This window comes from Mytilus trossulus, chromosome 7 (assembly GCF_036588685.1).
Source record: "Mytilus trossulus isolate FHL-02 chromosome 7, PNRI_Mtr1.1.1.hap1, whole genome shotgun sequence".
Taxonomy (NCBI): domain Eukaryota; kingdom Metazoa; phylum Mollusca; class Bivalvia; order Mytilida; family Mytilidae; genus Mytilus; species Mytilus trossulus.
In genome coordinates this window covers 76,135,169-76,194,134 of record NC_086379.1, presented here as the reverse complement: position 1 = coordinate 76,194,134, position 58,966 = coordinate 76,135,169, and the positions used below count along the sequence as shown (strand labels likewise).

At 34.3% G+C, this 58,966-nt stretch overlaps 1 protein-coding gene across 7 annotated transcripts; it reads right to left on the bottom strand.

Moving 5' to 3' along the window:
* Positions 1-19,208: 19,208 nt before the first annotated feature.
* Positions 19,209-54,373, bottom strand: LOC134725833 (protein Gawky-like). Of its 7 annotated transcripts, none has more exons than XM_063590044.1 (14): positions 54,265-54,373; positions 49,586-49,652; positions 37,212-37,274; positions 36,304-36,369; positions 35,401-35,485; positions 34,839-34,976; positions 32,655-34,171; positions 31,566-31,832; positions 29,975-30,115; positions 29,786-29,869; positions 27,550-27,607; positions 25,112-26,518; positions 24,275-24,351; positions 19,209-21,628 (listed from the first exon to the last, which is right to left on the bottom strand). In XM_063590044.1, the coding sequence occupies exons 5-14, from the start codon at positions 35,408-35,410 to the stop codon at positions 21,182-21,184; spliced, it is 4,146 nt and encodes a 1,381-aa protein (XP_063446114.1). In that variant the 5' UTR covers positions 35,411-35,485; positions 36,304-36,369; positions 37,212-37,274; positions 49,586-49,652; positions 54,265-54,373; the 3' UTR covers positions 19,209-21,181. The 7 variants fall into 7 exon arrangements, with proteins under 7 accessions (XP_063446114.1, XP_063446115.1, XP_063446113.1 ...); XM_063590045.1 differs by lacking the exon at positions 54,265-54,373 and adding an exon at positions 50,017-50,033; XM_063590043.1 differs by lacking the exons at positions 49,586-49,652; positions 54,265-54,373 and adding an exon at positions 42,473-42,757.
* Between the last annotated feature and the right edge of the window lie 4,593 nt (positions 54,374-58,966).

Sequence of the window (58,966 nt, the reverse complement as noted above, 5' to 3'; positions counted from 1 at the left end):
TTATACATCTTGCGATATTTCTCTTTACATTTCCACTCACTTTATTTCCGTTGAAATATCCACCTGGTATTACTAAATAAAATCAATTAATAACATAATCTCTGGATTAGAGACATTTTTAACGGTGTTTGTACACGATCAACACTTTCATGGATTAATAATTAACTCATCACAAGCCGTAAAAATTACCTTTGTTTGTTAATCAAGACTTCTATGTAAACGTGATTGGTATGAGATGTATATTTAAATTAATTTAAAATTACTCTTTATTTGAAACTTAACTTATAATTATTTAATTTACAATGTAAAGTATGCTGAAAGTATTAGTGCGACATTTAAACCCAAAAGTTGAAAATAGACTGTCAACGTCATGACTAAAAAATCTCTAGTGCAAAAAGTCGTATTATAAAAAGTACCAATTTCTTAGGAACAGATGATACATATATTGTCTACTTTATTGGACTTAATATGCAGATATTTTTGATTTTATTGGTATTTGGTTCATGAACACGTACACAAACAATAATTGCTATTATGATAGGTTATTTGTAAAAACGGCAGTTGGAAAATCAGTGTTTAATCGACACAAAAAAAGAGGATCAAGCTATGTTTGTAGAACTTTTGTCTTCCGTTAATATGTTTATGAAAGGTAGTAATGAAAACACTGCATCCCACCTAAAATCTGAACTTTTCAATAGACGTTTAAGATTCATCCGAGTACTAGTGAGTACTCGAGTATCATGACCGAGTATCCGAGTATTAAATTTCAGATATTTTGACATCCCTAGTCTGTATATAATTAATATGCAAAATATGGCATAATGGGGGATTAATCTAAATTTTACTGTAGCTGCTAAAGAAGCTTCTGTATAAATATATTTCAGAAATTCAATGAAATTTTGAAAATATATGTTATTCTGCTCTTTGTTTGTGTTTTTGTTGTTGAAACATCCTCATTTCCATTCTCAATTATATTTGTGTTTAAAAACTTAAACCATAACTGTACTTGAAAAGTTATCACCGAGGTCACTTTGCTGCAAGCAATGGTCAAGGTCCCCTCCATCTTTCTAAGAGTGGGAGTTGTTTTTTACTGTCGCATAAAACAAGTGTGTCTGCACCATACTGCCTTTAACTAACAACTATAGCAAAGCCTTTAAGGCGGCATACATGTACACCTGATAGAGTTGATTTGATTACCTAATTAGTATATCTACATGATCAACATTCTAAAAAGATGTAGCATTGACTAATGAAACCTGAAAATAAGGTCAAGTTCAGAGGGACATACATACCTTCCATTCATTTCATACACCAAATGACAGACGGAAATTTGGTATTATAACACACCTGTATACAAGGCATGAAGGAAATGGTCTTCTTACCCCTTAAAAAATAAAAGTTTACGCTGTAGCTGCCGGATTGTAATGTAATCCCTATGTCTCAACAATAATCTACACCATTATAGCATCTGCCATCAAAGTTAGACAAATCAGATGGACAGAGGACTTTCTCATAAACAACAAAAGAAGTGATGGTCTTGTGCGAAACATCTGACAAAGTGAAATCTGGGAGTAACACAAGGATCAGTTTAAGGACTCATCCTATTTCTTGTTTATATGACTGCAAAAAATTTTGCGCTCATATATTGGTATCACATTATCGTCTAGGAAGTCTGAAGACATTTAGTTTCTGGACAAGTACTTAAGTATTAATACACAGAAATCTATGAAATTTAAACACAAGGTTTATAACCACAAAAGGACAGTTAGGATTGATTTTGGGGGTTATAGTCCTAGCAGTTTAGGAGTTTTGGGCCAAAAATGGGCCCTTATAAGCATTTTTCTAGTTTCCAGACAATTACTTTTGGAAGGGTGTATGAATCGCTCTGAAATTATACCACAAGTTTCCATACCTCAAAGGGTTCATTAGGATTGACATTGAGGGGTTATGGCTCAAATCGTTTAGGATTAAGGTCAAATAAAGGGGGAAAAACAAGGGTTTCCTGATTAATGTACAATTACTTGAGATAATTTAAAAGCAGTGTAAGGGAGGTAATCCAAACACATTTAAAGTACTATGTTGTGTATTTTTGGATTACCTGCCTTACACTGCTTTTAATCCTGTTCAAAGAAATGTTGTATTTTATTGCTGACAATTTAATTTTAGAAGTTACTAATTTTAGCCTTGATTATGTATGTCATTTTTTAAATAAAACTTTTATGATGTAATTAAATGGGTAATTTTCTATGCAAACTCCATTGGAAAGTGAAATGAATGACTGACCATATCTTGAGGGAAAGATTTTATTTTAGGGAATTATGGAAAGGGGAAGGTGAAAAAAATTGGAGGGGGACATTTTTACTCAATTTCTTCAAATATTTTTTTTGGGGGTGCTGGTTAATATTCATCAGCATAGTGTATTGCACAATAGCAAAAAACAGGGATAAATTAAAATTTTGGTCGTATATATGTTTCACATCGTATATAGTTTTCAGTCAATAACTTGTGTTTCAGTGAATAAATCTATCTGAAATTATACAACAAGTTTTCATACTACAAAAGGGATGGTTATAGGGGTTATTGCTCAAATCATTAAGCAATTAGGGGCAAAAAAGGTTTTTTTTCTGATTAAAGGACAATTCAGGCAATTTAAAAGCAGTGTAAGAGGAGATAATCAAATTTAAATTTAAAAAACAGTTAAATATATGTGTGATAACTTGATTATCTCCCTTACACTGATTGGAAATTATGTTTTAAGAAATGATGATTGTCTTTAGACTTTTTCTCATTTCAGATTTCAGGAATTCAAAAGATTTTTTTGTTAAATAATTTTTTTGAGGGATTAATATTCAACAGCATTATGTATTGCTCAAAAGCATAAAAGATTTTTTTTAAGTTCATTAGTCCACATTCATTCTGTGTCAGAAACCTTTGCTGTGTCAACTATTTAATCACAATCCAAATTGGCAACAGCATAGTGTATTGTACTAAAGCAAAAAGTTGAATATAGATTCCAATCATATAACCAATTTGAAGTTCTTTGACTACGGTAGTTATTTTGTGTCCGAAACTGTCAAACATTTAGTTACAATCCAAATTTAGACCATTATCAAGCGTGAATATTGTGTCCACTTTGGCCCTTACTTTTTAGGGTTGGACATCTGTGGTCGTAGGGCCAGGTGAGCTAAAAAGGACATCCATTTTGCACACAGTCTAAAAAAAACATATCAAATGGAATATAAACTTTAAGGTCATACTCAAAATACCGGTGCTGCCTATGGTTTTAAATGGTGTAGAGTAGATTTGGGAGAAATAATTATCAACATCAAATGTATAGCTAGCCGAAGCCCATATAGTTTTCTCACTACTCCAAATCAATTTGTTAGCAAGCTTATATAACGCGAGCTCTTGCACAAATGGAATAGGCAATGACAACAGAGTATGGAAAGGGAATCGGCTAAATCCATAGATAAATTGAAAAAGTACACAATTGTCACTAGGGAACAACCATTCAAATTCCAGGGAGACTTATGGTTTTATTCTAAAAAAATATTCTGATCCCAAACATGATGAAAAAAAAATCTAATCAAGCGCAAAAGGCAAAAAAATTATTCTGAATGCAAATTCATCATATACATGTTATTTATTCCTTATAGTGTTAAATATTGGGGGAAAAAATCTGAAGGATTACATCTAAAAATAATAAACTTGTTTGCGCTTAAAACAGGAAAAAAATCTGATTAAGAAAAAAACATACCCCCCTTTCTAGAAGTTAAATGGTTGCTCCCTTAGCAAACATAAAAAAAAAACAAGTAACATGATATATGATTTGAAATAATCTAGGACCATGTGCAAAGCTTACAAACAATACGTAATTAAGCACGACTTATCAGGGGCTGAGACTACTATTACCACTGACAGTATCAACAAAGCTAACCACAGACAGTAACGATCAGTAACAACAAAACTTACCACAGACAGTAACGATCAGTAACAACAAAACTTACCACAGACAGTATCAACAAAGCTAACCACAGACAGTAAAAACAAAGCTAACCACAGACAGTAACGATCAGTAACAACAAAACTAACCACAGACAGTAATAACAAAGCTAACCACAGACAGCAACGATCAGTAATAACAAAACTAACCACAGACAGTAACAACAAAGCTAACCACAAACAGTAACGATCAGTAACAACAAAACTAACCACAGACAGTAACAACAAAGCCAACCACAGACAGTAACGATCAGTAACAACAAAACTAACCACAGACAGTAACAACAAAGCTAACCACAGACAGTAACGATCAGTAACAACAAAACTAACCACAGACAGTATCAATAAAGCTAACCACAGACAGTAACAACAGAGCTAACCATAGACAGTAACAACAAAGCTAACCATAGACAGTAACAACAAAACTAACCACAGACAGTAACAACAGAGATAACCCTAGACAGTAACAACAAAGCTAACCATAGACAGTAACAACAAAGATAACCACAGACAGTAACAACAAAGCTAACCACAGACAGTAACAACAAAGTTGACCACAGACAGTAACGATCAGTAACAACAAAACTAACCACAGACAGTAACAACAAAGCTAACCACAGACAGTAACGATCAGTAACAACAAAACTAACCACAGACAGTAACAACAAAACTAACCACAGACAGTAACAACAAAGCTTACCACAGACAGTAACAACAAAGCTAACCACAGACAGTAACAACAAAGTTAACCACAGACAGTAACGATCAGTAACAACAAAACTAACCACAGACAGTAACAACAAAGCTAACCACAGACAGTAACGATCAGTAACAACAAAACTAACCACAGACAGTAACAACAAAACTAACCACAGACAGTAACAACAAAGCTTACCACAGACAGTAACAACAAAGCTAACCACAGACAGTAACAACAAAGTTAACCACAGACAGTAACGATCAGTAACAACTAAACTAACCACAGACAGTAACAACAAAGCTAACCACTGACAGTAACGATCAGTAACAACAAAACTAACCACAGACAGTATCAACAAAGCTAACCACAGACAGTGACGATCAGTAACAACAAAACTAACCACAGACAGTAACAACAAAGCTAACCACAGACAGTAACAACAAAGCTAACCACAGACAGTAACGATCAGTAACAACAAAACTAACCACAGACAGTTACAACAAAACTAACCACAGACAGTAACAACAAAGCTTACCACAGACAGTAACAACAAAGCTAACCACAGACAGTAACAACAAAGTTAACCACAGACAGTAACGATCAGTAACAACAAAACTAACCACAGACAGTAACAACAAAGCTAACCACAGACAGTAACGATCAGTAACAACACAACTAACCACAGACAGTATCAACAAAGCTAACCACAGACAGTAACGATCAGTAACAACAAAACTAACCACAGACAGTAACAACAAAGCTAACCACAGACAGTAACGATCAGTAACAACAAAACTAACCACAGACAGTAACAACAAAGCTAACCACAGACAGTAACGATCAGTAACAACAAAGATAACCACAGACAGTAACATCAAAGCTAACCACAGACAGTAACAACAAAACTAACCACAGACAGTAACGATCAGTAACAACAAAACTAACCACAGACAGTAACAATAAAGCTAACCACAGACAGTAACGATCAGTAACAACAAAACTAACCACAGACAGTAACAACAAACCTACCACAGACAGTAACGATCAGTAACAACAAAACTAACCACAGACAGTAACGATCAGTAACAACAAAACTAACCACAGACAGTATCAACAAGGCTAACCACAGACAGTAACAACAAAGCTAACCACAGACGGTAACGATCAGTAACAACAAAACTAACCACAGACAGTAAAAACAAAGCTAACCACAGACAGTAACGATCAGTAACAACAAAACTAACCACAGACAGTATCAATAAAGCTAACCACAGACAGTAACAACAAAGCTAACCACAGACAGTAACGATCAGTAACAACAAAACTAACCACAGACAGTATCAATAAAGCTAACCACAGACAGTAACAACAAAGCTAACCACAGACAGTAACGATCAGTAACAACAAAACTAACCACAGACAGTATCAATAAAGCTAACCACAGACAGTAACAACAGAGCTAACCACAGACAGTAACAACAAAGCTAACCACAGACAGTAACGATCAGTAACAACAAAACTAACCACAGACAGTATCAACAAAACTAACCACAGACAGTATCAACAAAGCTAACCACAGACAGTAACGATCAGTAACAACGAAACTAACCACAGACAGTAACAACAAGGCTAACCACAGACAGTAACGATCAGTAACAACAAAACTAACCACAGACAGTATCAACAAAACTAACCACAGACAGTATCAACAAAGCTAACCACAGACAGTAACGATCAGTAACAACGAAACTAACCACAGACAGTAACAACAAAGCTAACCACAGACAGTTACAAGAAAGCTAACCACAGACAGTAACGATCCGTAACAACAAAACTAACCACAGACAGTAACAACAAAGCTTACCACAGACAGTAACGATCAGTAACAACAAAAATAACCACAGACAGTAACAACAAAGCTAACCACAGACAGCAACGATCAGTAACAACAAAACTAACCACAGACAGTAACAACAAAACTAACCACAGACAGTAACAACAAAGCTTACCACAGACAGTAACAACAAAGCTAACCACAGACAGTAACAACAAAGTTAACCACAGACAGTAACGATCAGTAACAACTAAACTAACCACAGACAGTAACAACAAAGCTAACCACTGACAGTAACGATCAGTAACAACAAAACTAACCACAGACAGTATCAACAAAGCTAACCACAGACAGTGACGATCAGTAACAACAAAACTAACCACAGACAGTAACAACAAAGCTAACCACAGACAGTAACAACAAAGCTAACCACAGACAGTAACGATCAGTAACAACAAAACTAACCACAGACAGTTACAACAAAACTAACCACAGACAGTAACAACAAAGCTTACCACAGACAGTAACAACAAAGCTAACCACAGACAGTAACAACAAAGTTAACCACAGACAGTAACGATCAGTAACAACAAAACTAACCACAGACAGTAACAACAAAGCTAACCACAGACAGTAACGATCAGTAACAACACAACTAACCACAGACAGTATCAACAAAGCTAACCACAGACAGTAACGATCAGTAACAACAAAACTAACCACAGACAGTAACAACAAAGCTAACCACAGACAGTAACGATCAGTAACAACAAAACTAACCACAGACAGTAACAACAAAGCTAACCACAGACAGTAACGATCAGTAACAACAAAGATAACCACAGACAGTAACATCAAAGCTAACCACAGACAGTAACAACAAAACTAACCACAGACAGTAACGATCAGTAACAACAAAACTAACCACAGACAGTAACAATAAAGCTAACCACAGACAGTAACGATCAGTAACAACAAAACTAACCACAGACAGTAACAACAAACCTACCACAGACAGTAACGATCAGTAACAACAAAACTAACCACAGACAGTAACGATCAGTAACAACAAAACTAACCACAGACAGTATCAACAAGGCTAACCACAGACAGTAACAACAAAGCTAACCACAGACGGTAACGATCAGTAACAACAAAACTAACCACAGACAGTAAAAACAAAGCTAACCACAGACAGTAACGATCAGTAACAACAAAACTAACCACAGACAGTATCAATAAAGCTAACCACAGACAGTAACAACAAAGCTAACCACAGACAGTAACGATCAGTAACAACAAAACTAACCACAGACAGTATCAATAAAGCTAACCACAGACAGTAACAACAAAGCTAACCACAGACAGTAACGATCAGTAACAACAAAACTAACCACAGACAGTATCAATAAAGCTAACCACAGACAGTAACAACAGAGCTAACCACAGACAGTAACAACAAAGCTAACCACAGACAGTAACGATCAGTAACAACAAAACTAACCACAGACAGTATCAACAAAACTAACCACAGACAGTATCAACAAAGCTAACCACAGACAGTAACGATCAGTAACAACGAAACTAACCACAGACAGTAACAACAAGGCTAACCACAGACAGTAACGATCAGTAACAACAAAACTAACCACAGACAGTATCAACAAAACTAACCACAGACAGTATCAACAAAGCTAACCACAGACAGTAACGATCAGTAACAACGAAACTAACCACAGACAGTAACAACAAAGCTAACCACAGACAGTTACAAGAAAGCTAACCACAGACAGTAACGATCCGTAACAACAAAACTAACCACAGACAGTAACAACAAAGCTTACCACAGACAGTAACGATCAGTAACAACAAAAATAACCACAGACAGTAACAACAAAGCTAACCACAGACAGCAACGATCAGTAACAACAAAACTAACCACAGACAGTAACAACAAACCTACCACAGACAGTTACGATCAGTAACAACAAAACTAACCACAGACAGTAACAACAAAGCTAACCACAGACAGTAACGATCAGTAACAACAAAACTAACCACAGACAGTAACAACAAAGCTAACCACAGACAGTAACGATCAGTAACAACAAAACTAACCACAGACTGTATCAACAAGGCTAACCACAGACAGTAACAACAAAGCTAATCACAGACAGTAACGATCAGTAGCAACAAAACTAACCACAGACAGTATCAATAAAGCTAACCACAGACAGTAACCACAGAGCTAACCACAGACAGTAACAACAAAGCTAACCATAGACAGTAACAACAAAGATAACCACAGACAGTAACAACAAAGCTAACCACAGACAGTAATAACAAAACTAACCACAGACAGTAACGATCAGTAACAACAAAACTAACCACAGACAGTAACAACAAAGCTAACCACAGACAGTAACAACAAAGCTTACCAAAGACAGTCACGATCAGTAACAACAAAACTAACCACATAAAGTAACAAAAAAGCTAACCTCAGACAGTAACAACAAAGCTAACCACAGACAGTTACAATCAGTAACAACAAAGCTAACCACAGACAGTAACAACAAAGCTAACCACAGACAGTAACAACAAAACTAACCACAGACAGTAACAACAAAGCTAACCTCAGACCGTAACAACAAAGCTAATCACATACAGGAACTATCAGTTACAACAAAACCAACCACAGACAGTAAAACAGACAGTAACAACAAAGCTTACCACAGACAGTAACAACAAGGCTAACCACAGACAGTAACGATCAGTAACAACACAACTAACCACAGATAGTAACAACAAAGCTTATCACAGACATTAACAACAAAGCTTACCACTGACAGTCACGATCAGTAACAACAAAACTAACCACAGACAGTAACAACAAAACTAACCACAGACAGTAACAACAAAGCTAACCACAGACAGTAACAACAAAACTAACCACAGACAGTAACAACAAAGCTAACCTCAGACCGTAACAACAAAGCTAATCACATACAGGAACTATCAGTTACAACAAAACCAACCACAGACAGTAAAACAGACAGTAACAACAAAGCTTACCACAGACAGTAACAACAAGGCTAACCACAGACAGTAACGATCAGTAACAACACAACTAACCACAGATAGTAACAACAAAGCTTATCACAGACATTAACAACAAAGCTTACCACTGACAGTCACGATCAGTAACAACAAAACTAACCACAGACAGTAACAACAAAACTAACCACAGACAGTAACAACAAAACTAACCACAGACAGTAACAACACAACTAACCACAGATAGTAACAACAAAGCTTATCACAGACAGTAACAACAAAGCTTACCACTGACAGTCACGATCAGTAACAACGAAACTAACCACAGACAGTAACAACAAAGCTAACCACAGACAGTAACAACAAAACTAACCACAGACAGTAACAACAAAACTAACCACAGACAGTAACAACAAAACTAACCACAGACAGTATCAACAAGGCTTACTACTGACAGTTACAACAAAACTAACCACAGATAGTAACAACAAAGCTAACCACAGACAGTATCAACAAGGCTTACCACAGACAGTAACAACAAAGCTTATCACAGACAGTAACAACAAAGCTTACCACTGACAGCGTAAAAACAAAGCTTACCACTGACAGTAACAACAAAGCTAACCACAGACAGTAACAAAAAAGTTAACCACTGACAGTAACAACAAAGCTACCCACAGACAGTAACAAAAAAGCTAACCACTGACAGTAACAACAAAGGTAACCACAGACAGTAACAACAAAGCTAACCACTGACAGTAACAACAAAGCTAACCACTGACAGTAACAACAAAGCTAACCACAGACAGTAACAACAAAGCTTACCACTGACAGTAACAACAAAGTTAACCACTGACAGTAAAAACAAAGCTTACCACAGACAGTAACAAAAAAGTTAACCACAGACAGTAACAACAAAGTTAACCACTGACAGTAAAAACAAAGCTTACCACAGACAGTAACAAAAAAGTTAACCACAGACAGTAACAAAAAAGTTAACCACAGACAGTAACAACAAAGCTACCCACAGACAGTAACAACAAAGCTTATCACAGACAGTAGCAACAAAGCTTACCACTGACAGTAACAACAAAGCTTACCACTGACAGTAACAACAAAGCTAACCACTGACAGTAACAACAAAGTTAACCACTGACAGTAACAACAAAGCTACCCACAGACAGTAACAACAAAGCTAATCACAGACAGTAACAACAAAGCTAACCACAGACAGTAACAACAAAGCTAACCTCAGACAATAACAACAAAGTTAACCACTGACAGTAACAACAAAACTAACCACTGACAGTAACAACAAAGCTAACCACAGACAGTAACAAAAAAGTTAACCACTGACAATAACAACAAAGCTTACCACTGACAGTAACAAAAAAGTTAACCACTGACAGTAACAACAAAGCTAACCACTGACAGTAACAACAAAGCTAACCACAGACAGTAAAAACAAAGCTTACCACTGACAGTAACAACAAAGCTAACCACAGACAGTAACAAAAAAGTTAACCACTGACAGTAACAACAAAGCTTACCACTGACAGTAACAACAAAGCTAACCACAGACAGTAACAAAAAAGTTAACCACTGACAGTAACAACAAAGCTTACCACTGACAGTAACAAAAAAGCTAACCACAGACAGTAACAAAAAAGTTAACCACTGACAGTAGCAACAAAGCTTACCACTGACAGTAACAACAAAGCTAACCACAGACAGTAACAACAAAGCTAACCACTGACAGTAACAACAAAGCTAACCACTGACAGTAACAACAAAGCTAACCACAGACAGTAACAACAAAGCTTACCACTGACAGTAACAACAAAGTTAACCACTGACAGTAAAAACAAAGCTTACCACAGACAGTAACAAAAAAGTTAACCACAGACAGTAACAAAAAAGTTAACCACAGACAGTAACAACAAAGCTACCCACAGACAGTAACAACAAAGCTAATCACAGACAGTAGCAACAAAGCTTACCACTGACAGTAACAACAAAGCTTACCACTGACAGTAACAACAAAGCTAACCACTGACAGTAACAACAAAGTTAACCACTGACAGTAACAACAAAGCTACCCACAGACAGTAACAACAAAGCTAATCACAGACAGTAACAACAAAGCTAACCACAGACAGTAACAACAAAGCTAACCTCAGACAATTACAACAAAGTTAACCACTGACAGTAACAACAAAACTAACCACTGACAGTAACAACAAAGCTAACCACAGACAGTAACAAAAAAGTTAACCACTGACAATAACAACAAAGCTTACCACTGACAGTAACAAAAAAGTTAACCACTGACAGTAACAACAAAGCTTACCACTGACAGTAACAACAAAGCTTACCACAGACAGTAACAAAAAAGTTAACCACTGACAGTAGCAACAAAGCTTACCACTGACAGTAACAACAAAGCTAACCACAGACAGTAACAACAAAGCTAACCACTGACAGTAACAACAACGCTTACCACTGACAGTAACAACAAAGTGAACCACAGACAGTAACAACAAAGCTTACCACTGACAGTAACAACAAAGTTAACCACTGACAGTAGCAACAAAGCTTACCACTGACAGTAACAACAAAGCTAACCTCAGACAATAACAACAAAGTTAACCACAGACAGTAACAACAAAGCTAACCACAGACAGTAACAACAAAGTTAACCACTGACAGTAACAACAAAGCTAACCACAGACAGTAACAACAAAGCTAACCACAGACAGTAACAACAAAGTTAACCACTGACAGTAACAACAAAGTTAACCACTGACAGTAACAACAAAGCTAACCACAGACAGTAACAACAAAGCTAACCACATACAGTAACAACAAAGCTAACCACTGACAGTAACAACAAAGTTAACCACTGACAGTAACAACAAAGCTTACCACTGACAGTAACAACAAAGTTAACCACTGACAGTAGCAACAAAGCTTACCACTGACAGTAACAAAAAAGTTAACCACAGACAGTAACAACAAAGTTAACCACTGACAGTAACAACAAAGTTAACCACTGACAGTCACAACAAAGCTAACAACAGACAGTAACAACAAAGCTAACCACAGACAGTAACAACAAAGTTAACCACTGACAGTAGCAACAAAGCTTACCACTGACAGTAACAACAAAGCTAACCACTGACAGTAACAACAAAGTTAACCACTGACAGTAACAACAAAGCTTACCACTGACAGTAACAACAAAGTTAACCACTGACAGTAGCAACAAAGCTTACCACTGACAGCGTAACAACAAAGCTAACCACAGACAGTAACAACAAAGCTAACCACAGACAGTAACAACAAAGCTAACCACAGACAGTAACAACAAAGCTTACCACTGACAGTAACAACAAAGCTTACCACTGACATATAAATGACCTGGAAGTCCCTCATTTATCTATAGACGCAATACCTCCAGCCAACAAGAAGCATTCAAACGAGAAAACTTGCAGCCTGATTTGTGAATAAAAAGTTGGTGTAACCGCAAATCTCAGACACAAGCTATAATAAAATTGAGAAAGGAAATGGTGAATATGTCAAAGCGACAACCATCCGACCATAGAGCAAAGAACAGCCGAAGGCAACCAATGGGTCTTCAATGTAGCGAGAATTCCCGCACCCGTAGGTGTCCTTCAGCTGGCCCCTAAAATATGCATAATAGTACAGTGATAGTGGATGTCATACTAAACTCCGAATTATACACAAGAAACTAAAATTTAAAATCATACAAGACTAACAAAGACTAATAAAATGCTTCACTGAGCACATCCTGATACTACTGCAGAGCTTGAACCTTGAACCGTTGTGGCAAAGTTGGACACAATATTCAAGCTTGATTCTCACAACGAGACAAGTGCCTGTGTTGATTCTGTCTGAATTTGGTTTCTGACACGAAATAAATGTCAAGATCTTACAAATCTATTGCACAATACTGTGCAATTAAAGTCATAAGAAACCTCAAATTAAAAAAAAATATGCATGTTTTTTATAACTAAATGGATAGTTTTCATTATACAATTTATGTACATATACTTTTTTATGAGGAAAATTCTTTAATTTGTCCACATTTAGAAGAAGTTTACTCATTTTTAATTACTTGCTTCCAGGAAGTAATTAAAAATAAGTAAACTTCTTCTAAATGTGGACAAATTAAAGAATTTTCCTCATAAATAAAGGAAGCAATTCTCCGACATATTTTCCGTATGCATAGTGACCCGAGCGTAACCCTCCTCGTAAAAATCCGGTGACCACAATATGCATGGATCTGTCATTGAAATAAACAAATATCTGATTATACATGTTAAACACGTGCTAAATACCAATGCTTACTATAAGGTAACAATCGGTAAAACTCGGCTTCAAAACACGGCATTTAATGAGCAGCCATATTTGTTAAATCATAACAAACAGAGAGAGAGAAAATTGACGCTTATATGATATATTTGAGAAAATAATGATAAAATCGTGCACAGAGGACTAAGTTTATGATGTATACATGCATTGGTTCAAGAATTGGACAAACATTATTTTTCACCACTCACTCGTTTCATATGACTTTAAAGATTCTTCTTGAAAATTAAAAAAAAATGAAATTAATTTTGGGGATTTTTTTTTAACCCACCCCCACATTCAAACCCAGCCTTTCCTTTGTAGTATGGAACATTGTAGTACGATTTCAGAGAGATCCACATTCTTAAAAAAACAAGTTATTGTCTGGAAACTAGAAAAATGCTTGTTTTGGCTCCTAATTCCCGCATAAATTGGGCAATTCCACCCTCAATCTCAGCCTTCCTTTTTTGATATTAAAACTTGTGGTACAATATAAAGTTTATCCATATACTTATTGTCAAGAAACTACAGAAATGTTAGTTTTTGGCCACTTGGCCCTTAATACCTAAACTGTTGGCACCATAACCCCCAAAATGAATCCAGACCTCTACTTGTGGTATTAAACATTGTGGTACAATTTTAGAGAAATTGAAATACTTATACACAAGTTCATATCCTGAAAGTAGAAAAATACTTCTTTTTTGCCCCCAATTCCAAAACGGTTGGGACCATCATCCCCAAAATCAATACCACAAAAGGAATTAAAGATTCCTTAAAGTGGTATTGAACGTTCTTAAATTTCAAAGTGATCAATTCACTTAAATCACTTGGGGTTCGTGTTGTTTATTCTTTAGTTTTCTATGTTGTTTCGTGTGTACTATTGTTTGTCTTTTTCATTTTTAGCCATGGCGTTGTCAGTTTATTTTAGATTTACGAGTTTGACTGTCCCTTTGGTATCTTTCGTCCCTCTTTTAAACTGAACACCAAATGTGTCTTCGGACGACGCAGACGACGACGACATCATTATCATGCCATTATACGATCCCAAAAACTGATCTGCGGTCGTATAAAAATGAGTGGAAATGGCATTTTATAGCCGACTGGAGGTATGGGTTTTTCTCATGGTTGAAAATCGTACGACATTTGAACTATGGCAATCATACTACATCTCCTTGTCATCAGATTGAAACAAAGATTAGAAAACAAACAAAAAGACTATAGTCAGAGACATAATAGTTCAAGCCAATTACAATAATAAATGCATTGTATTTCCGAAAATGATGTGCACCTTTCCTTATTATTAATCCAAATTTCCCCTGACACTTGTCAATTTTTTTTTTAGAAAGGATCCATGACAAACGAGACGATTTGAATTTCGAAATTATCAATTTCCTTAGCCTGGTCTTGGGACAGTATATCTATCGTCAATATATATATTCCTGGCCTGGGGTACTGGGTCACTGATTGCTAACGCTGGCAGTATCGACGAAGTATAGAGATTGGGAAAATGATTCAAGTCCGTCTTAAAAGATAGTATCAATATAACTGCATATGGAATATACATTTCCCAACTTATTCTGTATTCGGGAACTTGTAGCTGACGCCCAGACTTTATAAAACGTCACAAGTATCTGAGCAGTAATTTGTTGAACCAGTCTAAAAAAAATATCATCTGACAATACATTGTTGATAAATATTCCGTATCAACTTCACAAATAATACATGAATTGATGGTCTTGAAGTAAGGATTTGGTACTGATGTTATTTATCATCTTCATGTTAGGGTGTTCTTTAATGTGTCTTTGTATATAATTAACAAATTAACCTTTACAGCCGATTTCAATGAGTATGTAAGGTGATAGCTTTTGTTAGCTTGCTATATTGTTTGCTAGCTGAACCGTGAACTCAGTGTTAGGTAAGGTAAATTTCTCTCCTTTAAGAGTAGACTAGTCCGACAGATTACCAATCTATCTGTTTATATGACTAGGCTACTTCGATAGGAGGGTAGTATACCTTACCTAACAATTTCTTCACGGTTTAGCTTGCAAGCAAGCTAACCAAATATATTATCTTTAGCTACATACTCATTGAAATCGGCTGTAATACTTAGTCCATGTTTGTTCAAAAAAAAATCTTTTGGTGTGGCTCGGTAATTATAAATACAATCATCGTGGTATTGTGCTTTTTCGTGTACTCGTCTTTCATGTTTGATTTTGTGCTTTTTTAATTCATTTTGTTTCTCTTTGTTGACATAGTTGTTTTTATTGTGATTCTGAATACAACACAATGTTGGCTGCTATCTCCCAATTTTTTACATTTTTACTTATTAGGTCTGTTTGTTTTGTTCACACAGTGTTGTCAATATAATTTTTAAATCTTGTGTGCAAGTGTATGTCCCAAACTGTTGAGGATTTAGGGGACAAAACAATACTTTTCTAATAATTTGTTGAAATTGCTTATTTCTTGACCAATTATTATGGGTTTTTATTCTTGAATTATTGGAGTTCTAAAATATGCTGAATCTTACCATGTATAAAGTTTTAGAATTTGGTCCACATGAAGTTCAAAGGGTCCAAAATTAAATTTTGTTTGATTTCATCAAAAATTGAATTGTTGAGGTTCTTTGATATGCCGAATCTAACCGTGTATTTAGATTTTTAATTTTAAGTCCCGTTTTCAAATTGGTCTACATTATGGCCCAAGAGGTCCAAAATAAAACTTTGGTTTGATTTTTTATCAAAAATTGAATTCTTTGGTTTCAATGATATATGCTGAATCTAAACATGCATTTATATTTTTTGATTATGGGCCCAGTTTTCAAGTTGGTCCAAAATTTAACTTTGTTTGATTTCAACAAAAATTGAATGTATGGGGTTCTTTGGTTACCATATATTTAGATTTGTTGGCCCTCTTATCGAATTGTTCCACATTGAGGTCAAAAGGGTCCTAAATTAATTAAACTTTGGTTTGATTTCATTAAAAATTGCCTTGTTGGATTCTTTGATATGCTGAATGAATCCATGGCCATGACAATCCAAATTTACAGCTGTATCAAGCTTGAATGTTGTGTCCAAACTTGTCCCAACTGTTCAGGGTTCGACCTCTGCGCCCTGCAGAGCATCTGTGACAAGACCACAAGTCATATGGTAATAAGCACACTAAAGTTGAAAGAAAGGAAACCAACTTTTGGACGTATGGAAGGACATGGATCAACCTAATGCTCCCTTCACTACAGGGGGCCATACACATTTTTGTTATTGGGAAAGTCAATTCATGATAATATATTTTAAAACAAAATCGTCCATAAGACACATTGTCCCTGTTACACTGTCAAATGTGTCTTATGGACGATTTTTTGTGAAAAACAGAAATTTGAATAAAATTTCTGAACAACTTCATAGTTGAATATTTACCAAAATTGACATAATCCGGGTCTCCTTAAATCGCGGTTGTCACTTGTTGATGTGGTTCATAGGTGTTCCTCATTTTTATATATAATTAGAGCGCTGGTTTTCCTGTTTAAATAGTTCAACACCATTTTTGGGCCCTTTTAGCCAACTGTTGGGTGCGAGCCAAGGGTCAATGGTGAAGGTAGTTCATTTTATATATTGCGACTTGGATGGAGAGTTGTCTCTTTGGCACTCATACCACATCATCTAATTAATACCAATATCTAATGAATTGTTCTGTGCAAAGTGACCTATGAAGATTTCTAATTCTCTCCGCTGAACAAGCTTCATCTATCCATTGTAATTTTAACACAGGTGTTCAGCATAATATTTGTAGTCAAATTTGACATGAAGTTATTAATCATCTACCTGTCAAATTTTCATGATTATATTGACACTCTTTGTACTCAAATAGGGACATTTTTGACTGTCAAAAAAACTTTCCCAAATTCTAATCACAGCAAATAGGTTAATTGTTGTTATGGTAAGTGTCATCCAATTGGTTAAAATTCCGCATTTTTCAAGTGCACCTATTAACCATGCATTTTACTAACGAATATACGCTTTTCAAGGGACATCACCTATCTTAGTAAGATTTCCAGATTTACTTTTATCAGTTTTCTATCATTTCAACTTGAGATGACAACCATTGACATTTCACATCAAATCCCATAGGTGATTTTTTTTCCTGTGTATTGGTTTCATCCACCATTCTCTACATTTGAAAGTGTTTGTACAGTCAGGAATATGACAGTTCTTGACCATTAATTTTTAATGTGTTTTTTCATTTGATTATGGACTTTCCGATTAGGTTTTCCTCGAGTTCAGTATTTTTGTGATTTTACTTTTTGCTTGGAAAGTGAACAAGCTCAAAAATTTCAAATAAATCAGTACTGAAGTGAAAAGTTTTAGTGACTTGTAATATAACTCAATAATTTGGTTCAATAGGGAAACATTTAAGTAATTTTGACCTTCTGACCACTATTTAGCCAAAATTAGTTTTTTTACAACTTATTTGAATTTTCTATCCAGCCCTTATATAGAAAGGAAAAGGTTTAATAAACACCCTATTTTTTTTCATTTTTCAAGAGGCTTTCACAAAACAGGGGCTTATCTTACCTTCTTAAATGTTTTAACATATGTTTCAGTCAGGAGCCTGTTATTCAGTGGTTGTCATTTGTTGCTGTGAATATTTGTTTTGTACATACATTAGGTTGTTATTTTTCTCGTTTGATTTGATTTTCAAAATCAGGCCTTTCACAGCTTGCTGTTTGGTAAAGGTTTTGCTCTTAGAAAGCTGTAATGGTGACCTATAGTTTCTTACTTTTCAAGTCATTTGGTTTCTGGTGGAGAATTGTCTCCTTGGCAATCATACCACATCTTATATTTATACAATGTCAAATTTTGTTATAACTGATCCAACAGGTCTTTAGAAGATTCCCTCAATATAAACCAAACAGAAGATACATGACAATCGCCTTTTTGAATTTGGCAGTACCCTTATTAAAACACATGATAAAAGCATTGAAGAGAACACCTCTGGCCCAGTCTGTTATTTGTTTCTGTTCAAACCATTCTTCAACAGGTTGAAAATTTGAATATTTGTGTTTTTTTGTTCTACATTCTATAACTGTTTGTTTGTTGTATAATTGTTAATCTGTCTTGTATTTGGTGTCAAGGTGACATATACGTCCCCGTTTCCTGATGGATAGTTGTCTCATTGACAATTAAAATGCATCTCATTATTTTAATATTGTATTGTACATTATATGGTAGTTTAAAAAATCTGACAATAGTGTTTTTATCCATTAACCTTTATTTGATACACAACAACTGAATATTAGAAATAAAATTTGGAGAATGTCACAATCATCATACATAAAATCTTGGACTAATCAAGCTAAACTCATCATGCAAATAAGTTATCCTTTCTGACTCTTTAATCTCTCCAGTATTTGGTCAATAAAATATTAAGTAGTATTTACATTAAAACTGCACAGATAAAACACATAGGATTTCAGTATTTGGTTTGAACATACTTTTTTCACACCTGACATCAGAATGATCATCTATAGTAGCTTCACTAGAATCTCAAGATTAGCACATAATACAAAATGTTCTTACAACAACAAGAATGAATATCTCCATTCTACAACTGATTTATTTGCTTTTTTCCCTGATTTTTCAGATGTTTCCAGCTATAAAAAAAAGCTCAATATCAACCTGTTCTTACAACATAAGAAAACCACGAACTGCTAAATGTAAATATGGCAAGTAATTTTTAGGATTCCATAATCCCTGTGACTTAGTTGTATTAATGAAAATTAAAAACATGTACAAGAAAATAAATATATAAATCTTATTACTCTAGTGCATTTATTAATTACATTCATCTTGAGCACTTCAGAAAATAAATATTCATTTCAAATAAATATCCATCAAATCAGTATATCATAGAAAACTGAAAACTACCTGCCATAAATTATATGAATAATATCAGTCTAATTCTACAAGCATCAAAGTTTATAAACATGTTTGTACAATACTGTTTGAGGTTTACATTAGTAACTTCTTACAGGGCATACAAATCAACCATATCATCATTATTATAGTAGCACTTGTGAAAATAAAATGAACACAAAATTTAAAATTACAAGTCATTAAGAAATGGAGATCTACCAAAAGTAAAAATACTATAGAAACTTCTTGATGCAGGTGTGATATTTGCTTGATGAACACACTAGTCATGGAATGCTTATAAACTTGTCAGAAAGTCATAACTTACCACAAAACGTCTAGCTTACAAACAACTACAAATACTCAAAATTTTGGATGATCATTTATTTTAATACAATTCAAAAGCATGCTACGAGCACAATATGTATGTCATGTCAAAAATGGATCACTTTATAGATAAAAGCTGCCGATCCTCAGTACCTTACATAGACTTTGGCAATCTTTAACATGATAATTGGTCAATTAAAAGCTGGAAAATATAAATGGAATTACAAAGTGTTCACATGGTTAATCTTCTATCACTGTACCACAAGCAGGTACAATCACAATATGCTATAACACAACATCTTGCCATTATAAGATCCTTATCACAATGTACAAAAAATCTAAAATGCTGCGACATATTTCTGGCAGAGTTCCAGATCCTATGTTTTGATATAATGCCTCAACAATTATGCTTAAGATATGGAAACGACCTGACAGCAGTTAGCGAGACTTCTCCTCGTAAACTGAGGTAGGCACAGTGTCGTTAGGGGGTGGGCGTCTAGCACTACAAGTGGAATCACAGTCACCCACAGATGATTGGTGGACAATATCACAGTAGTTTGTTTACACATCTTAAAAATAAACATCAATATACTTATTATATCTATTTTTTTTTATAGTTTTTTTTTTTTTTTTTTTTACATTTTATAATACACATGGCATTTTGAGAAGTCTTGACATAAATAAAACAATGAGGTTGTGTGCACACTTAAATACACCCTTCAATAAATTAGAGTTGTTAGGTGGAGGTTATCATGACCAAGCCCACCTGACAAGAACAAGGAATTATGAAAGACTAAAATACTTCATTGGAAGTAATGAAAAAATAAAATGTGCTGTGCTTCTTGGAAGCATTGAGCACCAAAGTATTTGCATCGTTGGGGGCTGGTCCGTATCTCTGACCTAACAACTCAGAACACATTGGTTAACAAATGGAATACTGTATCCGCCCCACAATTAACCCGCTTTTATATAGAGATCACGAGGCAGTCACATCGACTCCCCCAACATATTGCCGAGCAGAGAGTTGGCATTGTGGTCGTCACCTCCCCAAAGACCACTTCCACCATTACCCCACATTCCCCCCGAATTGTAATTATTGGCCATATGGTTAGCCTGAGCTGGTTGATTCCAGGAATCATTGCAAACACCCATGCTGTTTTGGCGGTACGCAGAATTATTAGGCTGCTGCGGTTGCGACTGCCACTGACTAGATGACTGGGCTGTCATGGCAAATCTAGCCGCTTCATTGTCGGACACAAAATCAGCTACTATGGTTGTGTTTCCTAATACACATGTGTTGAGCGATTTCTGTGCTTTGAATGCTTCTTCCTTTGAGTGGTATCTGACTAAGGCTTGGCCATTGTTCAAACTAAGATAAAACCACACTAGAGGACCATGTTGCATGCAGAGGGTCCTTAATGTTGATCCATCTATCTGTAAAGGTAATGAATATTTGTTTTTATTTGTCTATTAAAACAATGAAATGTTTCTCCCATAATACATGAATTCTCTAGAATTTGAAATGAGAACCAGATGCTCCGCAGGGCGCAGCTTTATACGACCTCAGAGGTTGAACCCTGAACGGTTGGGGCAAGTATGGACACAACATTCAAGCTGGATTCCGCTCTAAATTTGGATTGTGATTAAATAGTTGACACAGCATAGGTTTCTGACACAGAATGAATGTATTCAAATGAACTTAATTTTTTTGTTTTCTCTTAGAGCAATTCACTATGCTGTTGAATATTAATCCTCTCAAAAAAATGTTTGAAGAAATTTTCTTTTTATTTATGAAATTTCAAATGAGAAAAATTTAACCCAATTTTTTATTCACATACCCCTTCCCCTTATTCCAAAACTAATTTCAATTAAAATATTCTAATGGAGTTTGCAACAATTACTACTCATTTAAATACATGATGTAAAAAAACTGCTTGTTATCACTGAATGGTAAAGATTATTTAAATTTATCAGTTGGTAGTAAAAAGTGAATATACATTGTATATTGTATATAGCAAAGATTTAAGTTGATTCTGGACAAAGAAAGATAACTCCAATTAAAAAAAATTCTTGCAGATATTTCTTGCTTACTATACTGGACAAAGAAAGATAACTCTTAATTAAAAAAAAATTTGCTATTTCACAATATTGTGAAATTAGATATTTCTTGCCATTGCACAATACTGTGCAATTGAAAAGACTTGCTATTGCACAATACTTAATATAATAATTTTAGATCCTGATTTGGACCAACTTGAAAACTGGGCCCATAATAAAAAATCTAAGTACATGTTTAGATTCAGCATATCAAAGAGGCCCTAGAATTTATTTTTTGTTAAAATCAAACTTAGTTTAATTTTGGACCCTTTGCACTTTAATTTAGACCAATTTTAAAACTGGACCAAAAATTAAGAATCTACATACACAGTTAGATTTGGCATATCAAAGAACCCCAATTATTCAATTTTTGATGAAATCAAAGAAAGTTTAATTTTGGACCCCGATTTGGGCCAACTTGAAAACTGGGCCAATAATCAAAAATCTAAGTACATTTTTAGATTCAGCATATCAAAGAACCCCAAGGTTTCAATTTTTGTTAAAATCAAACTAAGTTTAATTTTGGACCCTTTGGACCTTAATGTAGACCAATTTGAAAACGGGACCAAAAATTAAGAATCTACATACACAGTTAGATTCGGCATATTAAAGAACCCCAATTATTCAATTTTGATGAAATCAAACAAAGTTTAATTTTGGACCCTTTGGGCCCCTTTTTCCTTAACTGTTGGGACCAAAACTTCCAAAATCAATACCAACCTTCCTTTTATAGTCATAAACCTTGTGTTTAAATTTCATAGATTTCTATTTACTTATACTAACGCTATGGTGCGAAAACCAAGAAAAATGCTTATTTGGGTCCCTTTTTGGCCCCTAATTCCTTAACTGTTGGGACCGAAACTCCCAAAATCAATACCAACCTTCCTTTTGTGGTAATAAACATTGTGTTTAAATTTCATTGATTTCTATTTACTTCAACTAAAGTTATTGTGCGAAAACCAAGAATAATGCTTATTTGGGCCCTTTTTTGGCCCCTAATTCCTAAACTGTTGAAAATAAAACTCCCAAAATCAATCCCAACATTTATTTTGTGGTTATTAACCTTGTGTCAAAATTTCATAAATTTCTATTAATTTAAACTAAAGTTATAGTGCGAAAACCAAGAAAATGCTTATTTGGGCCCTTTTTGGCCCCTTATTCCTAAAATGTTGGGACCAAAACTCCCAAAATCAATACCAGCCTTCCTTTTATGGTCATAAACCTTGTGTTAAAATTTCATAGATTTCTATTCACTTTTACTAAAGTTAGAGTGCGAAAACTAAAAGTATTCGGACGACGACGACGACGACGACGACGCCAACGTGATAGCAATATACGACGAAATTTTTTTCAAAATTTGCGGTCGTATAAAAAACTAGGATACATTCATTTTGCTTCTTTAAAAAAACGAGTTTCATTGAATTGTAATCGATTTGTATTTTCTTTTTTTTAAATCTTCCCTCATAATCACAGGTGTTAAGCAAACATGAATCATTTAATAAATTAATCATAAGACAGGTTTAAACAGAACAATACTACACATGATATAACTACATCTGTAATGGTCCAAAAAGATATAACAATATCAACCAGGTAGCACTATGATTTTGCAAAAAGATATTGCTTTATTTGAAAGTCAACGTGGCTGTGACCATTTCCTGTCAATACATTAACCTGTAAATAACTTGTATGTAAACCTGAAATAATTCAGTGGTGGTCTTTTGTTGCTCAATAACATATTTTTATTTCTTGTGTTTTTTTTAACATAAATCAGGCTGTGAGTTTTCTCATTAGAATTGTTATACATATTATGCATATGTCAATTCAGGGCCCTTTACCATGACTTAAGCAATATGGGTTTTGCTCATTGTAAAGGCTGTACCAACTTATAATAATCCTTACATGGTTTAAATTATGAATACATCTTGACATTTCACATATTTATTATCAACCTCACAATGATTTCTATAAAAGTCACCTTACCTGAGGAGTGAGATTTTTCAGGATTAAACAAGGAGTAATATTGTTTGACATCCTTGCATCCCAGTTAGACATGTTCCCTGTAAAAATAACAAAAAATGTAAAAATTAAGTAAAAAACACATCATCAACTCATTGATACAAAATGTATATATGAAAATAATTGTTAATCTTGTTTGTTGGAGTCATAATATGTCTTATTTAAACTTTTGAAAAATATCTTCCAACATGCAGTTAAGATACAAGCTACACTGTTCATTATTTTTTTATTATGTCAATAATGCAAAATAAGCAGGTCAATGTGATTTATAAGATTTGTCTCTTCATTTTCTATAAGTGTTACTAATTATAGAATGAATTCCACTCTTAGAGCTGAAAATCTGTATCATGGATTATGTTGCTTATATTAGTATTTCCGGGTTACATGGCAAGAGAGGTTGCAAATAAATTTTGATTTAGCCAGACACTACACATGACATCTTTCATTCACACATATCTCAAGAAACCAACACACTATAAAGTATTATATTTATTTTTTTATTCTATTAAATCCAATTGGCATTGTATCATAAGACCAAACAGCATAAGACTAAGGTGGTTTTTCTTGTATAAAAGGATTTGTGTAACTGATGAGACCATATTTTAGTTATGCAATAGTATAAGGCTGGCCAATTTAATTCATTTCTTACTGATATACTATATATGGACAGTCCATAAATACACTGAAGACTAAATCATCTTACATGTTATTTGTGACTAATAATTTGAATATCAAGTAACTTTAAACAAGAAACTCTCTTTTCAGCTGCCTTGAAAAGACATTTATAGATTTTTAGTTTACCTGAATTGAAAGAAGATGGGTCAGTTCTGGTTCCTGCCCAGGAATGTTGACGATTAACACCAGACCAGTTGTTAGGCTTCAGACCTGGTGGTGGACGCTGCTGCATGGCACTGTTCTTTGGTAATGGCACTCCCCATACTTCGTTGGAGAAAGATGTTGGAGCCATGGAATCGCCTCCACTCCACGACTTCTGGGACATATTCTTAGGATTCATAGGCGGGAGGGACTCACTTGGACTGGTTTTAGTGATTAATGATCCTAAAGAATCATCTCTGATGGTATTGACACTTAAACTGAGAGAACGAGAGAAGCTTCCTGGCGTGATATGTGGATCATCCTCGACACTCTTTTGAGTAATTCCTGGCCAAGGTTTACCAGGTACAAATTCTGGTATTGCATCATTAATAGTGAGAGAAGATGATGTAGATGGTAAGTGAGATTCTTTAATATCTTTCCCATTCTCGTCAATTGTAGATGTGGGGCCTGTTGATGAGACACTGATTGTAGGCCAACTCTGGGACCCAGATGTAGTTGCTGGCACATTGGACCAGGTGGAATCTCCTCCAAGTTGGGTCAGACCAAGACCACCATACTGAAGACTTGACTGTGATGAGGCCTGGCTAGTTTTAGACGAGCCTGGGGCCTTATTTAAAGCACTATATTCTGCATTAGCACCAGAATCTGGACTGGACTCTTTTTCTGTGGGTTTCTTCCACTGACTAAGTTTAGATTGTTGAGGTTGACTGTTGGGCATGTTGAGATTTGAGAGACTGGACTCGATAGTGGAGATGGCATCCTCCGTTGATGATTGTGAAGTTGTTGTTGGTTGAGGTTTAATAAGAAGACGTTGAGCATCATGGATTTGACGTTGGGTTATAAGAATTTGTTGTTTGATCGTATTAATTTTCATATTGACCTGTTCAAGTTGTTGACGTTGAACCATTGGGTTCATAGAGACACTGTTCTTTTGAAGGACTTGTTGGGTAGTGATAAGCTGTTGTAGACACTGCTGATGCTGTAGTAACTGCTGGAGTAGAACCAACATATACGGAGGCAATTGCTGGTTGAGAAGTTGTGGACTGATTAATCCTGCCTTAACGGCAAGGTGTAACTGCTGGAGAATCTGTTGTTGGGCCATTTGTTGTGCGACAGCCTGAGCTCGACCAGCGGCAGGCTTTTTGTTTTGTTGCGGAGGCATAATACTAGTTTGACTAGAGACTGGCTGACTAGGTCCCTTGAACGCTTGAGCATTTGGTGGAGGAGGAAAAGGAGTATTTGGATTAGGCACAAATGGATTGTTTTCCTGCTGAGTATCTGATATGTCATTATCACTTATCACTTTGGACTTGGCACTTTCCAGTAATACATCATCTCTATAAGTAGCACCTTTTTGCTTGTAAAGTTCAGCTGAAAATACATTGAGTTCTATGTAACAGGTTTATATATATTTGAAATAATGTGTTTATCACTACATCCCCTTTTTAGCATACAATCAATTATTTATAAAATAATTGAAAATGCAACATTTGATTACAGTAGATAATTTACATGGCAATGCGCTATAACACACACATACTTAAAACAAAGGATTTCAGTTTAAATTGTAGAAATTAATCAAGAGACAAAACAATCAAGAATCTTAAAGAAGGACAACAAACTGTTGATGTGCATAAACAACATGACTATTATAAAGTACAGTCTGTTTTTTAAACAACAAAACTTTGCTGTGGAATTTAACAGAAGAGAAATTAAATGCAAGTTTTCAATGCAATGTTATGCTTACAGTCATTCATTTGATAAATTTCTTAAGTAGACATTTGTTCAATGATGCTGTACAATTAATATTTAAAAAAAATTCCCTGCAAGTCATAAAATCAGTATAAATATATTAAGATCTAATAGATTAACCAAACAGTGTCACAAGTTATTTCCAGTCTCAAAATTGTCTGCACTTAAAAATCAAAATTAAAGTCATCTTTTGAGGGAAGATCTGGATTTTTTTTTTTATACTTTCAATGACTATGCAAATAGCATGAAAAGACAGGTGCTAAATACTACAACAGAACTCAAATAGAGGTTCACAAGCACATGACTTTAAATATGATATTCAGTTGTTGGAATTTCTATCCAATGGAGAAAATACATGAAAGAGCAATCACTAGTGGATTATAAATCCAGGGTGAAAATTTGTTCTTAATAATGACCATTTTTTCCAGTGAAAGTACACCGTCAATTAATTCAATGGTCCTGTATAAAGCAACAGTGTAAAGAATGGTTGTAATTCAAAAATGAAAAGTCCAATCCTAGAATAAACTAATCTAAGAGGTCTGACCCATACTTATTTGAACCCTATGTATATGTATACCAGTGTAAGGATGTGACTAACCTGTGCTTTATATTCTATGACAAAAAATTATATCAACCTTGTATATACTTACCGAGAGCACTTTGATAATTCATATTGTTGCTTATTAATGCTTGCCCGGCCTCATCTTTCTGTTAAAAAAAATAGAACATAAAATATTTTAAGTTGAACAAGCAAGACAAAATTCAAAAGAAACGTACATCTGCTTTTATAGCCCACTTCCTTTTGACAGTAAACTAGCTAGCTGTATGATCGTATTTAAAGAAGATATCAAATAAATATAGATAAAAGTTTGAATGTCCTTATTTGTACAACAGTATAACTAGGTCATTATTACTTTCATTGGTCTATCATGATAGTATTGATTTCAAAGTGGATCTTTTTAAACATATTAGTTATCCAAGAAAAGCATTATTCATCTTAAATGGCAAGACTTTGTGAATCTATAAAACAAACAGCAAATTTTTAACTCTATATTAATTGCATACAAAGTGTTTATGAAAACATTTAAGTGCTACTAATTAAGGAGTTTTATGAATATGAGCGGTTATACAGGTTTTGATGGATTTTTTGTGTTTCAACGCAACTTTTGGGCACCACTTTAGGGCTACTTCATGGCGGCCAGTTTGTATTTGTGGAGGAAGCTGAAGTGCCTGAAGAAAACCTCCAAGATTGGATAGAAAAATGACAATCTGAGTCAATTAAGATTTGGTTCAAGTGCACTCGCAAAAGCATGGTTCAAAACTAACAACCTCAGTATTGACTGGCTAGTGATTACAGTAACTAGTAAGACCACTGGGCCACCCAGGTCCCCCTGGTGAGACAGGGTAATGCTCAACATATGATTTTCTTTAAAACACAAGGAAATAATTTAAAAATAAACATTTAATCTCGTTTTCAATAAAGTCAAAACTTTTTTTTAGACTTTTGCATATTTGTTTAGGAATATGATTTTATTAATTAAATCCTAACAGGAAAAATATTAAGATGTACCTGATGTTTATTGTGAATTTTGTTTAATGTGAATTTTGCAAAAAAATATTTGTTACATATATCACTGGACAGGTCAATGGACATGTACTTTGAAAATGCTTGTTTTTTTGGAGGTTATTAAATCCAAATGTGTTTATTTTTGTGCTTCTAAAGATAAAATTAATGGGAAACAACATCAAGATTGTGCCAACTTTCTATTTACTGAAACACAGACACAATTAAACTTATTAGTTCAAATACTTTTAAATCCCCACTTGCAATAATTGTAGTGTTTACAAATTAAAATCATAAGTCATAAATACATGAGCAATAAAACTTTCAAAACAAAATAATTTATATTTCTTAACATTGGACTGCTTATTAATTTAATATTATTATACCATAATGTATTTGTATAATGTTTGGCCATAGGCCAGTTGATCTTAAGGCAAAAATCAATCAACTTTAAATGTTTCAAGTATGCTGTTTTCTTTCCAGATATTTTTTGGAAGAATGTCAAATTTACATACCATGTTACATAGTGTTTATTTTAGAATGTTTCGTCACAATATATAAAATTATTCAATGAGAAACTGGACTTCATTTAAATAATATGCTATTTTTATTATTTTTAATTTTATACTTTGATATCTCACATTACCTGATAAGCGAGTGCTTCTTTTTACTTTGAATTAACATAAGTATATTTTAGTGTAACCAAATTAAATAGAGGCACTCACATATCAAATAAAGTAAGATATTATTAATATAAAACACTTATTTATTTACAACCTTAGACACTAGACATAGGATCCCAACATTAAGCTATCTATTTTACCTAGTTACTTAAACTATTGAAACCCAGAAATCTGCTTTGACTGGAAGTTATTTTGATAGTAAAATGGGAATGTTGAAATTAAATGGCAATATTTTAGTATGTTAACTAAGCATAACATTTGAAGTCAATTAACCATGACTGAAGGTGCACGGCCAATTAATAACCCTGGGAACTGCATACCAAATATCATTTACTTATCATCAATGGTTCCCCTTAAACTGACAAAATCACAAACTTTGAAACATGAATGCAGGGACAGGGCCACATAATCTCAATGTAAATGATATGTGTTAAAGTTGTTACAATTCTCATTGACTTACCAGATGTTTTCTTTAAACTTACTTATTTAATATTTAAAGTAGACTGTTGGAAAATACCATTACTTTAATTAATTGTTAAAAGTAGACTCTGTTGTGAGTATCCAAGTCATGAATTACAAAGTTAAAAATCAACTTATGATCTTAATTAAAAAAGTTGGATGTCCATATGTGAACATTACCTGAAAACCAAGCTCCATTAGCTGCTGAATCATACGACTCCTCATCTGAGGCTGATTCCCACCTGGAAATCGGCTAGCACCACCCTGTAAATAAATAACACATGTCATTCCTTATCACATCACATCACATCACAACAAACAATCTTTTGACAAACAAGCTACAGTATCTCTTCCTTAACCTTTGTTTACCTTGATCAAAGTTTTCTTTCCCCTAATCCAACCAGAGGCACTGCTCCAAGTAGAATTATTTTCTTGGGTATCATCCATCCACGTTCCCATGTCTGTATCTTCCCAGTTAGTACTCTTGTCCTCATTCCAGAACATGTCATCCTGCAACAAGACACCAATCCATCAGGACCCTGCCAGAATCAGCATCAACCTCTCAGGCCCTTCCCAAGCTGAAAATCCCCCCTCGTGGAAAAATACCCTTTATCCGTGCTTATACTGTCTATTTTATCAACTATAAAATTCAAAAACTTGAAATCCACCATTTTTTCAACTTTATATTTCCAATACCCACAAAATTTGGAGAATACAATTCTTTGCCCAACTTAAACTGAAGTTTTGTTTTAGAAAAACTAACAAGAGTAAAGATGGACCCTAAGAAAATCCTTAATTGAAATTCCTAAATCCTTTAAGCCAACTGTTAAAATTTGTCATTAAAGTTGCAGTCATCATAGTCTGGAGAAATTAAGCAATGCATACATATACATTGTCTGTGAAAATGTCAGCATTTGAGACAAAATACTCTAAACAAGGTTTGAAACAGTTTAAAAGCTTGACATTGAACCCAATTTATATATGTTTTCAAAAACAAAAAGACAACTCCAATAACAATGAAAGCTTGGTAATATTTCACCATTTTTTAAACCATTTGAGTTTTGAGGATTAATGTTTTCTATATAATATCTTATAAAACTTATAAAAGTATCAATGATTCATGTTTTCTATCACTTTTATATAACAATTTTAACTTAGTTTGACCAGGGAGCCATACCATAGACATATATTTACTTGCAAGTGCTGGTTATTTCTGTATGGTACTTTAAGAGACAAATAGTGATTCCCCCTTTGGCTAACAGAGATTAAAAAAATAGGATTTTACCAAATAAAATAATGTTTTAGCTTCCTTCCTTTGAAATGACAAATATGAATTTTAAAATATGACCGAATTTGCCTTCAATAAAAATATATTTTATAAAAAAAAATGCAAATTGGATGTATTTTATATCTCTTTGAATCAACTGCAGACCACTTCACTTATAAAAATTACTGTCTTTAACACAAAATTATTTCACTATCTGACACCAAAATACCATAATGAAACAAAAGTGCCTGAATAATATTGATTTTGTGCTGAGTTTTGTTATAAACTGAACATTTTTCTGTGAAAAACTAAAATAGAAATGGGTGTTAGTAAAAACAATTTACCCTGTAACTTATATTAAATAATTACACTGCAATCTATAAAGAAAATAAATATGCACCACCATCTCAGCATTATCCCCAACTAAAATCAAAAATATGTTATCTATCTCACTATGCACAACCCATTTTTTAAGTTATGAAGAAAAAAAGAAAAAACAATGTGGAGACTGCAGCTTGTTTGTCAACAATTATGTAAAAAACAACAACAAACATTTAGATTAATACTCATGCATCCTCCTCCCCAGGGGAATCAACGCTGGTCTGAGATCCTCATAATGGATTAAAATGGGGAGGTTGACTATGAGGATCTCCAAAGGCTTGTGACTCATGCAAATACTGGCTGTGATCTTACCTTATTATAATCAGACGTATTCCAAACCATGTCTGCCTCACCCCAGTTGAAGGTACCTTTTGGGTTGGGACCCTGTTCAGGTGGGCGATTCCAATACCTGTCCCCATCTTGACCCAAGTGGGAGGAGGAGACTGTACCCACACCAACAACAGGGTTTCCCAGCCTTACCTTAACACTGGGGTCCTCAGACCATGAAGGCGTCTTTGGTTTTTGGCCAGCTGCTGAATTCCACTGATTATTTGTTTCTCCCCAACCAGCTGCTTGAGCCTGCAACAAAGATAAAACCTACAGTAATCTATGAATATTGTATGGGTTCTACCAGCTGAAAGGACCTTTTTACATAAAATTTCATATTTTTAATGGTAAATTAATCGAGACACAAATTCATAAATTTTAGTGTAACGTGCTATGCTTTGTCTTTCCCCCCCCCCAACACAGGTGAGATCAGTTAAAAGAACTTTTTATTATGAACTACTGTCAGTTCATAGAATTAAAAGCATCAAGTATATTTTTTTTCATGTGTTGTGTGAACAAATGTGTTGCTCCTGATTCATTAATCGATTCTTTTTTTTTATTTGAGTACCATGTGTCAAGTCAAGTCAACTAAAATGACTAAACTGAGATATCTTTTAGTATTTTCTTTTATAAATGCAGTATTGATTACTCACCTTCTACCTGAATAACAAAATTATACAAATATATTTATTATTACACAAAACCCTTACACTTGTGGCATTCAAGCCTTCAAGTATAAATAAATAATGTTTAATGTGGACGATACCAGTTCAAAAGAAAATATGCAGCTAGGTCAGCCTACAGACTTCCACATCATCATTGTATTGCAAAGTTTGAATCAACATGTGTTGGTGTATTTTTTTTAGGCCATAGTCAGTTCAACCAACCAATCTATCACTATCTGTATATTCCACATAGATTCGTTTAAAATCTCATTTTTAAAAGTATGTATATATTTTAGGTTTTAGTGTGAATGTACTTAACTTTTTCAAAGGTACCCAAATATTGATTGATTTAGAATGTTTTATGCAGTTACATCCATCATACAGAAAGAAAACTACTGGTAAAACACACCTGTTTTGGAGAACCAGCAGCCCAAAGACATGTTCCATCATCCACTTTTGCAGGTGGAGGAGGTGGTTGTCCCCATCCAGGTGGCTGTGTAGGTGGTGGTGGCGGTGGTGGTGCTTGGTTCCAGTTTGGGGGATTGCTAGGTGGACCTGGTTGGTTCCAGTTTGCTGGTTTACCTCCTGGATTTCCCCAAAGAGCAGTACCATCATTATGTTCCTGTTTGCCAGCTTCTCCATACTGACCAGAACGTTCACTGGGCCAAGAACCAGTTTCTGTTTTCCCACCCCACTGACTTGAGGCTGTATCATTAGGATTTGTCCATGTGTTTGGATCCTTTGCCTGAGGATCTTCCCACTGAGCAGAATTATTTCCTGCTGGGGCACTTGTCCATGAACTGGTTTGCTGGGGTTCTTTTGTAGATTCCCAGATACCAGTTCCATTATTATTGTTCCACATATTGCTGTTATTATTGTTTGGGTTAGCTGCTGCAGCAGGTTTTTCTGGATTTACTACTGGTACTGTTGCTGGGAACTTTCTTTTTGCTTTTGGTGTGGTTTCCATTTCCCATGCTGTATCTTGACGAACTGGTTTCATACCCCAACCATCATGACTATCGATGGCTACACGAAATTCACTAGGAACATCTGACTCTGATATGCTTTGAGATTGTGCATTTTGATTTGACACTGGATTGGAGGGACTAGTAGAAAGGCCTTTACCGGCAGCCTGAGCCCATGACGTAGGTTGAGGTTGTTGAAGACCTTGAGTTGAATCTGGTGGCCACTGTTGTTTTGTAGATGCCATGGATGTTGGAACAGTGCTATCACCCCAACTTGAAACACTACTTGCTGAAATTGGAGTGGGTGGAGGATTAACTGGCCATCCAACTTCAGGCATCATTTCTGATTTTTGTTGAGCACTATTGCCATTGCCCTTGCCTGCTATATCACTGGGTATAGTTCCGACTGCACCCCATGAATCACCTACAGGCTTGAACGCGGAAGTATTTGCACCATAAGAAGCCTGATTAGAGACGGAATGAGACGATTGCATACTTTCTGCTGCTGACTGCTGTATTTGCACTGAATTTTGTGGCCTAATCCCTCCCAGATTTTGTCCAAGTCCCTGGGGGAGGGTTCCAGGGACATTTCCCCAACTTCTAGAAGGATCACTAGAACCAGCTATACTAGTTATTCCTTGCATATTATTTGAAAGACTTTGAGGATATGAGGAGCCCCAAGTGGAGCTGTTTGGATTTGTATCCCAAGTGTTTGATTCAAGTCCATTGAGAGAGTTGCCCCAAAGGGCAGTGTTGTGGTCCTGACTGGACGAAGATATCACAGATCCTGATTTGGCAGAGGCACTATCTTCACCATTGTCTGAAGTTGTTTCTGAATTGTCACCTCCAATGGAAGGCCAAGACTCTTTGTCATTCCGATCTACAATAACACTTGGTTTCCAATCTCCTGCTGGTCCTTGCCATTGGGCTGCCAATTCAGCATTGGCAGCAGCTAGAGCACCTTAAAATTTATACAAAACATTTTAAGAAACACTTGTACATCAATTGGTATTTTCCTTTTATAAACAATAAATATTATTATATTAGAAAAAAATATTGCGATTTGTTAAATTCAGCAATATGTTAAGTTTACATTGTATCAGATGAAGATTGACTTGTATTTCACATCAGATAGATTCAGGTCTATTGAAAACAGCTGTTATAAGAAGTGGAACATGAATATCACAGATTGTTGGTGATCAAGGGATAAGATCTCACGTACAGCACATGTTGAATATGCATAGGTATAGCAGAGCTAATTGCTGAAAATCACAAGAATTTAGTTAGAGCAATTCTTTTTTTTTACTGAATCAAGTGTATACTTTAAACTGCAAGAAGTTCAAATGAAACTTAAATTGAGGACAGTAAAAGCACATTGAAAATGGTGAAAACTACACTATGAAGTCAGTTTTCAAATTTCCCTTTCATTACACCATCCAAAGCAAATATAATCACTCATTCAGAAATGTGATTTTCATGTGCCTTCCCACTGTCATGCACACATTTTTTTTCCTTTTTGTCAAATACTTTAATCTTATCCTATAACTAAACCATTTTTTTCTGAAAATCATCAGTGTTTTTGTGCAGTTCAAACTAAAATTACAACTAAGAAAATATATGTCAGTTACCCATCCATCCACTTCCCACACCAGGTGGTCCTACACCCCATCCCCCATCATCTTCATCAACACCAGCTCCAGGCATGGGGCCACTATTCCCCCATCCTCCACTGTTCACTTGATTATTCATATTGACTGGTTTTGCAGCTGAAATATAAAGTAATTTATTTTTATCACACTTTATGAGATTATGAAATCAATTCACAAAACCTAATTCTTCAACTTATAAATAAATAAAACAATTTGGTTGTTTTCTTTGTTGGGTTATCATCTTATTGACTTTAACACAGTGACATACATATTTTTTTTCATTTGATGGATTGTGCTAATTATATAAACTTTATTTACTGAAAAAAACACTGCATAACTGATAAGTGAATTGCTTTTCATTCCCAAACAGAATCATTGATTAATTTCCAAAAATATGCAATCTTTCAAGACTACAGCAGAAAAAAACTGTCTTTCAAAATTGTTTAATTGCTTTCAATGTTTTAGATTTTTTTGTGACCAACATAGATTGTCATGTCTGGGTGAGACTTTTAAAATCAACACTTTACAAGTTAAATCTTACCTTGCTGCATTTTGTCCTTTGGCACAAATAAATCTTAAAACAATTCAAACTTCACTTAAAACAGCACTTTTTGTTCTGGATTAACCTAAAATAAATGAATAATATCTGCAATCTCTAGGCTTTTTCAAAATAAAAAATTTCCAAGTTTACACATTATTAATTTATTATGACAAGTTATCCATCTTTAATGTATTTGAATAAATCATCCATGTGGATTTATTTAAACTTTGTTGCTATACATATCAAGTTTATATATGCAAAGCTATCAAATTCAAGATAGTTTCTGAAGAAAAATTTCTTTTCTTTTGAATTGCTCAACATCTAAAATGTACCCAAACCAAATTGTAAGAGATTTTTGTTTGGAATTAGCTTTGGAATTAAGCAAAGTTTAGCTCTAATCAATTCAATCAAGGATAGGTTCAATACTTTTTTCATAAAAAAAAAACTTTAAGATTAATATTTAATTTTCTATTGGAGGTTGTGGTACTGGCCTGATAAGACCTGAAAATTCTTTCCCACAGAACCACAGTATATATATATATATATATATTGTGTTTTAAACTGACAATACATTTTCGCTTCATTTAGGTGTCTAGCAAAACGTGTATGATCAAAAAATAAATCAGCGAAAATCCTCATATTCCAACCATTCCTCCCATAAATCATAATATCTTTCAATGCTGTCAGATTTATAATATATAATGACCATTCACTTCTCCTGGTTTGGATGCCAGACAGAAGGTGACCACTACAATTGAACACATATATAGTACTTGAAATATTCAATGTCAGAACAGATTATTTCCAAGATTCTCTTTGAATGTATATAACATGCAAAAATATTTCAAATTGCAAGTCAAGTTTTTAAAATATTTTCAATTTCAATTTTCCTTTAACACTTACCAATAAAAGAACATCAACATTTAACAAATAAATACATGGCAGCACAACCAACATAACAACAACAGTCTGAAAGTAGAAAATAGGTCTTTTATTTTCAGGTTATGGGGAGAGTTTTTCGCCCACCAACATGTTTCTCCCAGACACATTCTGTAATCTGCCTTTTCAAAGTCAGGATCTTGAAATTCAGATGTTTTTGTTTTGTTCCTGTATATCATATTTGTTTTGTGTGGCACCACTGTTCCATGTTATGGGAGGGTTGGGCTACGACCAAACATGTTTAACCCCACCACATTCTGTATGTGCCTGTCCCAAGTCAGGACCTAGTAATTCAGTTGTATTTTTTTGTTGCTGTATGTTAAATTTATTGTGTTCCACGTTTTTTTGTTTTTTTTTTAATAAATCAGGTTGTTGGTTTTTTTGTTTGAACTGTTGAACATTGTCAGTTTGGGGTCATTTATGCTGTAGCTAAGTATGCAGGATGGGTTTTGCTCATTTTTAAAGGCTGTACAGGAACCTATAGCTGTTCCCTCCTCTGTCATAAGTTGTCTGCCTGAGAGTTGTCTCATTGCCAATTATACAGAATCTTCTCATTTTCACTCGTTCTTCCCCGATATTGATATGTATCTTTTTGCAAATAATGTCAACCTTTAAATTTTCCTGAACTTAATATGAATAAGTTTTACAGAAACAAGTTCAAAACAATATCTTATTTATTGGTAACAGGAAGTTAAAGAGACCAAATTTTAGATTTGTGAGTTTCAGAAAAATATGCAGACCGTAAATTGACATATGCAAGTGTTTCAGTGAAACTAATTAAAATAATGAAAAACAAAAGATGTGAAATGTGATAAAACCATAATTTTTTTAAGCATAAAAATTCTGCAGTACACTGCATGCATTGTACTTACTTTGGATTAAAAGCAGATCAGGCAGTGAGTTTGTTTTTGGTCAGTATTAATGATGTGGAACTCCTGCAAATAGAAAAGAGCATCCCATGATATATAAATGAAATACAAAAAACAACACTGCACAACTACACAGGTAGCAAGAACACAAATTGATCTAGATTGATAGTGCTTTCAATAAAGCAGCTTGTCCTTCAGTTTTGAAAAAGTATATTTTCAACTCTGATCTGGCATATTATTCTTTGATCAGAAAAAAATGGTTGAGGTTTACAAAATCTTTTTATGAAAACTAGATTCTCAACACAGCCGATGGTGTAATGCAACCCTACAAATATTTTGATCAAATATTTTGAAAATTCAGGGAATATCCCATAATAAAGTATACATTTTTCATATTTGCTTTGCAAATTGTAAACCCAAAATAAAATTTCAGCTACTTTCTGCACAAAAACATATATCTTAATAATATCTATGTACATGTTCCACAAGGGAATGTGTGATACATGTACATGTATTGAAAAGCCACATTGTACACTTCACTATACAATGTATATCCAAAGTAAATTTGTAGATCTTTCCCTGTTACATAATGTTATTCAGATTAGGGATTGGTAAAGCCTTTGCAACAGTGATTGGTATTGATTTCAAGACAGACTGAAAGAAATTCCACTATACTAAAAGAATCTAAACAATATTTTCAAGAAAGAATATGTGTGTATGTCCTGTGGCAGCAAAATTCTGTGAAATCTAGCATTTTCAGCAAAAATCACTGGACTTTTTTGTAAGCATATAGAAAATGTAAGGGATTCTTTTTAATTCAATTAATTCAAACTCCAGTGGATTTGTTAAAGTTAAGGAGCAGTTAATTAGATTTGTGCATAATGGCTTGATGTGAAGCACATACTTACAACAAACCAGAATACATTCATGGACTATTTATTCCATTGAATGCATATGATCTGCAGACATCTTGCAGAAAAAAATCTGAATTCTTAGTTTAATGTTGTCACTTTATTATCTTAAAGTGAACACTTAACTTTTAAAGTTATTATTTTGACAGAAAATTAATAGTGTATTGAAAAAATTAACAGCTAGCTAAAGGCAATAATATAATCAATAATATGTGTTAATTGAAGGGTGTAATAAAAGTGGTCAAATGAATTCAAATGTCACTAGTATTTAAATGAGTTGTCTTGTACAACTTTCATAAATATAATGACTTGTTTCAAAGTGAATACTTCCAGTGTTTTCCCTAGTTTAAATGCTTGGTTGGGTCCATGGTGAATCTAAAGTGTGTTTTGCAAAACTTCTGGAATTACTGAAAATTTAACTTCAACATTTGGCATTTTGCTGGTTTGCAATCATAAGCAAACGAGAATTTTTTTTTTTATCAAAGGTCAAAGATTTTAAAAACAAAATTAATCTTTAGTTGTTTTTTAATATAAATTAAACAGAACATGCATGTGAATATATTTTTTTAGTTCCATTTCTTTCAGTTCTCCAAGTTCATCAATATTGCCAACTGACTTAAAATGATAACATGTAGTGGAGATGAAAAAGAAAGAAAAGGGGAATGAGTGTCCTATGTGTCACAGATAATGACCCTGCTTTCATACAAAGTTTATAAAGGATCATTACACAAGAACTGTTTCAGTGATAAACTAAAATAAGTGATGAAATTTATCAGGTGATCCTCTTACCCTCATGTGATAAAACCTGAGGAAATAGATATTTACCTTTTTCTAACAAGAAAGTGTCAAAAGCCAATCAATATTATCAAGGTACACATGAATTTAAATTGATAATCACTGTGTGTATTGCACTGGTTTTAGGATACACAATTGCAACTGGAGGTTAATAAGGGGATTAGTCCAAAATCAATGTATTAGACGGGTGAATAAAGCTAAAAACAAAGTGAACTTTGAAATACAATAAGAAAATATGAAGTTAAAATACAAATTAAAATTTAATCAATTTACACAATCTTTAGTATTTAGAAGGTTTCGAGTATTTTTAATGTAATCCAACAATGGAGTAATATCAAATTTTTATTAAAAAAAGATTATGACATTGATCATGTTGATTTCAGATGTTAAAATAGGATGAACCTTCTTGAATAACACCATTATTGACATATAAACAAACCAGGTGCTCTGCAGGGCTCAGCTAATTACGAATGCAGAGGTTGAACCCTGAACAGTTGGAGCAAGTATGGACACAACATTCAAGCTTGACACAGCTTTCAATTTGGATTGTGATCAAATTTTTGACATAAAATATTAGTTTCTGACACAAAACATATGTCAAGATCTTAAAAATCTATTACGGTACACAATATTGTGCAGTCAATGATTTCTTCTTCAAACTTTTCAAAAATTTGGAATTTGAGAAATTTGGAAAAAAATAATTGAAAACTACTACCCTACCCACAAGTTATAGACTGGAAACTACAAAAATGCTTATTTGGGCCCCAAATTCCTAAACCTTTGGAACCATAACCTCCAAAATCACTCCAAACTTTCTGCCTGTGGTTTTAAATATTGTGAAGCTGGTATGTCAGTTAACTGCTAGTAGTCTGTTGTTATTTATGTATTATTGTCATTTTGTTTATTTTCTTTGGTTACATCTTCTGACATCAGACTCGGACTTCTCTTGAATTGAATTTTAAATGTGCGAATTGTTATGCATTTACTTTTCTACATTGGCTAGAGGTATAGGGGGTGGGTTGAGATCTCAAACATGTTAACCCCGCTTCATTTTTGCGCCTGTCCCAAGTCAGGCCAGGGAGCTAAAAATGAGGTTGATGTTTATCTCACGCAAAAGTGACTAAAGCCCTCAAAATCCTAGCTGTAACCCTGGATAAAACTTGTTTTATTTAGATCAAAATCATATCAGAAATAATTTTTTGCTGCCAACTGTTTACAGTGTGTTTGATTAAAATTTTACTTATTTTGTGGCATCAAACCTTTCCCTTATTCAAAATATTAATACATTAGGGGAACTCTCAAAACAGGGGTTCTCATGACTTTGGACACAAATTTCACAAAATACTTAGGCCAAAACCATCCTTACTCAATGGTTCTTAAGCCCAAAATAGAAGGACACCCCACCCTGTGTGCCCTGTGTGCACTCAGCCGCCCCCTTCTGTCCTGACACCTTTTCTGAAAAACCCTTGTGCTGTTTTTGTAAAATTGCCTTTTGATTCATCGATTTCTTATCAGAAGTTAAATAACATATATATGACACCTGGTAATTGCCCTCAGGTAACAGGTTAATCATGTCATTACAATCAATTATTGAGGATAAGACTTCAAAGGTTTTAATTACTAGGTAATTTAATTAAGACAATGAAAATTTTTGTCATAAATTTGATGAATGTGTCCCATTTTAGATCTCCAAGTCACAATGGAAGAGTGTATGAATGAAGCCTTTTATGAATTTAGAATTGAATTGAAGTAATCAAAATTCAAATATGCCTTCACAGAAACGACGCCCATCTCATTTTGTGAGCGACAAGCAGACGTAAACATGTTGGAAATTAATTTTGGAGTTAATTCCCCTGAAAAAGCTTATTACAAATTTGTGCTCCTAAAATATTATCTAGCAATAGGAAAAAATAACCAATTGAATACAAAATTATATAAGAATGTTACCGTAAGGATATTAACTGTCTTTGAACATACAAAAAAAAAATATTTTCGATAATCATACTTTTGGCAATCCATGTTTTATACATCTCAAGAATTTTGTTTGTTTGTTTTTGTTGTGTATTTTAGTAACAATCCTATTGTTTGGATTTCAAACTAATAAAATTCTTATTCTTATTCAAGAAAGGAATAATAATTAAATATTTGTTTGATTGGTGTTAAGCTATCAGCTTACAAAAATGGTAGTGTGCAGTTAAACTCATCACAAATGAACTAAATAAAGCTACATTAAATAATATATTCCAAAACACAATCAATGAAAAAAGGTTTAGAGGCCAAGCTCTGGATGAAAATTTAGAAATACAACTACTCTATCATGTACATGTGTGGTTAAATATGAGATGTTTAGTTTATGTTCTTCTTATAGGAAGGAGAGGGGGTGGGGGAGAATATTATAGTAAGTTTATTTTCCCTTTTTTGGTTAATAGTATGAATGTGTATTGCCATGTTGTATGAACATGTAGTATGAATAACTTTTCTTATGCAAATTTGATAGAATAAATAATCAAAACAACAACTTATGCATCTTTATTAACAAAGTCACAATATATACAGTAAAAAATGTGAACTTGTGATACACACAGGGACGTAGACAAAAGAAATGAGCAGTGCCTTCTCCTATCATAAAAAAGTGCCCTGCCCTCCACTGGCACCCTGTCCCTTTTGAATTCTTGCCGGAGCACTGTAACAGAACTATGCTATAAATGTTGAAACAATATTATCCAATAATTGGTTTGAACAGTTGAATAAAGTGAAGTCATAGCCTAAGGTGCGCCAGATACACCAAACAGCACTGTACAAAAGTTACTTCTAATCAGGTTTCAAAATAAGCATGCACACTTAATTTCTATGGGGGAGGTTATGAGGATAATTTGCTTTCCATGACCTTTAAAGCATTTTCATTTTATTTATTATAGAGATTTTCTGTATCAATTTCCAAAATTCTTTTTGGATAAAAGATACAAGTCTTCCAGGATCTTAATTTCAAATTCAGGCCATGGTATGTAACATGTTATTCATGTGGTGTTGCATATACTAAAACAGATATTTCTTGAACAGTAAAAATAACTTCCTTAACTCTGTATTGAAGTAATTTCTAGAAAAAGCATATATCAATCGTCACAAGGATATGGAATAAAGCCAATATTTTGGTCTATGCAAGGACATGGCCACCATTTTGAATTTATAATGTCGCCGGCAGCCATTCCATTACGATTGTCAATATGGCTGACGTCTGCGTTAGGCAATCAAAATAAACGATAAGTCTAGTTGGTTATTATAATTACACGACCAAGGAATAAAGCATTCCACATTTTCAGTTTCGATATGTTACCTATAATATATTATGCTTGACATGCATATTCGTATCCAAGCCAGCAACAGTCTTTGAACCTTGACCACAACCCACTCGGAATGTCTACAAAATTCGACTTGGATCTGTTTTTTTACTTACACTATCATCTTTTTTCAACATAATTTCAACTAAATTATCGTATCATTTAAAAATTCACAAAATTGCTATCAAAAGCACAAGTATTAAAACGTATTTCAACATACCTTAGCTTGTACGGAATGAAATGTTTGTTGAAGGCGAATTCTTCAATACCCTGTCGAGATTGCACGAATATCACAGAATTGAAAGTTTATTACAAATCAATTGTCACAACTTACAATACATAAATATAGCACCGGTTATGAGACATTATTATTGCTTGTTTAAAAGTCTTATAATATCCTAATATTTAGTGTTTTCGCTCGACAAGGGCAACCTGTGTAGCAGCCCCATGGCGAGCTACATTTAGTTTATTCGTAGGTACGCATGCGCAAGTCTATCACATGATAAACAACAAGTGCCCGAGAATCGAGAGAAAAAAACTGCACGGACGCAAAAATTTTAAGAAATCATTTTCTTTCGTCCGAACAATGATCTTAATTTGAACAGATTCTATATTTTTGTATAAAAACAACACAATACACGTGTGACAAAGCGATCAAAATTTTCCATTCCTAATCACGATTTGTGTAGAGGTTCAATAACGGTAAAATATATCAACAAGCGTGGGAGGCCAAACGCAGGGAATTATAAATAAACTTTGAAATGAAACGCAGTTTAACGACGCTTTCTATATTGTTTATACATGAGATCATTAATACAAAATTTAATATAGAAAAAAATAAACCTACACACAACTTGAATTATTTCAAGGATATCTTTTACTAACTTAATATATGTCCTTGATTTTATTAAAGTTTTATAATATATATATACTAAATAATAACATGTACACACATTTAAAAAAATATTTACATCCTTTTCCATGAATTTCAATATATAACAAACTAAAATGGTGTTTCGACTACAGACAGATTAATCAATGACCCAATATTGAAGATGCTATTTATGGCATATGACATCCTGTAGTGTCATGTTTAAATTTAAAACCTTAACTTCGTTATATTATGGTCATACAAAGCTCCTAAAATATATCCTTTACTGGAAAACTAAGTGGAAATATTTAACAAACTTTATTTATAGAATGTACAAAAATTGGTTGTTGAAAGTGAAATTCTTTTAAGAAGATGTCTAGGAAGAAACTTAAAAAAAAAAAGGCAGGACTTTTGGTACATGTAGCTCAGTTATTTGGCATTTATTTTGCAATTGGAAACTATATCGCAATACTAGTTAGCCAACGCAAAATAACTTATCTTTATATCTTGTAAACTTGAATAAGTATTTGTCACTGCAGTAAGCCAGTTCAGAAGAAATTTTCTTTTTTCTTTCAAAGAAATGTGAGCATTTTTGTTCATTCCTTATAATCCAAGTTTTAGAACTGGGGTTTGAAATTAGATGGAATTTGAAACCAATCACAATTGAAAGCCTCATGCTACCACTGTTTTTGTCAGTTAAAAACAAAATGATAATTTCATATAAAAAAAACTCCTAACACCTGACAATGTTAAAACTAGAGGCTCTAAAGAGCCTGTATTTATGTGCATCTTCATCATTAGAAACTCTACAACATTTAGACTAGAATATTATTAATGACTAAAATCTCTTTTTTGTTGATCTTGTATTGCTTATCATTTAATTGTGTTTACAGTTTCATAGTATTTACTCAAAACACAAAAGGGTAAAAATTGTCATTTGAGGGCAATAACTTGTACTGACTAATGTTCATCTGATAATTTTTGCTTCTATGAAGCTTTTAGGATCTATTAAAGTTTTCAACATATTATGTCAAAACTAAAAATATTGGTAACGAGCATTCTGTGAGTATTGCATGGCAATACATACCAGTAGACCCTTACTGTTTAAAAATTCATTGTAATGGAATGAAATTCTAACTTGATTCTATAATTTGTCTTGGTGTAAACTACATAAAAATATCAAGTCAACATCTCCAAGCATGATAAAAACTAGATAAATGCTGTTTTTGGACCCTTTGGGCCCTAATTCCTAAACCTTTGGGATTATAACCCCCAAAATCAATCCCAAGCTTCTTTTTGTGGTTATAAACATTGTGTTAAATTTCATTGATTTCTTTTTACTTATTCAAAAGTTATTATCTGGAAACCATCCATCCTTGCCTGACACTGTCGACATGATACCAATATACGACCAAATTTTTTTTGCGGTTGTATAAAAACCTGTTGTAAACTGATTATTTAAGTTAATTTTCTCCCTTGCTAACACTCAGGATAAAATTTTAATATCATGGCCCAGGCCTTTGTAAATTTCAAACAAAGAAATTGACCATAGAAAAGGAAATAAATAGCTTTGTCAAGTGAAGCTGGATATGATGGCAGAACAGTTGGGCAAAAATGGACACAATATTCATGCTTATTGTAAGGGACGACATCAAAAGATCGATGTAGGACAAAAAAACTTAAATCAAATAGTTTGGGGGTGGGAGTCAACATAGCTGCAAGTTTTGTTAATCCAAAATCGATTTTACATATATCCCTTTTGGTCAATCAATTTCTCCCAAATTAAGTTAAGAGGGGGGGGGGGTGGTCAGTGAAAAAACTATGAATTAAGTTTTTTTTATCCTACATTGAACTTTTGATGTCCTCCCTAATTGAATTAGTTTTCTAAAACCAAATAACTGTAGTCAAAGAACTTATAATTGGACCTTCCAATTGGTTATATGAATTGAATTTATATTAAATTTTAGCTGTCTGCAGGTCTGAGACCACAATTGTCGTCCCTTTTTTCGTTGTTCACAAATATAGTCCCTAGTGTTGACAGTGGGTTACTTGCCATTAACTTTTATACCCCTTCCAAATTTATTTCTCTGTTTAATGCCTCAAATTGCAAGTAAAGGAGGGGGGGGGGGGGGGGGGGGAAATTACACTGTAAAAAAATTTGGGTCCAAAATTTTAAAGGAAAGTTGTGATTTGGTCCAGCTGTAAAAGGTTAAAAATTAGCACTTCAGAAGCTGTCAAAAGATTTCAAGACGCCCTAAACCTAAAATTGTCCATATTTGAGTTAGAGCCGATGAGGTTTTCTATTATTTAGACATAATTTGTCCCAAATGTAGTTCAACACACTGTAAAAGTTTCTTTGAGAAAGTGCAGGTTGGATTTTTTTTATTTTCATTTATGTTCTAAAAGAAATGCACTACGAAATAATTGTGGTCTCGGACCTAAGAGGTGAAATCTGTAAATATAGAATGTGTACTTTGGCAAATTCCCTAAATGATTTGATGGTGTCAAAAAGCATGGAACTAAAGGATTCAAACTTTTGTCTTATAGAATTTCTGCAAAAATGACCAATTTTGGCATTTTATGGTCAAAATAGACATTTAATAGCTTTTTCAATGTTGATGCATAAATGGCATCCTGACTTTATATCTGACAGGTGTTTAAGATCAGAAACAAATAATTCAGCATTTTTCATTTGTAAAGGGCATAACTCAACAAAGGTAAATGTTACACCTCCAAACTTCAAATGTGCATTTCGTTAAGTTTAATAACATTTGGTTGAGGCAAACTTAGGTAGTATACTAAAGACATTTATCCTGTAGAACTTACTTTAAATAAAGCTAATGATAACAATGACCACTGCCCTTTCCTCGATCTTGATATCTATATCATAAACGGGAAGCTTGATACAAAAATTTATGATAAAAGAGATGATTTTTCATTTCCTATTGTTAATTATCCATTTTTAGATGGTGACGTTCCCTTGTCACCATCTTATGGTGTTTATATATCTCAACTTGTACGATTCGCTCGTGTATGTAACAACGTATTAGATTTTAGCGAGAGAAATATATGTATTACTGAAAAATTATTACACCAGGGTTTTCGATATCACAAACTGGTCAAAACATTTACTAAATTTTATCACCGGTATAAGGAAATAATTCGTAAATATAACTCAACATGCAGACATCTTATACGTTCAGGTATTTCACATCCAAAATTTTATGGAAATATTCTTTATAAAGCACAAAAATGTCAGTATTCTCCTCAGAAACTAACAAAACCTTTAAATAGACTTATTAAAAGGGGATATAGTTACGATACTGTTGTCAGGTCATTAAAGATTGCATATTTTGGCTTTAAAATTGATTCACTGATAGGGTCTTTGCATCAGAACTAAACACATTTATTTCTAAAAAAAAAAAAAACAGTTGTTGGCATGACACGGGTTAATTTCTTCTCATATATTTTATGATAGTATGATACTAAACCCCTAACGGGTGGGATTGTACCTGATATTCATATGATGAAGACATAATCTTTCAATCAGTTTAATTGAGGTCTGGAGCTGGCATGTCAGTTAACTGCTAGTAGTCTGTTGTTATTTATGTATTATTGTCATTTTATTTATTTTCTTTTGTTACATCTTTTGACATCGGACTCAGACTTCTCTTGAACTGAATTTTAATGTGCGTATTGTTATTCCTTTACTTTTCTACATTGGCTAGAGGTATAGGGGGAGGGTTGAGATCTCATAAACATGTTTAACCCCGCCGCAATTTTGCGCCTGTCAAGTCAGGAGCCTCTGGCCTTTGTTAGTCTTGTATGATTTTAAATTTTAGTTTCTTGTGTATAATTCGGAGTTTAGTATGACGTCCATTATCACTGTAATATTATGCATATTTTAGGGGCAAGCTGAAGGACACCTACGGGTGCGGGAATTCTCGCTACATTGAAGACCCATTGGTTGCCTTCGGCTGTTGTTTGCTCTATGGTCGGTGGTTGTCGCTTTGACATATTCACCATTTCCTTTCTCAATTTTATTAAGGTAAAGAAAGGAAATGAAAATTATTGTAATTTTTCCATTCATAAAGGGGCATAACTCTAGAACAGTTCAAGTGATGCTACCAAACACACTAATGAATAAACAACAGACTGACAATCATAATGCCTCTAGGTAGGCAATAACTAGGTAGGGGATAAAAATAATGACAAATAAAAAAGTAGGTTATGTCAATTGCTGCAATTTTATTGGCTATCACATCTTTTTTTGCACCTGCTGTAGCAGGAGAGGCATTCAGTTTTCCCATTGTCCGTCAGTATGAACATCCTCAAAATTGGTTTCCATTCTCTAACTTTATTATACATAAATGATTACAGGTAGTTATAATCAAAGAGCAGATTGCTCTGAGGGATACGATTGCCATTGCTTTCATTGACAGTATAGCTGGATAATATAATTTGCAAAACTAATTCAACTGCATATAATTACATTTGATGTATGATTCATTATAATACTTTATTTTGATTGGCTAACTGCATATCATTTGTTATTCCGTAAGCAATTGTATCAGTCAATAAAACTTTTCATTCATGATAACACGTGGTCCCACAATAAAGTGCACTGGTGAATAAAATACAAAAAATATAAAATTCTTATTTTCGTGATCATAGCAAAAAAATGTAATTATAAGTATTGAATGCTTCTTTTTGTAACTTTATAGGGTTGTAAAAGCGTTGACCGTGCGCACATTTTTAGTATGAAGCGCTTCCGCACTTCATACAAAATGTACTTCGGTCAACGCTTTTACACCCCAATAAATTTACAAAAAGAAGTATTCAATTCTTAAATGTAAAATGTAATTTACGTAATCTGAATAGTTACAAAATAGCCAATCCCGGATACAAGTGTAACAGTAAGAACAATGTTCTTATTGTGTTTTATTACTGTAACTAGTATTAATTCCAAGTTAATTTCCCCAGCAGTCACTCAGACTCAAGAGTGAGAGAAGGTATTTCACTTCGTATCTTATCACCTATAATTTTTCCCTGGTTAATTCTAGGAGGAACTCCATTTCTAACTCTTTAAATATTTAATTTCCTTTGGGTCAGTGGTCATGACTCCTATCCGTACACATTCCTTGGTTTAAATTGCGATCGTTTTTAATATAATACGACGTTTATCAACAGAACAAGTTAATTTTTCTCAATGTGTTGTATAGTATTTAGATTCAGAATTGACAGAAGTTACTTTCGGAAGGGGGAGACAACTTAAAACGATAATAGGGACGCCTCCATTTCACCTGAAGGGGTGTTGTAGTTGCACCTTTACGATGTGGACTACATTTATTTTAATTCAAATGATGCAAATGATTTAAAATTATGCAACAACAATAACCCTCAATAGCAGACATACATACATGTAGAAAGGATCCCATGAGTTTTTAAATTAATCAATTGAGTGGGGAATCCAGAGCAACCATTCAATCTAATACCCCTTGAAGTCAAGAAAACTACAGGCATGCACATAATTACCTAAACAAACCCTGAAGCAAGAACATATATATTAAATAATAATTTAACGACCTAGATGGTTCCCTATTTCTTTATGGAAGTACAATATCTGACAAATAGAGGTGACATATAAGAAAAACTCCATTTCAGTTCTTATATGACAGAAATAGATTTATCGGAATTCAAAGAACTCTCGCGTTTTTATCAAAACTGGGTAATTCTCTCTGATGTGTTTCTAAATTTATAAAAACACTAAATATAAATACTACTCACTTCTGATTTCCCGTGTTGTTAAAAACATGCAATGAAGATTGTGAAAAGAACATTACAGGAAAAGTGTTCAAGTTCAATCCCTTTATTTGTTTTTTAAAGCAAGACAATCATAAGAATCTGAGATGTTCCTTAATGTTTAGAATAAAACGGTTGATGTGAGGCAGAGGGCATGGCAATAGTATCCCAAAAACAAAGAACATAACTTGTCATGTTAAAACCATATACCAATTATTAAATCAATATCTTCAAGCATTACGAAAAAAGTGCAGAAAACAGAAAATTTGAGTGAATTTTCTAAATACAAGGACTAAAATAACTCTGCACAAAATTTGAACTTGATCTGTAATTTGTCATGATAAATCAATACACCAATTATCAAATCAACATCATCAAGCATGAAGAAAAAAGTGGAATATTGACTCAACAGTCTTCGCACTGAGTTGCAGCCCAGGCTGGTAAAATTGCTCCAGGCCTGTAAAAATCATATCTACAGGCCAACAGAATCTAACTAAAAAAATTGATCTCCAGGCCTATAGATTTAAGAGTTCATCGTGAAGACTGATTGATTTGAAGGACTTACGAATGGACAGACAGAGGGATGGAGTGTAAACTTAAGGGAACTTAAAAAAACAGCAAATGTAATCATACATGTATTTGTTTTAATTTAGAACATACCTTTTAGTACAATTCTGGTACACTAACTTTCTTGTCTATAAAACTGGGTGAATGATTTCTTTGCCAACTGAAAATAAGACAGAAACATGTAACATCTAACCATGTTAACAGATATAATTTTATCAAAATCTACTGTTATCCTCCTCTTTTTTTTTTTAACCTAGACAGAATTCCCTAAACCACATCTGAGAACTATTTGTACTCAGCTTCAAAACACTTGAGGACTCATTTGTTAAATGGTATCCAAAAGTGAAGTTAATTTTCAAAAAAGGAAATAAATCCTTATTCTGATGAAAAGGTTTTATATTTCATTTGCAATAATTATATAAGATTACAGAATTATGGCATCTTCAAAATTTAATGGATAAAATTCAGGAAATAACTTATGCTCTAGTGTAAACATTATTTGAAAAAGTAATTTTAAAGAATACATAGGAGTGAAAGATGATATGTATGGTAATATATATGTCAATGAGAAAGCAACTCAGTTGCATACATATCCAAATAATATCTAGGTCAAGATCTGAAACCTGTTCATGCCTGTTAATGTCTATTATGTAATTATTGATTTTACCTGTAACATTATCACAACTAATAACATATAAAGTAGCATGTGTGATCGACCATGCATGCCTGACTGATTTTTTTGCACTTTTTTATCAGCTGATGATTTGATTGACAATAGGTAATCAGCAACGTTTATTCTGCTGATGCTGGGCCTTTTCAAAACCAGCAACATTTTTTCAGACCATGTCTCAATATGTATTGTGAAGTGGATATTAGCCATAGCAGGATATGCAATAAAAATTATCAAGATTCTACTCCATTTGCCAATTTCAGCGTATTTTAAGTATATTCTCAACCCTTTTCATTGCTGTATATATTGAGTGAGTTAATCCATCTCAATACTATGTTATCAGACACATACTGTACATAAATTCATCTATATATTTTTGTTATTTTAGGTAATAGTAATTTACCTCTTTTTTTTTTTTAAATTAATCTAACTTACAATGAAATGATCCTCATTTCAATTTTGAAATATTTGCCACTTGCTCAAGATTTGTATCAAAGGTACATGTACATAATAAGAATAGGCACCAGCTCAGAACCTTTTTTTAACCCTTTTTAACAATGTAAAGCAAACGAGTGAATTTTTTTTTTTTATACTACACAACATATTTGGGAAACTAAAATCAAATAGTGTTGTCTACCTCCCTTGGTCATACTCCTTTTACAGGAATCAAGTTTACGTACTTAAGGAACATAAATTATTTCTATACGTGAGTTCGTGGTCTAATGGTTAAGACCTATGGCTACAGTGCTGATGGTCCCAAGTTCGATTCTCACTCGGGGTGCTAAAAATATCAGTACATCAGAAGGGTAATTTTCACCCTCTCACACACATCTCTGGTACCCAGACCAGAGTTCAAACTAGCCTGGGTACTTTGGGGGCCTCGGTTGGTCAAAGTTGTCCCCTACTTTGACCTGGAGATCAATCGTCTGATATCTCTCTGGTTTGTCTGTTTCCACCGAGTGACCCGGTGGTTCTCTCCGAGTACTTCGGCTTCCTCCACCATAATAACAGACTTCCCGGTGTCATAGCACTCCCTTTGTGTTGGGTGGGGATTGAATTGTCCTTTAAAAATAATTGTCGTATAAATATACGTTAGTGACACATCTCCATTAATCCCGATAGGGAGTGTACATGGATACCACCTTGCAGCTTTTGAGGGGTTCTTCGGATATTGAAGGCAATTTCCAGTACATACATACATACATACTACCCTACAGAATGACGATTATGAAAGCGCTGGAAATGTTTAAATGAGTAGGGGAACAGGCACCCTTCTATATCGTAAATGAAGTCATAGAGCGTACAAAAAAGACAGCCTTTATCGGTGAACAACAGAAGGCGTTAGAAAGCTATTACACAGATGCAACCCAAGTAAAGCAGGTGGCCCTGATAAAATACCAGCTAGAAGGGAATGTGCTGACGACCTAGCAACCCTTTTATGCATTGTATTTAATGCCAGTATTAGATCCGGTACAGTACCAGAAGATTGGAAACAAGCTAATGTAACAGCAATATTTAAGAAAGGAAGCAGATATGATGCTAGTAACTATAGACCCGTCTCACTCACCTGTCTATGTTGTAAATTCCTGGAACATATCATTGTCAGTAACACCTTGAAACATCTAGACAATCACAAAATACTTACCAACTGTCAGCATGGTTTTAGAGCAAGACGAAGCTGTGAAACCCAACTCATCACGCTTTGTCATGAGCTTGCATCAGCTCTAGATAAAGGAGAGCAGATTGATATGGTTATCCTTGACTTTTCCAAGGCCTTTGATCGTGTCCCACATAAACGGTTGCTAAACAAACTACAGCACTATGGAGTTACAGGACAAACACACAAGTGGATTAAATCGTTCCTAGCCAAACGTACCCAACAAGTCATCGTTGAGGGAGAATCTTCAGAGAAAGTTCCTGTGGTCAGCGGAGTCCCCCAAGGGACTGTACTTGGACCGTTACTATTCCTCCTTTTCATCAACGACTTACCTGACAACATAACATCCAACACACGACTATTTGCAGACGATTGTATAGTATACAGAACGATAACATCTACTGCTGATAATCATATACTACAAGAAGATCTTTACAAACTTGCAGAATGGGAAAAAACCTGGGGCATGGACTTCCACCCACAGAAGTGTAGTGTTCAATCTACTACTAGATCACGTTCACCAATATTACACTCATACACGCTTAAGGGACAAGTGCTAGAAAGATCAAAAAGTACTAAATACCTTGGAGTCGACATTGAATCCGACCTCTCCTGGAAACAGCACATCAACAGAGTAACTAAAAAAGCGAACAGCATGCTAGGATTCCTAAAACGCAACCTAAGAACATCCAACAGCGAAACCAAGACAAATGCATATGTTGCAATGGTCAGATCCAACTTAGACTACTGCGCAACAGTATGGAATCCACACCAAAAAGATCAAGTTAAAAAGGTTGAAATGGTCCAGCGTCGAGCAGCCCGTTATGCCACCAACCGCTATAGGAACACCAGTAGTGTGGGCAGCATGTTAGAAGAACTAGACTGGGAATCATTGGAAAACAGAAGAGTTAAGTTACAGCTTACATTACTCTACAAAGTGGTTAATGATCTTGTGGACATACCATGCGACACATACTTAACACCAATGTCATCGAGAACAAGATCATCACATACCAAGAAGTTCCGGCAATACTCAACCAAGACTAACGGCTACAAATACAGTTTTTTCCCAAGAACAGTGACAGTTTGGAATTCACTACCAGCAACTATAGCTGAGGCTCCCTCCTTGGTATCTTTCAAGAGGGAGCTTTCAATCCTTTCTATCTAATCTGTGCAGTCCCCCATTTCCCAAGTAAGTCAAATGATGGACTGGAGCTGTGCCGGCGGGGATTAATTTCCCTGGTACCGCCACGGAAGCCGGATTGGTTCAGGCCAGATGAACGAAAAGCAAATGGGAACCCCCCCCCCTTTTTTAATTCATTGCTTTATTATTATTTTTACTTTTTTTATACTTTATACTCGCTTGTATATTCTTTGGTTACTTTACAAAATTACTCTTTTTCTTGCGCCCACCGGAAGCGTTGAGTATTGGTCAAGTTTGACAGATCAACGTAGAATGTAGATGTAGAACAACTTAATTCCAGAAATGAGGTATAGGCATGGAGCATGGCGGTTTTACACTTTTAGTTTTACACGAAGCCTTTTACATGCTCTTTTAGACTTTTACCTTTAAAGTGAAATGCCAATGTCACAATATTGAATTAATGTTGCAATGATTGGAAATGTTTAGAAATGTTCGATTTAAGGGCAATTTAAACGCTGGTAAAATTTGGAAACAGGTTTTTATTTGAGCGTTCCAAAAAAAATATTTACGGATCACACGTTCATAAGACATAAGACATAAAGCTTTATTTAGAGTCGGTATAAGCAAGCAATTACAAACATAAGCTCTGAAGAGCTTTTAAAACCGACATAACAACAAATAAAACAAAACATACATATCGAGTCATGCACACAACATTAAACATATAAAGCAAGAGTTCAATCAGTATATAAACATGCAGCACAAAAGTTCTTTAAGCATCTTACAAGTTTAACACATACTGGTACATGCAATTATGAGATAAAAACACAAAAGCACAAATGTAATGGTTTGCACATAAAAAGCATAAAAGCACATTAAGTTTCTAAAATTAGCACAAAAGCAGCAGAAGCACTATAGTAAAGATATAAGAATAAATTTGCCATGCTGAAAATAAAGCAACAAAACAAAAAATAATAAGCAGAGATTAACTGGTTTTGCAGGCAAAGCATTGGCATGAGCTGCCAGACCAAGAATTTATCAAGTTCTTGAATTGATTTAAAGATGATTGCTTACGAAGCTCATCTGGCAGCTCATTCCAAAGCCTAGCACCTGCATACCTGAACGATTGAAGGCCATATGCAGTTTTTCTTACATGTGGTAGATCTGCTGTAGATCTACGTTCATTTTACCTTTAGAAGTTATGCATGAAAACGAAATCTAAGCCAATTATATTTTACTATATTAATGCATTGAGATATATTATACTTTACAAACTAAAAATAAAGAGTTATCTTATTTACTTTGCCTTGAATGTTTGTAAACAAAACAGATGGTCGCTGAGCACTTTTCATGGTTTACAAACAATATGGCTTCCGTCTGATGTTTTCTTGGATTACCTGCCCCTGAGTTGCACTTTTATTTTCATCCGATTCGAGCACCCCTTTTTTTCTCTAAAATATGATCGTTTTGTGTTTCCTCTCCTCAGTTTTCTTAGTCAGAGATGGTGCGGTTTCAAATTCAAGTTTTAGAATAAAAACAACTTTTTGCTACTTATTTTCGTACAGTTGTATCAGAGACATATAATACTATCAGAGACATATAATACAATTGTATTATATGTCTCTGATACTAACATAACTTCTTGGTACTCATTTGCTAAGAAAGTATTAGAAGTTTTTGAAATTAAACAAGAAGTAAAACATTTCGGACAATATAAATTTTTGAACATATCTAGCAAATTAATTCACACTAAATATATTAGCAATTGGTATGCTAGCCAAAATAAAGCTTCTGATGGAAAACTGTTTAATTATGTGAAATTTAAGCAGAATTTTGGTTATGAAAATTATCTTTCTTTAATTTAGGACTTTGATTTAAGAAGATCTATATGCAAATTACGTATTTCTGCTCATAAGCTTCAAATTGAAGTTGGACGTTTTTCAAATATTCCACGAAATGAAAGAATTTGCAAAAAATGCTCCTCTGGCTGTGTTGAAGATGAAATCCATTTTTTAACTAACTGTGAAAATTTTCAATCAGATAGAGATGCTCTCTTTGACTTTGTTTGCCAAAGAATTCCAAATTTTTCTATACTGGATAATCAGCATAAATTTATTTATTTATTAAACTGTGAAGACAATCAGGTCCTTAATGCTGTTGGTAAATTTATTAAAGTGAATATGAGTTAGTAATTGTATTGTTACTGTATGTAAACTAATGTTTGTATCTATGTATCTATTGAATTAATATTCTTTTTCCTTATTCATGTATGCTCTGTATTCCCCTTGTTGGCCCTTAATTGGAAATAAAATATGTTCTGTTCTGTTCTGTTCTATATTATATGTCTCTGGTTGTATGATATCAAATACCATTACTGCATAGTTGATCATAGTTCCACAGTGGCGGATCCAGAGGGAGGGTTCCGGGGGTTGGACCCCCTTATTTTTGGACGATCAATGCATTTGAATGGGGGAATACAGTTGGTCCCCCCCCTTTTGTCCTTGGTTGGGAACCACCTTTTTAGAAATGGCTGGATCCGCGGCCCTGTTCCATCTATGCATATACTGCCAATTTCTTGATATTTGTTTGTTAATTCATCGAAAAGAAGCAATTAACGGTCGGATAGCAAATTCAGTTTTGTCAGGAACATAATATAGGATGTAAGACAAACTGTTCCCAGGCTTTGTATTTCATCTCATAAAATCAAGTTCAGGTTTAAATTTTCAACAACATAATTTTTTTTAAAATGCATTTGAAATTTATTTATGTATAGGGCATGCTATGCCTTAAAAAAATATTTATGTAGGGCATGCTATGTTTTAAAAAAAATATTTATGTAGGGCATGCTATGCCTTAAAAAAATATTCATGTAGGGCATGCTATGCCTTAAAGGTATCCGACATGCATAGGTTTGTTAGTACTTAATTAATTTTTCAACTTGACTTGTGTCACTTTACTAAGTTCGATTGGTGTTAATTCCGTCAGAATAGTCACTATACTCGTGTGATTGATGCATGGTTCTTAGATTTTGAGGTGAATAGATTGGAATAGATTATGTGAGTTCGTGGTCTAGTGTTTAAGACCGACGGCTACACTGCTGAAGGTCCCGAGTTCAATCCTCACTCGGGATGCCAAAAATTGTTCTGGTGGTTGGTTAATATTGTAAAAAAACACATCTCCATAAATCTTTAGGGAGTGTACATGGATCCGCTGTACCCTTGCAGTCAATCAAGTGGGTGCGTCTGTATTGGCAGAATCTCGAAGTACATATACATACATACATACATTGGTAAACGGACACGGACAGTCACAAGACATATAGTCACAGGACAAAAAGGCACAAATATTTTTTTGACCATTGGTTGAATATGTAAAATCAGAGACATATATGTCTCTGGTAAGATAAAGATCTTGAAAATATTTTCTTTTTATTGCATATATTCATTTTTATGTTTAAGAAATTGACCAGAACTGAAGCCTTGATAATTCAAAATTCATTAAATTCTAATCATGCAAAGGATATATTTCTTGGTACAATGAAGCGTTATAAAAGATATAAATACTAAGCCACTTTGAATTTTTTTTTAATAACAATTATCTGATCATTATTGATAAATTTTAATTACAAAGTTGCTTCAAATATAATACTTTATGAAAGATATTTAAAGTTAGTGTTTTCTTGTTCGAAGAAAAATAATCCCAAAGCTGAATTGTGACTTCTTGTCCTGTGACTTTTTGTCCGTGAATATTTGTCTGTGACTTTTTTGAAGGGTTGAATAATTTTTATTCCAGAACCATTTGGGAAGGTGGTGGGATTATTGAGATCCATTGTCATATGCTGATGCTATAACTTTTGAACGCTGTTGATAGTGACGATATTCACAATGGCTCCACCCTCTGTGTAACTGTTTGTGACTCGGTCGTGTATGTAGACTGTTTGTTGAAACCCAGCACTGCATATATTTGTGCTATTGTCAACATGGAAATCGACTTGATAGTGGCTAAGGTGAGTCAGTTTACTGAGCCAGTACACCGCTGTGGATTTTGGTCGGGTGTTTGCTGAGTTGCAGATGTCTTTTGTAACACGTCGTTGATGTTATGGATCCAATGTTAAGTCTAATTTTTAGCCAGGTACCACCATTATCATTACAGTAACGAAAGGTGTTGTATCATGTGGGAAGAGTTTCAAGTCTCTCACCAGAGCCATTTCATAACTCTTTCCATCTTCTAAGTGAATCAATGGGTGGATTTAACCTGTTATCGAGCTGTTATGAGCAGACACAATGATAGAGACCTATACCGTTGCTGAATTGTTGATGATGTGTTGTAACAAGTTATTATCCATTTAGTGACATTCTATTTATACTTTAGAACACACTATTCATTGTGTTTTATCCAGACTCGAACTGCAGAGCTCTGTCTGAGATAACCAATGCAAAGGCTTCAGTGTTCCAATTCTGTCCTGATTTTTTTATTTTTCAGATTGGTGACTCACATCGATGACGAACAAGGATTACGGGTCTGAAAAAGTCGGAGGGTTTAATATTAATATTGCTAATGAGACATGAGGGGGATAGGACCTTTATCGAGACTCCTGGATCGGGTGGTTTTAAGCTCGCGATTTCAGGATTGACCCTTTCGTGATCCGGGAATTCTTTTTTCGAATTTCGGGACCTCGGGAATTCGGCCCGGTGTTTTAAACCCGGAATTTCGGTATTTCGTGTTTTTAAGCTCGGGATTTCGGGATCAGGACCCCTCCTACCCTCCTTCAGACATGTGATTCTGGTGTAAAACCTCTAACCAAAGTCGGCAGCCTCCTTGTATATTTTAGATACTTGCACTTGGCAATAGTGGTATTGTGCATTTTGGATGACATGAATATTTCACAATTGACAGTGATCGAATGATATGAGTTAACGGTTATGAGTTTAGTCGGTTTGGAATTTAACGTTGGTGTATCTAGGCTTCTCCTGTCCACTCTTGGTACATACTTATCTAGTGAATTCCCTACTTTGAGGAAATAAACTCATCATAGATATCAGGATTGAAATTTGCGCCAGACGCGCGTTTCGTTTACAAAAGACTAACCACAATGACGCTCGAATAAATAAAAGTTTAAAATCCCAAATTAAGTTCGAAGTTGAAGACTATTGAAGACCAAACGTCCTAAATGTTTTGCCAAATACAGCTAAGGTAATCTATTCCTGAGGTAAAAAAAAAGCCTTAGTTTAACAAATAGATGATTACAAAAACAGATATGGAATCGAAACTTGCTTTATGCGGATACCACACTAAAATTGACTCTATACCGGTATTTCATCGTACAGAGACATATTGTTTACATCGGAGGGAACAAAAGACGGAACAAACAAGGATAGTGGACTTAATACAATTTTTGCTTGGTCGTCAGAGTGGGAGTTCGTGATTAAATTCATACACGATCTTGCACTTATCCGCGATATCGAAGATATTTTGAATGAGATCGTTCTTATGGTTTACAGGCTTTGAAATGATGTGATCATGACGAGCCGCAAAGCCAGTGTTGTCTGTATATGAGCCTCGACCATTGAATCCTTGAACTCCCATTGACTAAGACCTTGAGGTATGCTGAAGTCGCCTGAATTCAACAACCTTAAGATAGTAGTTTCTATACCTGGACCATTTAGGTATTCAATCTGCTTTATACTGAACAGTTTATAACCGATGCTTTTGAAGAGATTCGTGGTACCAATGTTTACAAGAGCGGGATGAAAATTTCAGGGACTGGATTTTCGGCTCTCCCTTGACACCATTTGCGAGTATGTCTTGAGGAAGCGATGATAGTCCGTCGGAAGGGGACGATAAATGGTTGACCCGTGTTAAGAGAGAGCCACATCTCTAGCACGTGAAAGACACCCTTGTAGATTTCGAAAAACTAATGCCGCTAAAAGACAGCACTCGCAACCGCAAAGTGGAAAGGAATTAATATACTAGTAAGTTGCAAAACTTGTTTCCCAAATCACT

Bases quoted from the DNA above. Each gene is read 5' to 3' on its own strand.
- LOC134725833 (XM_063590044.1), bottom strand. The intron at 27,608-29,785 runs GTAATGTTCACA...TTTTTTTAACAG, and splicing joins TAATGGAGCTTGGTTTTCAG to AAAGATGAGGCCGGGCAAGC. The intron at 26,519-27,549 runs GTAAGTATATAC...ATGTATTTTCAG, and splicing joins GAATTATCAAAGTGCTCTCG to CTGAACTTTACAAGCAAAAA.